The following is a 72,089-nucleotide window of genomic DNA, read 5'->3' as shown; positions in this document are numbered from 1 at the left end:
GCGTGGAAGGATCTTGTGGAGGCCCTATGCACCTATAGGGTGCCCCTAGGACAAATCAACAACAATAACTTAACTAAGGAGAAGGTTCACGGATTCTTGGGTTTTTTTTTATATCAGTTTTATCAACGAACATTTTCACGCCACGCCACTGATATGCCACCAGTGAACGAGTATAGACACATTATGTCTTTTTGTTTAGCAGTTACATAGCTGGCAGTTACTTCAGAAGCGTTATTTGAAACGCTATGATGCTGACTGTCCAAAACTTGTATTACCAGTATGGTGGCCATTTTAAAAATCAAAAGATAGGGAGAAGGGTGTCAAGTCGTTATGGATGTCATGGGCACAGCGGGTTACGTAATTCCTGTGATTAATCACATGGTCTTAAAGTAGTACCTACTTTACTTACTTTTGGAAGATATTGATATATTTACAGTCGCTTCACTCCAGAATATGTGGTTGTCATTGTCACTTTGTCGATTGCTATAAAGCCGCTTTGTCAGTTTATTCATATAACAATACAAGTAAATCTCGCCTTAATGGTAACCGACAAAGTTGGATGTTTTACTAAACACACTCACAATATATTTTAGTGAAAGCCTTTGTTTTATTGTACTATATTATAATTATATTATTTTATATTATAGAACATTCTTACACATGCCACGGTAAGCTCAAGATTCTCAAGAAGGCTTGTACTCAGACAACGATATATATATATCCATACCTAGTAGCTAATAACTAATATGCTAGCCAAAGTAATAGTTTCGAGAAATAGGGCCCTGGACAGGCTCTGCCTAGTGTAGGAAGTAGGAACCTTTGTAAGTCTTTGCGTTCATATTATTAGAGTACTGCGTGCTTATTTTCGTCATGTTAATTGTAATTGCCTATTGTCATGTCATGTACTGTAATAAACTTCACTTTACTTTACTTTGCGTGATCCGGCAAAAACAACATCAGCCATATTAATCTATAGAATATCAGCCGAGCAACGACTATGAATTTTAATAATAGAGGTTGCTTCTATGGAGAAATAGATTAGTACCTCTAATTTCCATAGTTAATTTAAATTATGTGACGTCACTCAATGGCCAACACCGTTTTCGGAGTTCATAATTTAAAACAAACATACACACATCTTTAATTAATAACCTAACCACAAAATTAAAATTTTGAAAAAAACCCCAACAGCGACCTAAGTGAACCGATTTTTCATGAAACATGGCTAAGAACACTCCCGACTAACTCAGCTTTCAGACAAAAAAAAACTAGATCAAAATCGGTTTATCCGTTCGAGAGCTACGATCCCACCAGACACACACACAGACAGACAGACAAACAGACAGACAGACAGACAGACATACACACAGACAGACACGTCAAACTTATAACACCCCTTCGTTTTTGCGTCGGGGGTTAAGAATACGCAGTCATCACGCACTTTTAATCCCCGCAAGCATAAATATTGATTTCTTAAGTCAAATACTACAGAAAACATACACTTGATGTGCTAAGCCTTCCTTTGTTTTGTGTATTAAGTTTTAAAAAAAGAAAACAGGAAGAACCATCAACACATACCTGTATGCTAGTTAATTTGTCAAGTTATTAATGAATCCAGACATCACGCGATCTAGATCAAGGGCCCAGTCTGCATCGCGAGCTATAATGGTACATTGTCATTAGCCAAGACCAACTGCCAGACGCTATTCTTGTAATTAGACATTCGACAATCAACCTTATATTATTACTAGTGCCTAGCCAACGTCACTGTCGTCTTACGATAACATCTAACGCGCCCACAGACCTAGCGTCTCGCTAATGCTTAGAAGCTTGGCAAAAAAGAATACCGAGGCGCCACCGTCTATGACCAACCATTTTGCATGTGGCTACTACTCTTTTTTTCTATGCTGCAAAAACAGCTGAAGTGTGCGAAAGAAGCTTATCGCGTATGAACATCTCACGAGGTGCAAGACTACAGCAGATGAGAAAACGTGGCCATTATTGCACCGACCGTGGCCGCTAGTGTTTAATAAATGGAATTTTCAGCGTACTTAAAAAGATATAATTATGTAGAGGTTGCAGTGGGTGATTTCGATAAAAATGTTAGAACAGGAAATAATTCTCGTAGTCATACAAGTACCTATAATTTCCTTATTTGTTTCATAGTAAGCCCAATAAGGTTGAGAATCCAATTTTGGTCTCACTTTTAGTATTTGACAGTTCATTGACATCCTATTATGGTCGCGCCAATACGGAAGAGTGATAGAGTGGGCTAGCTACGATAGCTCACGAGCGTCAGCCATTGTGACGTTGGCTAGGTAGTAGTAGGTACCATGACCCGGCAATAAAATACCTAATTTTGTGTACATTTTACATTACAATTTGAATCTTAAAATAATGTAACAGAGTTCATTTTGCAACTCAACATACGTTCTCTCTCAAACTCTTTTAGGTTTCAGACTATATTTCTTTAAATCTTAACTGCAGTCGCGTCCGCTCTTATGACTTGACGTTGGGAGTTTATTTTCGTAAAGCCGACGTGCAGTAGGAAGTGTTCAATATGTCCATTGATACGTTGTGTCAGGTGCATTGTTACGTAACATGTAACACGTTCACGTTCGAGTCACGTGGATTACGTAAGGAAGAAGCTTCGTTTACGGTATTTTTGTACAGCGGTTGGAAAGCACACGACTAGGCTGGTAAGCAGCTACCGAAGTTCATGGATGGACAACCTTTTCTAGGGTGGAGGTACAGCGGGGCAAATCTCGACTGGATGGCAAATGTAACTGGTCCATTTTTTCATATTTTACAATAATGTTAGCATTATTAAATAGTGTGTCCACCGGTTATATTCATAGGCGTGTTCAGTGGATACATGTAGAACTCAACATCATTGTGTAATAATGGAAAAAATGGATAAGTTATAATTGCCCCCCAGTCGAGATTTGTCCCGCTGTACCTTATTCAATTATTTAGTTAAGGAAGTACTTGTAGAAATAAAATAATGGAAATGATGTAACTCATTCGTGTATAGACGCTAAACAGATAAATAAATAAATAAATATTATAGGACATTCTTACAGATTTTTTTTTTTCATTCCGACCCCAACGTGTGATATATTGTCGGAGGTTTACTAAAATCGTTTTTCAATAATATAATTTTTTATTTTTTATTATTATAAATGGGCTTACTCTTGACCACAGACTAGCCGAAAGGCAAAGACGTAGCCTACGATGGAGTGAGCTCGCCCAGAAGATGCCTGTTCACTCTTGATTTGAAGGTTGCCGGGTTATATGAGCTCGGAAATAATCGCTCCTAAAAAAGGAAAGAAAATTACATCCCCCCTCTAACTTTTGAATCAAATGTTTAAAAATATGAAAAAAATCACAAAAGTACACTGAGAAAAAATACAACAAGTTTTCATGTTCGTTCAACAAGTTTTTTGGTTAAAATAGCTCCTACGTGCTCTTTGGTTCAAACAATAAGCTACTTGTCATTTGAATCGGCAATATATTTGAATCAACAAGTCGATTTTATAAAAACAACCTGACACATATTGTTTTAAACATACGTTTGGCTGATTCAAACGGATAAACCGCAACAAGTCGAACTTGTTAAATTCACAATGCCTCTCAGTGTAGAACTTTATAAAGACTTTCTAGGATAATTATTTAAAAATTGATAGGTTCAGTAGTTTTTGAGAAAAATACGGAAAACTACGGAAACCTACACTGAGCGTGGCCCGACACGCTTTTAGCCGGTTTTTAGTACATATGTGTGTTTTAACTTCTGATTAGCAGAAACGTCTGCAATCGATGCCATTAGGCTTAGAATAAATTTAAAAGTGGAAAATGTCTGCCTTGGGTGAGACTTGAACTCACGGCCTCTGGATCGATACTCCAGCGCTCTGCCAACTGAGCCACCAAGACTTCAACCAAGTCAGCGAAATTTTCCACCACTTATGTGTGTTGTTTTTATTTTTAGGTAAGTATTAGTTTTAGTTTTGTACTTCGTTCTAGGTTAATTTTTATTCTGTTTTGTTTTAATACTAATGACACATGTATTATTAGTTTTCATTATATATATTTTTGAACTGAGATGATTTTGACAAAAAATGTATGAATCATCATACATATGTACTAAAAACCGGCTAAGCGCTTTGAAGTTTCGAAATTACATGAAAAATAGTACAGATGTAGGGCGAAAAGATTTGCCTTCGAATTGCTACGGAAACGTACGAACGTGTCATGCTATTTCAGTCAGTCTCAGTACAAGATGTACTGACATCGACTGAACTAGCATGACAAATACCAAGTACGAACGTTTCCTAAGGAAACCCCTTTCGCACTAATCTGTACGCCAAAGACACTCAAACTCTCGGTCAAAAGGTTGATTCGGCCCGTTTATATGCTCCACTTAGCTAGTTCCCGTGTCCCGACACTTCATTTAGTCGTAAATCTCGAAGTGCGACCAGACGACGCCATCGTGAAGACGGCGGGGGGGGAGGATCGGCTGTTCGTCACACGCCTATTTAATACACAGCCATCGGTACTATACAGATGCATAATAAAATTGTTTATTATAATAGCCGTAGTATATCTCGGACACGTTCGGATTTGTCGCGCTATGGACTAAGAGCTCAAAGCCGCCAGTTCTTCCTCATTTTCTCAAGGATAAAACTTCGGGATAATGTAGAGTTCGTATCGACGTTTAATGTCTGCATATTACCTAGTTCGGCCCGTCGGCCATTTTTTTGCTATAAGGTTTTTTGGAAAACACTAACTTTCCTTAAATTCTCAAGGTTGGTTTTTATACATGTTTTATAACAGACTGTAATGATTTGATCATCATTTCCTGACCATTTGCGTCACATAATGAACAACTATTATTGAGAACGAAGTCTCAAAAAAAATATTTGGCTGTCATGATGCCACTCATTTTTATGAAACTGACAAATTTTCAGCATTAGTCCCATAATAAAAGTTCTTCATTATTTGTTTATTAGTAAGCACTTGTTTAGATGACATTACAGCAAAACCAACGCGTCACGTAACTTGGTAATAATAAAAGAGAGAAAAAAAGAGAACAATAATAATAGAGAGAACAATAAAATAAAGTATTTTATACAATCGTGATATAATACAAAGCTTTTCAGTCGAGTACCATGTTTAGGCCACGAAGCTTGCTGCCTAATAGTACGGTACGAGAGTGAAAAGCTTAATTATATCACTATTGTACTACAATACTTTTTCTACGAGTCATCATCTTCATCATCAATGGACGGAAATATCATCATTCATGCAAGTTAAAATTAATGTTAATAGCGTCGTTCACCGTTGTATCAACATCGAATTACCTAGCAACCAATTGTTTGTAATAATAATAACCGTCTCTGATTGGCCGATAACGCGACAGATAAAAAAAATGTGTTTCTGATGCAGAAAAATTTGCCAGGTATCGCAAATTAGTATAGAAATTGTATGAAGTTCTATTTTTGAAATTATTACAGTTAACTAAAGTCAACTATAATGAGATTATTATAGTTGAGTTGGAACTGCCATAGAGTATCCAACACTGAAAAGTTAGCACTTATAGTTTAGTCTGTGGTATCCTAATTGACAGATTACAGTCGACGAGTAGAAAAATAAAATTAAACGATTGATTTGGGCGATGACGTCACAGCGACCTCGACGTAGAGCGATTATGACCTCAAAAGTCACTACGCTAAGTATGAACGGTTCTTTTTATTTGTACATTTTTGCAACGAGTTAGTGCTTTTTCACATTATCCGATCCGATATCGGATGTCGGAAGGATTTCAATAGAAAAAATCCAAGATGGCGCATATAATGTATGGGATATCGGTCCGACATCCGATATCGGATCGGATAATGTGAAAACGCACTTAAGGTGAAGAAATGGGGTTAGGATCATGGGGTCTACAACGCAACTCGTCTAAGGAGCGGCTCGTCTAAGTGCGTTTTCACATTATCCGATCCGATATCGGATATCGGAAGGATTTCAAAGGAAAAATTCAAGATGGCGCCTGTAATGTATGGGATATCGGTCCGACATCCGATATCGGATCGGATAATGTGAAAACGCACTAAGTCGCAGCTGGTCTGTTTCGCATCTCGTCTAAATAGCAGTTGGTCTAAAACACAATGTACATATATTATGGACTCGACTGTACTTGACCACAAAGTAAAGTTCTACATCTATGCTCCTTCTAATGCTTTGAGTGCTACGAGAGTCTACGTCGTAGACGTTAGCTACGGAGTCCTGTGCTACGAAAAAATCAAACTGTTCCACTAATATTTCAACTAGCTTTTAAAAACATGCAATGTAAGCACCAAAGTATTTTTACGTAGTATTTTACGTAGTATTAGGTATTTTACCTAGCGCGTATTTATCCCGAATGCTAAGCCGCGATCCTGCGTTCGAATCCCGGTAAGGGCATTTACTTGTGTGATGGGCAGACATTTTGTTCCTGAGTCATGGATGTTTTTTTTTAAACTACATACGTCGGTGGCAAACAAGCATACGGTCTGCCTGATGGAAAGCGGTCAACGTAATTTAACCTATGGACGCCTGTAACTCAAGGGGTGTCACATGCGCGTTGCCGACCCATTAGAAACGTGTAGGTACTGTCTTTTTAGGGTTCCGTACCAAAGGTACAAAAGGAACCCTTATGGTGCGCCTCTGTCCGTCTGTCACATTTCTAAATATTTCGAGAACTACTAATGCTATCAACTTGAAATTTGGAATAGTTATGAACATTGTTAACCTCTACAAAATTAAAGAATTATTTTATTTATTTATTAATATTAACTATACAAAATGGCCAATATGAAAGGGGCGCAAAGAGCTCAAATTGTACATATTAAAACTATTTTTTATAATTTTTTTTGTTGTGAAAACAAAACAATTATGAAGGAAGGCGTAAAAAAGTACCCCCCCTCCCCCTTATCTCCGAAGTTTACCAACATAAATTTATGAAAATTTCACCAAACATGGCTATTATAATGAACTCACTAGCTCGGAAACACGTGTTTTGTCCTTTAATACCAGCGGGTAAAAACGCATTTTATCCACTAGTGCTTTATAATTGATAAAAGTAGGTGAATCTAATAGTAATAAAGATGATTTACCACCTGTGGAACTACTGGAAGCAGTGATAAACGCATTTTTAACCGACTTCAAAAAAGAAGGAGGTTCTCAATTCGACTGAATGTTTTTTTTTTTGCGTTGTAGTTTCCTCGCTATAGTGAGGGGAAAAGTTTTGTATTACACTCGGATGCAATAGTTATTTGTTTTACAAGGGGTTGCCCCCTTGTAAAACAAATAGTTGTTGTTTAACCGCACGTGCCAATATTGATACCCGAGCAAGCGAAAGATTCCAATATGAAGATTCCAATTGAACCGCGAGCGTAGCGAGTGGTTCAAAAAATGGAATCTTGAGCGTTACGAGGGTTTCAAGACACGAAGGTTAAACAAACTTTGCCACCGAGTGAAACACAAAATTTTTCACCACACCAACACGAACAAAATACTAACTATAAAACATCAAATAAAATCAAATCCATCAATTTATTCATTATTTATGATTCAAAATCATCATTTGCATTTGCATTTGTCTTAGCATTAGGTAAATGTCTTACTAACACTAATATTAGTTCTTTAGAGTTGTAATGTTCTACTAACCATCTATGGACCCTGAGTCTGAAATAAATGTTTTTTTTTATCATTTGTAGGTAAATTCTACCAGCCTGCTTAAGACATCAAGTTAAAATTTGTATGAAATTACTTTGCACTCTTGTGGATACAATGCAATTTTGCTATCTGTTTTCGAATAGCAAAGTAAGCCTTTAACAGTTGGTGTGGTGAAAATGTATTTTACTTCTCGTGTTAAAAAACTTGCAAGTTCTGGATTCTATTTTCAAACCACTCGCTTCGCTCATGGTTCAACTATAGAATACTTTCACTTGCTCGTTTTTCAATTCCACACTCGGCGTTAAAATACATCTTTGCCCCTTGTATAATAAATAACTATTACTTCTCGTGTGTTACAAAACTCGCAAGTTCAGGATTCTATTCTCGAACCACTCGCTTCGCTCGTGGTTCAACTATAGAATCCTTTCGCTTGCTCGTTTTTCAATTCCACACTCGGCTTTAAAATACAACTTTGCCCCTTGTATAACAAATAACTATTTCTTATTTCTAAAAAACCTTTCAGATTTACATTTTCAATTGTTTATTGTACCTGTATTTTTTAACAAAATAACAATGAAATTACCTGCTTTCAAATAGAGGCAAAATGGTTAAAATCGGTTCACGCAATAATCAATCATTCAATTTGCCGATAGATGTCGCTGTACGTTGAATGCTCATTTCCTACATCGCGTTTTTCTTGATATAATGAGGTCGGTTCAGGAGCGTCCTTGCGACATGTCGTAAGTCGTGATTTTGTTTGGACTTTGTCTAACAATAAAATTGTATATTAAAAAAATATTACTTGTTATGTGGGAAATTGAGTCTTCAGGGATTAGATTAGATTAGATTAGATTTCTTTATTTCATGATAAAAATTACACTATAAATTTGTTACATGCCAAAGTTATGTTTATCTTCTCATCATGATCGTCAAAAATTACATTATGAATTGAAAATAATAAAATGAATAGTTTCTCCCAATAAGGATCGTCGTCATTTACAAAGAGAAATACACAAAGCACAATAAAATTAACAAATGAAGTAAAATAAGAAATGAAATACACAAAGCACAATAAAATTAACAAATGAAATAAAATCCGAAGTCAGTGTAATCAAATGCATGCTATCACAAATTCAATTCCATGTACTCATTTACAGAGTACAGAGGGTTATCTAACAAAAGGTTTCTCAATTTGCGCTTAAATGCTTCGTCACATGGCTCATTCCTAAGATCGGCAGGTAAGTGTTCGAAGTAAGTAGGCCGATGACACGCGGGTTCTTTTTTGAAAGTGCCATGCGACGGGGGACTGTTCTCAGACGGCCTGTAGCTCGAAGCTGTTTGCCCGGACAGGCAACGCGAGCAAATTGAGATATATTTTGCTTAACAAATAACAGTATATCAAACATATATTGTGAGTAGTGCGTCATTATACGTTGAGAAATAAAGAGCTCTGCATGGGTGCCTGTCTCTTACACCAGCAAGTATACGTATTGCGCGTTTCTGCATTATAAGTACTCTTATTGTATCTGATGAGTTTCCCCAGAGCAGTGATCCGTATGCCATGATAGAGTGGAAATGCGCAAAGTACACCTGCTTTAAGGCTTCTGCGGAGATAAGAGGCTTCAGCTTTCTCAACGCGAACGACGCACCACCCAATCGATCACAAAGATTGTCAACATGGCACTTCCAATTCAGAGTGTTGTCTATCAGGAACCCTAAAAACTTACTCTGTTCACACATGGGCATCGGAAAATTAGTCATGCATGATGGTGGTTGTACCTTTCGACCGGAAAATAACATTATATTTGACTTAGAATAATTGAGTATGAGACCATTTAGTCAATTTTGATGATTCAACTATTGAAAGTTTGTACGGAACTCCTCAGTGAGCGAGTCCGACTCGCACTTGACCGGGTTTTTTTTTCTATATATATATGTATAGGTATTTGTATGGTTTAATAACTTTACGTTGCTATGTCGCTAACCCCTTCGCTGCTAAAGTGGGAAAACCTAGAGGGGAGGAATGTTGGCGCCTTGCCGGGCGGCGGTTGTCAACTGATGACGTCAGGAAAAGGCGAATGAATTAAACTATCATGTATTTACGGCTTGGCTTTATGAACAGCTGTTTGTGTAAGGCCTGAGTGGACGCTGGGAGCGTTCGGTTCGGCGGCGCGTGCGGCGGGGCGGACGAGCGTGCGTCCACCCTATGTAGCGTCGACTCAGGACACGTATGAGCTTCAACTGTTTGACATGCACGCCGCACGCCCAATATGAGAGTGCACGCAGGCCTTATACTAGTGGCTCTGGGAGCTGTACACCTTCGCGACATGCTTAGAGAACGCAAAACTGATTTTTTTTTTCTACTTGTCGACTATAATCTGTCAATTAGGACACCACAGACTAAACTATAAGTGCTAACTTTTCAGTGTTGGATACTCTATGGCAGTTCCGACTCAATTATAATAAGCTCATTATAGTTAACTTTAGTTAACTGTAATAATTTCAAAAATAGAACTTCTTACAATTTCTATACTAATTTGCGATACTTGGCAAATTTTCCTGCATCTGAAACACATTTTTTTTTATCTGTCGCGTTATCGGCCAATCAGAGACGGTTATTACAAACAATTGGGTGCTAGGTAATTCGATGTTGATACAACGGTGAACGACTCTATTAACATTAATTTTAACTTGCATGAATGATGATATTTCCGTCCATTGATGATGAAGATGATGACTCGTAGAAAAAGTATTGTATACAATAGTGATATAATTAAGCTTTTCACTCTCGTACCGTACTATTAGGCCACTCAGCAAGCTTCGTTCTAAACATGGTACTCGACTGAAAAGCTTTGTATTATATCACGATTGTATAAAATACTATTTTCTACTCCCGAACTGTTATTCGTCATTTACAGGGCCGTGCATAGATCTTTAAAACCCTACATAAAAGTTTATTCCTCAAAGTCAGCGTCCGCCGGCTTTCCTCGCATGCATCGCGCAGTATCGAAAAAACTGAAAACGTATTGAAAACGTATTGTTTGGCTCTGTAACCATGGCAACGCATTGTTATAACGATACTGCGCGCGTGCGCGGAAAGGCTTTAGGCAGCTGAGCTGACAGTGCAAACCTTTGCGTCAAAATACAGGAAACAGTGTGAATTTCACGAAAGGTATTCAAGAAAACTAAGTGCATGGTCGTAGAAAAAGTATTGTATGCAACGGTGTTTAACTGAGTCAAAAAATACTCGTGGCGTCTTAATAACAATTTTCGGCTTCGCGTCAAATCCCTACCCACGCCACTCGTCTTTTTTGACCTCCTTTAAACGCCTGTTGCATAATAGTTATTTGTTATACAAGGGGGCAAAGTTGTATTTTAACGCCGAGAGTGGAATTGAAAAACGAGCTAGCGAAAGGATAGTTGAACCACGAGCGAAGCGAGTGGTTCTAGAATATAATCCTGAGCTTGGCGAGTTTTTCAACACACGAGAAGTAAAATACATTTGCACCCGTGTGTAACACAAAACTTTTCCCCTCACTATAGCGAGGAAAGTACAACACAAAAAACGCGTTTATCACTGCTTCCAGTAGTTCTACAGGTGGTAAATCATTTTAATAACTAGATTTACCCACATTTAACAATTTTAAAGCAGATTTGACTATATTCAAGGTCAAATTACTTTATCCACCAGTGGATAAAGATCGTTTTTACCCGTTGGTATTAAAGGATAAAACACGTGTTTCCGAGCTAGTGAGGGGAAAATACTATTTCGCGCTCGCTTCACTGTTTCTTTCTAGTATGTATTCCTACGATATCTTTTAAGATATTATCTTTTCTAATAGTATTTTATACAATCGTGATATAATACACAGCTTTTCAGTCGAGTACCATGTTTAGGCCACGAAGCTTGCTGAGTGGCCTAATAGTACGGTACGAGAGTGAAAAGCTTAATTATATCACTATTGTATACAATACTTTTCTCTCATTCTTCTTTTCTTCTTTAACTCTTTCCTCTCATTTACTCAAAGGTTAACTGGAAGAAATCCCTCTATGGGATAAGTTCGCCTTTGTACGCATCTCAATGTATGTTATTTTTAATGTGTTTTTGTACAATAAAGAGTTACTACTACTACTACTACTACTACTACTTTTTCTACGAGTCATCATCTTCATCATCAGTGGACGGAAATATCATCATTCAAGATTCAAGTTAAAATTAATGTTAATAGCGTCGTTCACCGTTGTATCAACATCGAATTACCTAGCAACCAATTGTTTGTAATAGTCGTCTCTGATTGGCCGATAACGCGACAGATAAAAAAAATGTGTTTCAGATGCAAAAAAATTGGCCAGGTATCGCAAATTAGTATAGAACTTGTATGAAGTTCTATTTTGAAATTATTACAGTTAACTAAAGTCAACTATAATGAGATATTATAGTTGAGTCGGAACTGCCATAGAGTATCCAACACTGAAAAGTTAGCACTTATAGTTTAGTCTGTGGTGTCCTATTTGACAGATTACAGACGACGAGTAGAAAAAGTACTTAATTGTTTCCCCTCGGCTTAGTTTAGGACAATTGCATGTTTTTGCGTTGTTTGTTAGGTGATTACGTGCAAGGATATCGTAATTATTAATATTATTGTTTCTGTAAGGGCAAGCGGGATAACTGCGACTACTAAAATATAAAGGACAACTTTGACTGCCTAAAACTACTGTCTACGGTAATTTTACTGACAATTGATTGCCTTCATGACCTTCATGTAGATTAGTTATTTAGGTTTTATTTTTTCTGACTCTCATCCAAAAATATAGATTCCGTATACTTTCAAATGCGATTTTTATATGAGATGGAAGAAATAGTTATAATTATAATATTATCCCGCCGAGGGGGAATTCCAACTATTGATAATAAGTTTCGTTACGGTGAACCTACACTGGTAAACCTGATATCATGTCATGTGGTTTGGCAAAGCGTAAGGAACCTAAATAAAAACTCATTTTTATTATGCAAGCAAGATGTAGTGATGGGAATCGTGCCTATTAGAAATCTGTCGATACTGGTGTTTATAGGTGCATATTACCGTGTACCCGCGCAAACTTTATTCTCTGTGCATAATCAAGAACAACATGGGGCCTACATAAATGCTTAAAATAATCGATAATACATAATGACGCTCAATAAAATAAAAGTATACCCATTTCCAGAGCCAGTATCACTAAATGAGGCATTAATATCGATACAAAACCTAGAATCGAGTACATCACTATATAGTGTTGTTGCTTTTCATATAAAATATGGCGGGTTAATTAAGACTACCAAATAGTCAAATTAGCCTCCATCGCAATTTAAGCGGGGCAATTTAAACTATTGCTTAAATACTATTAAAACACGAAAATCAGAAAGTTGAAGAACACCGGACATACAAACATAAAATAGTTTAATTTAAGTATGTAACTAACTGTAGAAAAAAATGTTAAATCACATTAAAACCATATTTTTTATGGAATGTTTGAAAGGCTGTCTCTCACGCGCATACCTACTACCAATTTCGTCGAAAACTACACGATCGTGTAGATCAGAGATCATTAGGTCTATCAACACCAACTACGGTGAAATGATGAAAGAGCTTATACGCTATCTGGACTTATAAAAAAAAAACAAATTGGGGACACCTTATACAGATCAACTTAGCCCCAAACTAAGCAAAGCTTGTACTATGGGTGCTAAGCGACGATATACATACTTAAATAGATAAATACATACTTATATACAAAGAAAACATCCATGACTCAGGAACAAATATCTGTGCTCATCACACAAATAAATGCCTTTACCGGGATTCGAACCCAGGACCGCGGATTAGCAGACTGAGCCAGGCGGGTCGTCGAACTACAGACTCGTCGTCGATATGTGGAACTACAGTAAATTTAAATACATATGTCTCACAACATTTATTTTGTATCTTTCAGAAACGTCTGCGAGCGATAATACCTTTATATTAAATTAAAGAAAAATAATTGAAAAAATTTGACGTATCCATTGAAGGAAGGCACGGAAAACACACGCATCCAACAGGCATCCGTGGCTAAGTTGGTCATAGCGACTGTTCCGGCAAAACTTATTCGCAGGTTCAAATGCCGGAGGTGGGGTTTTTTCCAATTTTCCTTTAGGTAATTCAAAAATACATCTCATGACAGTTTAGTCTGTCCATACTATACTATATACTGTTACTATTATTAATATTATAAATGGGAAATTTTGTGTATCTGTTTGTTTGTCCATCTTTCACGGCAAAACGGAGCGAAGAATTGACGTGATTTTTTAAGTGGAGATAGTTGAATGGATGGAGAGTGACATAGGCTACTTTTTGTCGCTTGCTTACCCCTTTTCTAAAATGGGGGGTGGAAGTTTGTATCGAGCATTTTGCAGTTTTCGAATTTAACACGAGCGAAGCCGCGGGCAAAAGCTAGTAAATAATAATTCTTTTTTTTTCTACTCACCTAATATCCTATAGAAATTATTATCCCAAAAGCACTGACAGGGTACACACACGGTCATAAGGACGCGTTTGGGAGCGGCCCGCTTGCGATCGCGGCACCTTCGTCCGGGGTTGGCAACCGACTGAGCGGGTTTTGGCACGCTCGGAGGCCGCCGATGCAGTATGCAGTAATGCATTGTGAAGGTTCCGTGGGTGACTTATATTTTTGATAGTTTTTGAAACACCTAATAAAGTTGACTATGTTTCATCAGCATCCGTCCGGGAAACGGAGGATTTTGGTTCGATTCCAGCTCGGTACACTTGGAGGCTTTGGTCACTTTTTCTTTGCAAGTATTATATTACATTTTGTTTCAAGTTTATAAATGAACTTCACGCATTCTCATTCAATAATTTTGATTTAAGTAATTTAAACAAATAGGCAATATTTGGCCATCCCCCCTTAATCTCCGAAACTACTTAGCGTAAAATTTTCAAAATTTCAAATGTACTGTCTACTATTTATTATATGATGTCAGGATGTCGCCATGGAAAGTTTCGCTGAGTAAGGATAATATATAAGGAAAAAGTCATGTTATATAGCTCTGTTAGCATATCAATGCAAAGTCGCCGCGTCGTGAACGGTGACCGCTTTCCATCAGGCAGACCGTATGCTTGTTTGCCACCGACATAGTATAAAAAAAGTCATGGGAGCGCTGGCGACTGGCGTGTTGGAGTCCTAGATGACTCTCAAGGCAGTTAATTGTCCACTTAAAAAACAACGTAAAATAATAGTATTTTATACAATCGTGATATAATACAAAGCTTTCCAGTCGAGTACCATGTTTAGGCCACGAAGCTTGCTGAGCGGCCTAATAGTACGGTACGAGAGTGAAAAGTTTAATTATATCACTATTGTATACAATACTTTTCTACGAGTCATCATCTTCATCATCAATGGACGGAAATATCATCATTCATGCAAGTTAAAATTAATGTTAATAGAGTCGTTCACCGTTGTATCAACATCGAATTACCTAGCAGCCAATTGTTTGTAATAACCGTCTCTGATTGGCCGATAACGCGACAGATAAAAAAAATGTGTTTCAGATGCAGGAAAATTTGCCAGGTATTAGTCATACTAGTTATGAAAAAAAAGCTGCACTTTTGGATGGAAGCAAGCCGCTTTGCATGGTGATAGTAGACAACATAGTAAACGATTTTTTCCGAGGATATCGAAATTTCATCCCTTAGGAAGCCGAGCGTAGCGAGGTGTTTTATGAAAATTAAAAAAATTCTATCTTTTTATTGTGTAGTCCGATTTTGACAAAACGTATCTCAAATGAAAGGTATTAATTTGTGTAATTAAAAAAAATACAAAGAAAAAAATTTTGAAAGAAAAGTAAGAAAAAAATTAAAAAAAGTAAATTTACGTCTCGCACTGAATAACTTCAAAGAATGACAGACAAAATGTACAATGTCGATATACGAGTTTTTTTTAATCGAAGACAGATAAATTTGTAGTTGAAAACTGAAGACCTCATTGAAATCGGATTAGCATTTTTTAAGATACAAGTTGCCAAAGTTGGGAAAGATCGCTTTATATGGCCACTTTGAAATTCCTTTGCCTGAAAGTCAGAAATAATATGTTTTTCTGACACATAAAAATACATAGTAACAGTACACATCAAAATAAAATTAAAAATTCCGAGGATATTATAATTTCATCCCTTAGAACGACGAGCGTAGCGAGGTCGGTTACGAAAACCGAAAAAAAAATCTCATTTACGTCGTATTTACGTCGTCATTTTGTACGTCGTCCGATTTTGACAAAACATGTTTAATGTTCAAAACATGTAAATTGCTTTATGTAACTTAAAAAAATATATTGAAAAAAATTGGAAAAAAAATGTAAGATTTTTTAAAAAAAAACCTTAATTTTCGTATCACTCTGAATAACCGCAAAAAACGGTAGACACGGTGTATAATTTCGATAAATGATTTTTTTAAATTAAAAACAAATAAATGCATGATTATAAACTAAAAACCGAATCGAAATCGAATCAGTAGTTTTTAAGATGCAAGTTGTCAAAGTTGGCTTAGTTTGTTTATATGGTCGCTTATAAATTCCTTAGCCAGAAAGTCAGAAACATTATATTTTTCTTACAGTTAAAAGTATGCATAGGTAATAGACATCATAATAAACAATTTTTTACGAGGATATAAAAAATTCATCCCTTGGAAAGCCGAGCGTAGCGATGTCTGTTACGAAAAACAAAAAAAAGGCAGTTTTTTTTATTGGATCGTCTTTCTAAGGGTTTCTAAGGAATGAAATTTTTATATCCTTGTAAAAAAATGTTTATAATGATGTCTATTACCTATGCATACTTTTAACTGTAAGAAAAATATAATGTTTCTGACTTTCTGGCTAAGGAATTTATAAGCGACCATATAAACAAACTAAGCCAACTTTGACAACTTGCATCTTAAAAACTACTGATTCGATTTCGATTCGGTTTTTAGTTTATAATCATGCATTTATTTGTCTTTAATTTTAAAAAATCATATATCGAAATTATACACCGTGTCTACCGTTTTTTGCGGTTATTCAGAGTGATACGAAAATTAAGGTTTTTTTTTAAAAACCCTTACATTTTCTTTCCAATTTTTTTCAATATTTTTTTTTAAGTTACATAAAGCAATACCTTTCAAATGAAACATGTTTTGTCAAAATCGGACGACGTACAAAAAAATGAGATTTTTTTTCGGTTTTCGTAACTGACTCGCTACGCTCGTCGTTCTAAGGGATGAAATTATAATATCCTCGGAATTTTTAATTTTATTTTGATGTGTACTGTTACTATGTATTTTTCTGTGTCAGAAAAACATATTATTTCTGACTTTCTGGCAAAGGAATTTCAAAGTGGCCATATAAAGCGATCTTTCCCAACTTTGGCAACTTGTATCTTAAAAAATACTAATCTGATTTCGATGCGGTCTTCAGTTTTCAACTAAAAATTTATCTGTCTTCGATTAAAAAAAACTCGTATATCGACATTGTACATTTTGTCTGTCATTCTTTGAAGTTATTCAGTGCGAGACGTAAATTTACTTTTTTTATTTTTTTCTTACTTTTGTTTCAAATTTTTTTTCTTTGTATTTTTTTTTTAAATTATACAAATCAATACCTTTCATTTGAGATATGTTTTGTCAAAATCGGACGATACAATAAAAAGATAGAATTTTTTTAATTTTCATAAAACACCTCGCTACGCTCGGCTTCCTAAGGGATGAAATTTCGATAGCCTCGGAAAAAATCGTTTACTATGATGTCTACTATCACCAATATCACCATGCAAAGCGGCTTGCTTCCATCCAAAAGTGCAGCTTTTGGCCAAAAATTCTCCATAACAAGTATGACTATATCGCAAATTAGTATAGAAATTGTATGAAGTTCTATTTTTGAAATTATTATAGTTAACTAAAGTCAACTATAATGAGCTTATTATAATTGAGTCGGAACTGCCATAGAGTATCCAACACTGAAAAGTTAGCACTTATAGTTTAGTCTGTGGTGTCCTAATTGACAGATTACAGTCGACAAGTAGAAAAATAAATTTATGTTATAGGTTCATTTTTCGGACACACGCAATTTTGTTGGCTGGCAAATTCAAAAGTACATACTTGCGTTTTCTCGCTGTGTGAAGGCAAGCGACTACGAATAAAACCCGGCAACATACTAAAAAAATATGTAGCTTAGATGTTCACTAAATAAATTGTAATTTCTATGGCACTGGTCCCACCAAACGCGAGTAAGCGATGAATGAGCTATCAGCGATAGAAAGGAACATAAGATAGTCGCTCAAATAAGTAAAAGAGAGAGCGAGCGATAGTTATCGCTCGGCGACTTATCTTTGGCGGGACCAGTGCCTAGGTATAGATACACATTCGCGCCTCATCATCATCATCTGAGTCAATACAGCCGCGGGCCTGTGGCCAAGCAGGTATCTCCAGTCCGATCTACTTGTGGCCTTCCTCTCCAACTTTTCACTCCTAGGGTCCGGATGTCCTGGTATACGCCGTCCAACCATCTCAGTAGGCCTAGCACATGATGGCGGCGAGAGCGTGTCGCCGCGCGAGATAGACTACCCGTCCTTATGTCATTAATATAGTTGGAAGAAGACGTGTCATCTATCTCGCGGCGACATGCTAGGTCTACTGCTTGGGCTTGCCTCTACCTCTGCTGCCGGCCATCAGCGGTCGGCCATCTAAAAGGCGTTTGGGTACATTCGCGCCTACATTTTTAAAAATTGCGCATTTTTCTAGTGACGAACGGCTTTTCTAGTGACTGACTAGGTGTATACTGTATAGTATGAATTTTCTGAGATGAACGTTTCGCTTTTGCCGTAATCTGTTAAACAAAGGCCTTTGTTTCTATTATTCACGGCGGCTAGCTCCCGTTTCCACAGCACGTGCTAAAGTCTCAGTGTAGTTAAAAAGCAACTATCATGATAGCAATAAGGTTCAAATTTATTAAACAGTTTGCAGTATGCAGGTAACTTTTTTTGAAGATGACAAAACGTGTTATCTCCGAAAGGGCTTTTTATGGATTTGAACCTTATTACTATCATGATAGTTGCTTTTTAACTACACTGAGACTATAGCACGTGCCGTTTAAACGGGAGCTAGCCGCCGTGAACAATAGACACAAAGGCCTTTGTTTAACAGATTACGGCTAAAGCGAAAAGTTCATCTCAGAAAATTCATACTATACTCATTATGAATATTATGAGATGATTTTTTTCAAATGAACGAGGGGATTTCTTATAATTGCTCAAGCGCGTCAGATTAAGGTAATGATTAATTACGAGCGTATAAGTAATAAATGGTGATTTTAATTGTCTGACAGTTTGAGCGTGAAAAGCATGTGAAAAGGGTCACAAACTTGCAGTCACCTTGATGTTCTTGATTTGTTTGACCAGTATTTTTAGGGTTCCGTACGAAAAAGGCACAAAATGAACCCTTATTAATATTAACAAAGTATAAATAAGTGGTGGGTTATATATATTTTAGATGTAACTGAAACCGAAAGTGTGTGTGTCTGTTTGTTTGTCCGTCTTTCACAGCAAAACGGAGCGACGAATTGACGGGGGTGATTTTTTTAAGTGGAAATTGAAGGGATGGAGAGTGACATAGGCTCCTTTTTCTAACTCCCCACTTCTCTAAAATGGGGGGCGGGAGTTTGTATGTAGAATTCCGCAATTTTCGAATATAATTCAACGCAAGCGAGGCCGCAGGCAAAATCTAATAAAATATATTTGTAGTTTATTTATTTTGGTTAAGGTTGGTTTTGTTTGGTTGAAAAGGTAGGAAAGAAACAATCTCATCAAATAAATCTTTTTATTCAAAGTGGATATGAACACTGTAACAATAAAAACCGAAGCGTGTCACAGAGAAATATGTACAAGAGCTTCGAACTACGCTATCCACAAATTGACATTCAATATTTAATGGTAAAAATCTGTGCTAAATGAGACACGAAAGATCTTTTAATACCTACACCACAGCTTACACCTACAGTGACATTGAAGCTAGGAACATACTACGCGGACATCCGTCGTCGATCGACCGCGGACGGGGATCTGGACAATGAATATACACTTAACCGTGCAAACAATCGGTCGACGGACGTGGACGTGGCCTTGAGCGCATGGACGTCCGATCGAAATCTGGCTCGCTGGATGTTTTGTTCCGTGCACACTGATCGGTCGCGGTCGCGGTCGATTTACGACGGACGTCCGCGTAGTATGCCAGACACTTGACACTGCCAATTTTATTATGTGCCTATTTCTGGGTTAATTAGTAACACTATTACAGCATTTTTACATTATCCGATCCTAGATCGAATTTAGGACCGATATCCTATATACACCGTGTTTTTTTGTTTTCCGTTAAATTCGACACGCAGTTAGGTTCATCACCAGGAACCACCCTGTATATCGCTTTTTGTTAAATAAAAAATAAAAATTTTTTTGGTTTCCATACATAATAAATGGATTAATTAGTGTGAGAGGACCTTAATCATAATTCATAACATTAAAGTCATTGTCAATTGTTTGACGGCACATGTCAAAACCAAATAACATTAGAAAGTGGTAAGGGATGCCACACACGTGTTCAGTAATTAAGTTTTTTTACGATAACCCTAAGAGTTAAGACGCTAGGTTTCTTAGAGAAATTGATTGTATTTGAACTAAAGAATCTTCCCTTAAAGTTAACGGAATTCAATAAAAACAAGCCATCTTTGATTTTTGCCTTTAAAATCTGAACGGAGAATGTGAAAACGCAATTACTCAGCGTCAATATTTTTCTTGTTGAACAGGCAACAAACAGCGAAGTGTCACTGTCGGGCGAGAATTGTCACAGTTGTGAAATCGGCCACAGGGTGAAATGAAAAGAACCAACATAGTGATAGTGAGTTTTGAAGTCATAATGAATAACTTTTATTATGCGACCAATGCAATGCTGAAATCGTGAAAAAAATTATATTGAAATGTCGCAAATTGAAATGCTCGGATCTTACAAGGATATGTAGTCATTTTTGAAACGTTGTTTTCTTTGTGCCTTATGAAATATTTTAACAATAAGGTACTCGATAAGTTAAGTGTCTCAGTTGAACACATGGAACTGGTCAAAGTATTTGTATAACCTAAAAATGAACACTGTCAACACCACTCCAGCCCAAGATTCCAAGATGAGGAACAATACACTGCCTCAATAGGCTACTTTCCTATACTTACAATAAAATATTTTATGCTGTGCACTAAATAAAGCATCAAATAATTATAATAAAAAAACATGGACAGTAGTTATTTTTAAACGTAATTACTATTTAATAAATGGGATAGAAATAAATAAATTGATGACGACGATGACGTCATAAAGTTAGTTATCATATTAATTCCATATTACAAATCATTTTGACAGTCCTTAAAAAGTAACTGATTTGTCTAGTAGGAAAGTAGCATATTTGCTATTGCAAATGCCTTGCAAAGTTAGTTTGGCCCGACTCTACTCAGAGGAGTATTGGATGAAATATTTGCGTAAAATCTTGACAGTGCCTTGCAGTGTGACTTCAAAATCTTAAATCAATACAATTAATATTAATAATGCCAATTTGCATTCTCAATCAGATATATTTTTATAATAATATCTGGGCAAAAAATATTTTAATATAGAACTTTTACATCACATATTATTCTCAATAATAAGATACAGCTTGGCAAAAAAAAGAGTAGAAATGCAACTTTTTTTTTTGTCATAGCAAAGTGACTCAAATGTTGCCACATGCGAAACGGTTTGCAAAGACGGTGGCGCCACTATCATGGTCTACTCTTTTTCGCCAAACTGTAATTCGTTTAAAACAAATAGTTTCCACCCTTTCTACTAAATAAAAATCTTAACTTACAAGCAATAATTACATTATATAGTGAACTAGACATTATTGCACTAATAATATTATATTAAAAATTCACGTATTCACAATAATCTAGCAAGTTTGGTGCTTAGTAAAACCTTAGCTTCAGGCACTGGTCCCACCAAAAACAAGGAAACGAACAAAAAAATGTATACTTTAAAAAACACTAGAAAAACAGGCTTTTATAAATATGCACGCAAAAGCCAAAATTAAATGTGTCTATTTTCCGGCTTCATCTCAGACCTTGAAACCGAACCGTAATCATGGTCAAAGTTCACTATAAGACTTTTCTAAGAAACCCAAAAACAGCTATGATACGATGTTCCATCATGTAGTTCCAGTTCATATCTTCCGGCTCCATCATCAGATCAGTTGAACAGTACCATATTATTGTATTGTCATCAGAACTACATACAGCTGCCAATTTTCATTACGCTACGATCCTTGGAAGATGGTTAAATTAGCTACCTTAGATTCCATTACATAGTTAGTTACATACACGACGACCTAATAAAAGCGTGTTAAAAATGGTCACTCCCGTGTAAATAATAGAGAGAGTGAGCGAGTTAGTTCATCGCTCGGCGACGAACTATAACTCGCCCGCGCTATCATCGCGTCCCTTATTTGGGCCATTTTTTTCAAAGTTGTCCACCCCACTTTTTTTTTGGATTTGGAAATTGTTATGTGCTTTCCACTCAGAATCGCGAGTTCTTTCAATTCTAATAGGAGAAAAAAGTGTCAAAACGTTTTTTCCCATTCCGTTACCATTTTTTCATACATTTTGTACGGCGGTAACGGAATGGAAAGTTCGAAAAAATGTATGGAAATCTTGGGACTTTTTTTTTTCCTATCAGGATCGAAAGACCTCGCGATTCTGAGTATTACACGCGTAAAAAATACCCATGTTACAAAAAGGGGGGGGGGGGGGGGGGGGGTAGACAACTTTGAAAAAAATGGCCCATTTCCACGGGAGCGACTATTTTTTGTTCATTTCTGTCGCCGATAACTCATAGCTGACTCGCTTCTGAAGGGGCCAGTGCCTTAGATTTTAACGAATACTAAAACCAACAATCCTAGACTGGAACTTTTAAATCTTAAATTAAGATATTAACTATAGGATCATTAAAACATTCAATGTCTTTTTAATTTAAATTTCAAAGTATACTTTATAAATATACAGAATGAAAAACCAAAAATAGAACCGAGTCAAAGGAATTTTTAAACTTAAATCATACTCAACCAATTTTAATAAACATAAAAAAAATCTCTACGCCGTGTTTTTTTTTTGTATTCCGTTAGTTCGACACGTCGTTTAGGTTCATTATCAGAAACCACCCTGTATATCAGTTTTAGTTATATTTATTATGTATGAAAATGATGAAAAAAAACACATCATTTTCATACATAATAAATTAATTTATTAGAGACCCTTAAGAATAACTCTCAAGTTAGTGTCAAGTGATTGACGGCACATGTTGAAACAAATAACATTAGGAATTGGTAAAGGCTGTCACACACGTGTTCAGTCATTATCTTTATTTGTTTAATAACTCGATAACCGCATGAGTTAAGACGCTAGTTTCTTAGAGAAATTAATTGTATTTGATGTCAAGAATCACCCCTTAAAGTTAACGGAATCCAATAAAAACACGGTGTATTCTATATAGTTTAGCTTCTCAAGTTTTACCGACACATGTCATTTCATTACAACCTTTACAATTTTTACGACACTGCGATTCAAAAGCAAGCAAATATAATACACTTCGCTCATTTCATAAAACCCACACTCGTGTTATAATGCCATTCATTATGTAACCGTCACATAAATTTCTACTTAAAAAAAAAAGTGATAGGTATTACCTACAGTAAACCAATTTCATTTGTATGTAAAATCAAAGACATATGTAACTCCGTATAGACAACTACAGTCTAAGAAAAAAAATGTAGCTCAGGACCATATAGAAAAAGGTACGGTGGCCTAGATGGCGTTACACATTTGGGGGACGCTCGGCTAGATGGCGCTAACATTAATATTTGACATTTTAACACATATCAAGCTAAGAATATGGACCAAATTGTCAAAACTGAGGTTTAAAAGTTTTAACACTTTCGCTACCAAGAACCCGACTGTCGGGCACACCGCTCGTAGAAGCGTAGCCGATTACATGGGGAAACCCGTATGTAGCGAAAATGTCGTAGCGCCGCGTAGAGCCCGGTTTCGAAAGTGTTAAACTTGCGTCGAGAGATGGCAGTCTATGCACTGTGATTACATATTTTACTTTGACAGTAACTCTCTATAATAGTTGATCCTCTTTGGTAAAATCAACACTAAGGTTTTCCTAGTAAAAATCAAATATTCATAATTTAATGTTCTCTTTTTGTAGTTTTAGGGTTCCGGACCAACAAATGTATTTTTTCAGTACAGCATTCCGTTTACTTATATCTCTATGAACCTCTAATAGTAAGCGAATACCGTACCCTACCTTGTTACATCCAATCATTTCAAAACTTCTTATATTAAATTTACTATAGTTTTTACAGTTCAACCACAAAGTAGGATATGGGAAACACATATGACGGAATATAATCCAATAATAGTAAAACCTGGTGCTAGCAAAAACTTGTTTTGCAATATAAAAATAACTCTCTTATTGCTAACCTTGTATCGACAAAAACGCAAGCGATTCACAATCAGTAAAAAGTAGACAGTGTTTAAGTGAATTAACTATTCGTAGTTACGTGTTTTTTTTTTAATTAGGATAAATTGCCAGCGTCAATAACTGGGTACGTAGCCGAATGGCACAAACGCTCACGAAACGAAACGCTCGTAGATATCTATCTCTATCGCTCTTGCGTATTGACGCGACAGAGCCAGACTACCTTTCGCGGCGTTTCGTTTTCGTTTTGCGGAGAAATTCCATTCGGCTGAGGGGCCTGACTTCTAACCTTCAAGAAAAAGCCTACACCCATTTTAAGGGCCGGCAAAGCACCTTTAACCCTTCTGGTGTTTTGGGTGTCCATGGGCGGCAGTGATCGCTTACCATCAGGCGACCTGTCTGCTAGATTGCCTCGTTAAAAATAGGAGTCATGCTCTTTTCAAGCCAAGAACCCGAGTGGTGGGCACTCGTGAACTTTGCTCAGATGCCGGTAAACCCGCTGGGCGGGTTGTTGCCATACAAGCGGACGGTTATAAGTTACAACTGTTCTTGTTTTTTAATGCATGTTAATTATAAGTTGTAATGTTTTGAAAAGAAGTGGCCCACCGAGTTTCTTGCCGGTCCCATAGTGGATACGCCCCTGCCAACTGAGGGGGGACTTTTTTATTATTATTATAAATGGGCTTACTCTTGACCACAGACTAGCCAAAGGCAAAGTGGCCCACGATGGAGTGAGCTCGCCCAGAAGATGCCTGTTCACTCATGATTTGAAGGACTGAAATCTTCTCGAGGATGAGGCGTAGGGTTAGAGCCGGCCTAGCTTTATTTGACGTTCATATGCGCATTGTAATATGCCAACTTGGAAAAATAAATATTTCATTTCATTTCAACAGGTTTCTGAAGTCATGCGCCATTTTTTTCGTCTGGTAGTGAACGTGTTAAACGTCATATCGTTCCAGAAATACTGCAGACATTTTAAATCAATCAACGAGATCGAAAATTTAAGATATTACTACATTTTTCTAAATTACTATAAAATGTGATGCATATCAACAACGGCTCCACATAGAGAGAAAATAGGACTATTCTATTTTATACGTCTGTATAAAAGCATTCGACCCGTCCGATGGTAAGCGGTTACCGTAGCCTACGCCTACAACACCAGAGGTGTTACATGCTGCCTACCCTAACACACCCTCGTTGAGCTCTGGCAACCTTACTCTCCGGCAGGAACATATTATCCTTACATTAGTAAGTAAAGATATGTCCAAATGCTCTCAATGGTTTTCCGACACAATCCGTACCGTTGATATACGTAACTCTAAGTAGAAGTACCTACCAGGCCTACATCACTCACTCGCGGTCGCGCGTTAAGTACCTACACGCTAGCCGTTCATTCGAATGAACAAGTGTCCGAGGGGCGCCACGCGCCCGCCTGTGTGGTCGCGTGGCACGTACCTCCTATTCTTCTGAGTTTTACGTAGTAACTTATTAGTATTAGTTAAATAAAGCGTAGGTATTTGTCGTTTTGCGGGCAAGTGAAGGATCTGTTACATTAGTAACACCAGTACCGTCGTAAAGCGATCATCTCATGGTAGAGGTACGATAGACATGTCAGTAGAAGAGCAAGCGTTCTTGAGCCTTGCCACTCTTGCCAGAAGAGACGGTTACTGGCAGTACCGTAGACAACTCTCGGTAGAGGTACTGTAGTGAGATTGGCCTGAACTAAACAAGATACAACTTGACAAGCATTCTTGTGCTACATGACAGCCAGGGTCTCAAGATGGAGTCGAAAGGTGGCTATAGGAACTCCTGAACTGAATAAGTACCATCGTAAAGCGTCATCTCACGGTAGAAGTACAGTAGGCAGACCAGTAGAAGAGCAAGCGTTCTTGAGCGGCGCCTGACAGGATATTCAGGTACTGGCAGTACTAACGTCAACCCGTGGTCACACCTCGGACACGCGATCAAATATATGTAAGAAGCGCGTTCCTACGCACACGGTCTAAGCTCGTGTAGGTGAACGCGTACCATGATTGTATGAGTGAAATATGACAGGAACTATGAGGTAACCGGGCGGGAGTGGCCATACTGTACGATAGTACTCTTTATTATACTGTGCTGTGGTAGTACCGTACTATCGACCCGTGGTAGTGGTACAGTAGACAGATGAGTAGAAGAGCAGCAGGCGTTCTTGAGCGGTGCCGGAGTGACGATACAGTACCGTAGACTCTAGGTAGGAGTAGTAGAGTGAGAGTGGGTAAGTAGTACCGTCGTAAAGCGTCATCATCCCGAGGTGATAGAATAGACAGATCAGTAGAAGAAGAGCAGGCGTTCTTGAGCGGTGCCGGAGAGCAGGCGCCAGCCGCGCTTGATGTTCAGGTACTGGATGATGGCGCGGACGCAGATTAGGATACCTGCGAACAACGACATTATTTACGGTATAGATGGGCCATTTTTTTTGTAACATGGGTATTTTTTACGCGATTCATACTCAAGAATGCGAGGTCTTTCGATCCTGATAGGAGAAAAAAAATGTCCCAAGAATTCCATACATTTTTCAAACCTTCCATTCCGTTACCGCCATACAAAATACATGTATGAAAAAATGGTAACTGAATGGGAAAAAAACCTTGGGACACTTTTTTCTCCTATTAGGATTGAAAGAGCTCGCTATTCTGAGTGGAAACCACATAAAAATTTCCAAATCCAAAAAAAGTGGGGTGGACAACTTTGAAAAAAATGCCCCAGATCTACAGGGTGTCCTTAAAACCAACGCCAAAACGAAAAGGGATGATAGGACATTTCATTAGCTATCGCAAGCGAATTTGACCTTAGTGAGAATATCATGGTTTTCAATACTCAATACTCAATCATTTATGAGATAGTGGCGTCCACTTAGCTAGCGGGAGCCTGAAGAGTCTCGGCCCTTAGGAGACTCGCTAGATTGGATCAGGGATCAGATGCAGAAGGCAAAATGGATATATAGTTCGGTTTCCTCTCTCTGAAGAATTAACCTGCGGGAGATTCTTCAAATTTGTGTACCAAATTAGTATTTGAGCTACCAAAGCCAGATCTCATGGCTGGCCAGCTCGGTGGAGTGCTTGAGGATGAGCGTCCATTTGGCCAACGAAGCCCGAAGAATCTTGAGACCCTCGCTAGATTGGATTGGATCAAGGGTCAGATGCATAAAGCGGTGATCTTGCATAGTCCGGTTTCCTCTCTCTGTAGAGTTAGCCTGGGGGAGATTCTTTAATATAATGGCTTACCAAAGGCCATGATGAGCCACCAAGCCAGGAGTTCTCAAACCCGAACAAAGTGGAGGAGATCCAGTCAGAGAGAAGACCCTGGCTCCAGGCTACTAGGTGGAAGAAGAATAAGACTTACCAAAGGCCATGATGAGCCACTAAAGCCAGGAGATCTCGTGGCTGGCCAGCTCCGTGGAGTGCTTGACGATGAGCGTCCACTTGGCCAGCGAAAGCCCGTAGAGTCTTGGGAGACTTTCGTTAGATTGGATCAGAGATCAGATGCAGAAGGCGGTAACCTTGGATACGGTGCAGATAGTCCGGTTTACTCTCTCTGTAGTGTTAACCTGGGGGAGACTCTTTAATATTGTGCTTACCAAAGGCCATGATGAGATTGATGAGCCACCAAAGCCAGGAAGAGTTCTCATGGCTGGCCAGCTCGTTGGAATGCTTGACGATGAGCGTCCACTTGGCCAGCGAAGCCCGAAGAATCTTGAGACCCTCGCTAGATTGGATCAATGGTCAGATGAAAAAAGCGGTGATCTTGGATAGTCCGGTTTCATCTCTCTGTGGAGTTAGCCTGGGGGAGATTCTATATATAATGGCTTACCAAAGGCCATGATGAGCCACCAAAGCCAGGAGTTCTCATGGCTGGCCAGCTCCGTGGAGTGCTTGACGATGAGCGTCCACTTGGCCAGCGAGAGCCCGAAGCCGGCCAGGGCTCCATAGCGGGACGCCACCGTGTGGCAGAAACACATCAGTAGCAGGAACCCGATCCAGTTGAAGAGGAATGCCACTGGAATTCAAAAATGTCAGTTGACAAAGGTCTGACAAATTTCGGGTAGTGATTGCGTAGTGTCATTATCCATACTTAGTATTCATGAAATAAAACTATGGAAACGAATTATGTCGCGTATAATGAATTTACAATTCATCCCGTAACACCCGTTGGCCACGAAACGAACGCTGTAAAGTGTTCGAAACATCGGGATGAATTGTAAGTTCAATATACGCGATATAATCCGTTTCCATAGTTTTATTTCATAGTAACTATTGCGGTAACCGAAGACAATATTACATAATTAGTAGGTATTCAACTGGTTGGTTAACCAAACGACTGATAAACCTATGTAACAGATTTGTTAGCATAAGTACCTAGAATTAAGAAAATGACATGTAAAATATCTTTTTATTAATAAATGATCGTATCGTATTATAAATGAGAAAGTGTGTGTGTCAGTTTGTCCGTCTTTCACAGCAAAACGGAACGACAAATTGACGTGATTTTTTAAGTGGAGATACCTAGTTGAAGGGATGGAAAGTGACATAGGCTACTTTTTGTCTCTTTCTAACCCCCATTTCCCTAAAATAGAGGGGGGAGACGTTTATATGGAGCATTCCGCAATTTCCTAATTTAACGCGAGCGAAACCGCGGGCAAAAGCTAGTAACTAGGTATTTAACTTCAGGCGTTTTATGACGTTATGCTAAGTAAACTTGTTCTGTGTCCATGTCAGTCAACTTATGTCACTTTCTATTGTAATCAATAATCATAAGGACTATTGACTCTGCTGACTGAGTATTCTATTTTCATATTTCATCGTTTATCGCGAACACACGCACACAGACACAAGCGGCGGGCGTTTTTATGAGGTATAGTGATATGAAATTACGTCATAGTGACATCGGCGAAACCAGAATGTTCTTATGAGTATTAGCACTCGACAATCTATATTGCCAATTTACAATTTACCAACTTATTGTTTCAAGTGGTTTTATTAATGTTTACTGTCACTAAACAAATGTATAATTTATTATTCGACTGTTGTAATTAATACCTTAGGAATTATGTCATTATGGTTTATTTTCTTGTAGAACTTTACAACATTGGTTTGTTTAAACAACTGGTTCCATACAAATACAGTAAGGCATCGACGATCCTTTTACAGAATTATTGGTTTAAATACACATTCGTGGTAACTTTGTTAATGGTTTGTACAGGGTTAAGGACCTTCTACCATAACGTCCCTGACTGTTTGATGTTTTGTTTTGGAATACGTTGTATCTATTTAAAAAAATATTGTCCTTTTCCGTTTTACGCTATCAAACAAAGTATTCTATAATGACCGGTCTGGCCCAGCCTGCCTGCTAAGCCGCGGTTCTGGGTTCGAGTTCAGGCAGACAAGCATAAATGATAAAACATCAGGCCGTCCCTATCGCACTATTTGTAAGTTCGATAGGTACTGCCTGATGTTTTATCATTAATCACGCGACCATGCTTGTCTGCCTGGTTATCGCAGAGTAAAATAAAAATAACTGACTCATTGAAGAAGTGAGGAACATGACGTCGGTGCCAAGCAGGCTGTTCTCGGGCCGAGCTGCTCGCTAGCGCCCCCTGTCGGCTCCACTGTTAACTATTGCACTAGCACACCTTGGACACTGGCGATCAAATAAATGAAAGAGGCGCGTTCCTAACACACAGTCTAAGCTCGTGTAGGTGAACGCGTACCATGCTTGTATGAGAGAGATATGACAGGTCGACTGTTCGCGTTTTTGACAGGCGGTAACTGTGAGGTAACCGAGAGGGGGTAAGCGGCACTTTCAGCGGGGAGCGGGGGTGGCCATACTGTACGATAGTACACTTTATTATAGTGTGGCACTAACAAGCGACTCACCGAAGAAGGAAGTGAGGAACATGACGTCGGTGCCAAGCAGGCTGTTCTCGGGATCCAGTTGTTCCGCACTGCCCTCTGTCGGCTCCACTGTGACGAACGCCGCAAACGTGGGGAGAGGCGGCGGAGGACCTTGCATCTGTGAAAAAAAATTATATATAAAGTTAATCTTAGTTCTCACTCCTTCTCGGTAAAGTCTGATTGAAGATTTTAATTTATTTTTTTGTTACTTGAAGAAACTGTCACCCGTCAAATCATATTAGTGGGTGGTGTTGGCGGTAAACAACAGTCGATTTTCGGTCATAGCTGCTTTCCCTAGTTAGAACCGATTTGTAATGAATTTAAAATGAAAAATCAATCAAAAATGAAAAATACTGTGGTCAAGTTTTTCGTCTTACACTTAAATTGACATTTAACGACTAAAAATGCTAAAATCCATAAAATGTGATTAAAACTGGATAATATGATTTAAAAAGCTTCCTGCGGCGAAAAATGTATTGTTGTCAGAAACTCGAGTCTTAACATGAGAACACTACAGCCCATACCTGTGGTAACTCCCCTTCCATCTGTTTCTCTCGCTGCACCTCCTCGTAGGGGGGGAGCTTTGAGTTGGCGGCAATATCGTACGGCGGGGGGGCGGAGAATGTATTTTCCGTTCCAGTGTAACAAGGGTACACTACGGCACGTACCTGTGGTAACTCCCCTTCCATCTGTTTCTCTCGCTGCACCTCCTCGTAGGTGGGGAGCTTTGAGTTGGCGGCCACATCGTACGGCGGGGGGGCGGAGAAGTCCGCCTGCGGGGGGGGGATGTCCTGTGTATTGTCTGAAACAAGTATAAGTTTAAATAAAGAGGCGCCACGGTGCTAATTAGCAACCTGCAATGTTTAATTTTTAAACCGTACTCCGATATACATATAAGACAAACAAAATAATGAAGCTTGAAGAATCAGACTCAGACAAGTCATCTTATCACTTCGTACTACCGGCGACGACGGAAGCACGCTCGATGAAAAATCGTCGCGAAATTATAAAAGTCACGACGCAAGGCCTCTTGGTTAATTTCGTTAAAGTCGTAAAAATTTCGTATGGTCACCGTTTTTAGAACTTAGTGGTCGGACACTATCGCTAAGACACGGCATGAGATCAATCGGCAAATAACCAACGCATTCTAAGGCATGCCAAAGCCTCCTCAGGCATGCCGAGGAATGCATGACGATGAAAAGCAAACATTCAAGCCATACAGTCAAATTCATAAATATGTGAACAATTTTTCACCTTATTGCAAGAAGTTAAGGTGAAGAAATGTAGACAAATTTATGAACTCGACTGTACCAAGGAATCCAGTAATTGCTAGTTACTTAACAAAACAATTGTCTGCCTATATCTAATTGCTTTTATCGTCAATTCCTCATACATATGGAATATACTATTTTTCTCCATGACATTTGAGACTATAAGATGTTCTATTATACAAATAGATGTTTGTAAATATCGTAACCAAAAAGCCAAGCACACAATCCACGATGTCTATGCACCACACCCTTCTATTCGTCATCACATACAATACCTTACTTTATTACAGCTCATGAAAGTGAACAATACTCAGAATTAACTGAATTGATTTCAATGAAGTGCATGACATCACACAGATAATAGCTTAAAAAGATACAATAATACTAATGATACTAGTTTTGTATCACAACATAGGTACTTCATGTAGGGTACTTAATTAAAGGGTTTGTGTTTTAATTTATCACCACTCATTCCGAACTTCCTCTTTTCTGTGTGCAAACACCCACAAAACGCTCACGAAACAAAATGTTCATTGATATCTATGTCTATCGCTCTTGCGTATTGGCGCGACAGAGCCAGACTACATCTCGCGGTGTTTCGTTTTTGTTTCGCGTCGTAGAAATGCCATCCGGCTACGGGGCCTGCACTTGTATAGCAATGTACTAATGCAGTTCAAGGTTAGCCTTTTAAAATAAAACTCACCAACAGAAAATTTACAAAACTTTTCTTAGTAGAATTAAATAAGGAAGGGCCTTCACAACATAGAACTATTAACAGTAAGGGTCCCCCCACATCTAACGTCTCGCGAGCGTAGCGTCGGGCCAAATTCGGGATCTAAGGTTAAGCTAGATCGATGTTTCACCCCCGAAAACCCCCACATAACAAATTTCAGCGAAATCGTTAGAGTGGTTCCCGAGATTGTTGGTAGGAATAAATAAATATACAAGAATTGCTTGTTTAAAGGTATAAGATACAGTCCTACTGTATTGATGATGGTGGCACAGATGAGTCACTAACTAGGAGCCCTAAAGGTTCGTTATTTTCAGCAATTATTTAAATGTTCCTATCTTGGTTGATATTTTGTATAGATTATTTAACTTCAAGGTGTTGTGCATGTTAATATTATGTAAACTACTGTACAGATATTTTTTCCCAAGCCATGACATAATCTGTTTACAACCTTAGTCAACAGACGCAGGGTCGCTTTTTAAACGTTTATGTACTGAACGTTATTTTATTTCATGCTTAAGTCTGTACAACTGAATTGTTCTCCATCATGAAAGGGATAATGTTTACTAAACAGAGTGATTCATATTCAATACAATATATCTAATATAATAGTTATCAACTCGAGTACTAAAACACTGATAAGAAAAACATAAAACAAATTTGTAAATACTTACTCATATCTACGAAATGTGGTTGCATATTCGAGTCTATTGACGCTGGTAATATGACTCTTAAGTGCGCCGGCGGGCATATATTATCCCCTTGAGGATGGTTCTGTAAAATATTAACCATTTCACGTCACATATTGCACGCAAATAAGTTACATAAATAAATTAGTACACACAATCACAATTGTCACCGATGTTCACGTACCATTTTGTTATCGTCGAACATGCGGCAAATCGGTTATTACTGTTAAAGTAGAACACTCCGAGCTAGCACACCCTAAAGTAGATTTGTCTAATTTATTTAGAAGTTGCAGGATTTTAATAATCAATCACAAAACGACGTACAATAATCGGCCAAACACCTCAATGTACTCGAAGAAGTGTCGTTCAAATTGTAACTTAGACATTTTTAACACGAACTAGTGAAAGTTTTAGAATGATTTTCACAAAAGTGACCTACTCAATGAGGCTTTTAATTTTATTCTTTTATTTAAATATTATTTTTGAATAATCAAGGGCTGGAATATTATTAAATTCATTTTATTTTTATTTAGAAATTTTCAATACAGTAATACAGTAATAACTTTCAGAACGTGCCATGCATAATGTCAATATTGCTACTGGGTTGCTACCTCAAATAATCTGGTATTTTTGCTACTTTATCATGAGCTATTCACTATCTGGCATGGCACCAAGATTTGCTCGAGTAAAGTAACTGCAAGCAATGCAAGTATGACTGCAAGGATTCTTTTTATACTCAAGTTATGACATGTAAAACCCAAGATTAATTTTATCCGTTAAAAATAAATGCATTAAATGGAATAGTTTTTATAAAAAGCACTAAAGTTTATGTTTTTGATAAATAAATACCAGCAGGACAGTGAATGTCTTTCGTAATTATGAATGTCAAAATTGTCAGAATCGAATGATGGCGGATCTAATTTGATCGGCATATTTTTGTGGCCATCAATGTGGGAGCTCGGTTTAATAAATTAATACGCAATGAAATCTGTATTAATGGTGGCTGAAAAGCCATCGTTGGCTCAGAACTTGGCTAGCATATTAAGTAATGGAAAATGCACCACTAATAAAGGTACGTGTTGTTTTGTACGTTGATAGGTAGTCCAGGCGATTTTCTAATAAAACCTTATTTCCTAGGATCAAATTCGGCATGTGCTGTTCACGAATGGAACGGCACATTCAAAAATGAGCCAGTGCATTATAAAATGACCTCCGTGTGTGGTCATGTGATGAGTTTGGACTTCACTGGGAAGTACAACAACTGGGATAAAGTTGACCCGGTGGAGCTGTTCAGCTGCACCACGGAGAAGAAGGAAGCGATGCCGCGTCTGCGGATCCCGGCGTTTCTGGCGCAGGAGTCCAGGGGCTGCGACTACCTGGTGCTGTGGCTGGATTGCGATAAAGAAGGGGAGAACATTTGTTTTGAGGTTTGTTTAAATTTCAATGACTTATTATATCGCAGGCGTACGATTCCAACTAATAAATATTTGTTAAAGCATTCTTTTGTTGTAAATAAATCATTGTATTTCTGCCAGTGTTTTGGATTACCTTGTGTTCTTATAAAATTGATAACTGAAGTATATATTTCAGGTCATGAATTGTGTACAACCATATATGAAAGGAGACATTTGTTCCCCAAACGTTACCTACCGGGCCCGTTTCTCTGCTATAACTGATAAAGACATCAAAGCGGCCATGTTGAACCTGGTGCAACCCAACGAGAACGAGTCCCGCAGTGTTGATGCTCGACAGGAGCTGGATTTGCGGATTGGATGTGCTTTCACTCGGTTTCAGACTAAATACTTTCAAGGTAGTAAAAATAAAACTTTTACTTGATTGTTTGAAGTGTATTTGTTTCCTATTTTCTTCTAAAAAGCCATGTTTGTAAGATTATTTACACTTATCGTAGCCTTTCAAAAAGACTAGTAGTCCCAAATAAGTCAGTAAATAGTTTGATAGAAAGCCTCATGCTTAAAAAATATAATGTTGTTATTATACTAAATGTGCTAGAGAGCAGAATCATTTGGGAGCAGTTTGGTCTAGTACAGTGAATCGCGTCTTTTGTACAGTCAACTACAAAGATATGTATACACTTTTTCACCTTATTACAATGCAATAAGGTGAAAAATTGATACATATATTTGTAGTCGACTGTACTATTAGTACATGTACAGTCTATTTCATAAATATATGTACAGTACATTTCTTCACCTTAGCTCGTTGCAATTAGGTGCAAAAATGTGAACTCAACTGACTACACAAGCCTATTTGGATGTCAACTACCACATGCATTCTAAAAAGAATTATTTCTATTTTACAGGCAGATACGGTGACTTAGACGCCTCCTTAATATCCTATGGCCCTTGCCAGACCCCAACCCTCGGCTTCTGCGTCCAGCGCCACGATGAGATCCAGACGTTTAAGCCAGAAACATACTGGGTGCTCCGAGTGACGGCCTCGACGTCTGAAGGGCGGGAACTGCCGCTGGAATGGAAGAGAGTGCGGAGTTTTGATAAAGATATTGCTAACATGTTCCTGTCAGGGATCAAGGAGATTAAGGAAGCTCAGTAAGTTTTTTGTACAAGATTTTATTTAACTTGCCATTTTATGGACCATCCCATACTTTTTTTGCCTAGTTCTTAAATTTATTCCATTATCAACCAGCTTTCATCTTCTTTTAGCATATTTTTGTTTGCTTTTTCATTATTCTGACACATTCAGCATCATTATGGTAGCAAGTTTTGCTGTCCAGTCTTTTTTGTTGTAGTTCTATAAACGGTCTATGCGATGTTCAACAGAGTGATACAAGTGCAAGCGAAGGAGAAAGTGAAGGCGCGGCCCGCGGCCCTCAACACGGTGGAGCTGATGAGAGTGGCCAGCGCGGGGCTGGGCATGTCTCCGCACCAGGCCATGCAGGTGACAATACACGTTTTTCACGGGTGAATCAACTTTTTCTTGCCTGTTATGGCCATGGTTATGGTCCCCTGAGTCACTGTTTGTGTTAACAAGCCCTTTCCTTAATTTTCCACCTGCAAACATGGACTACATGCATGCTTGCATAATTTCAGTAGCATAATTTTGCATAAAACCAGCGAGACTCAGAGGACCGTAACCATGGCAATAACAGGCAAGAAAAAGTTGATTCATCCTCATATAACACAGCCTGACAAAAAAGAGTAGAAATGGAAATATTTTTTTTATCATAGCAATACTTACTTTCTTCTCAGCATATTCGCGTCCACTGCTGCACATATGCCTCTTTCATGGATTTCCATTCCGTTCTGCATGCGGCGGTTCTGTGCCAGGTCGGCCCTGCCGTCTTTTTGATATCGTCCAACCATCTGGCTCGTGGTTTCCCGTCACCTCGGCTTCCCAGTCTTGGTCTCCACAGCAATACTTGCCGGCCCCATCGATCGTCATCCCTGCGACTAATATGACCGACCCATTCCCACTTGACTGGCGCAATGCTTTTAGCGATGTCGGTAACTTTCGTGAGCTGGCGAATATCCTCATTTCGGATTCTGTCTCGCAATGAAATCCCGAGCATCGCGCACTTTACTCATACAAAAGTGACTCGACTCAAAAGTTGCCACGTGCAAAACGGTTTACATAAACAGTGGCGCTCTTATTAATTTCTACTCTTTTTGGCCAGGCTGTTTAAGAGTTACAATACCCCGACAATAATCTGCAGACTCAAGAGACAAAATTTCTGACTGTGTCATTTTTAATCAAACACATTGGCTTAAGCATAAGGGGCTTTAACACCCCTAATGTATAAAGAAACTACCAAAATCCGTCCTTATGGTAGTCGAAAACGTGGTACCTTTTACTGATGTGGCTTACCTCACAAAATGTTCCTTACGTTTTATATAAATAAATAAATATAGGACATTCTTACACAGATTGACTGAGGCCCACAGTAAGCTCAAGAAGGCTTGTGTTGTGGGTACTCAGACAACGATATATATAATATATAAATACTTATATACATAAACATCCATGACTCAGGAACAAATATCTGTGCCCATCACACAAATAAATGCCCTTACCGGGATTCGAATTCGGGACCGCGGCGTAGCAGGCAGGGTCACTACCGACTGCGCCAGACCGGTCGTCGAAATATGCAATAGATACGCGACTAAAACTTATCGCGCCTACTATTTTGAAACTTTACTCATTTTTCAGGGTTCCGTATCTACTGACAGTAGTCGCTTGACAGGGTATGAATATATTATTTTCTCTTGCAGCTAGCTGAGAGGTTGTACACACAGGGTTACATTTCGTATCCCCGTACGGAAACCACGAGCTACCCCGAAAACTTCGACTTGGTGTAAGTCTTTGTCTGTCAAGTTTATAATTGGGTGGCAATGCGCATGTGACACTCTTTGAGTTGCAGGCATCCATAGGTTACGGTGACCGCTTTCCATCAGGCGGACCGTATGCTTGTTTGCCACCGACGTAGTATAAAAAAAAACCTACTAATAAATAGTGTTTAAAATTTTGGACAGGTTGGATTTTTTCTGAGAGCATACAACACTAGAGAGCGGACGCGCCGGCGGACGTGTCGCAGTTGTTAGCTCGTTGAGCGTACAGTTGTCATTGTGTGCGTGCGTGATGACACGACTTGCTACTCGTTCGCATGTACACAGACATAGTAATGATGCGCGTGTATTGCTCAATAGAAGAGCGTCCATCCACAAGTGTGTGTGGGTTCAAGAGATATTAACAGTTGCATTAAATACAAATCGTCCAGTCTGCCTATATCTGTGTTAACACTTAACCTAATTTCTCCGACAGGGGCACGCTCCGGCAGCAGCAGAACTCCAACAAGTGGGGTGCTGAAGTCCGCGCCCTAGTGGCTGCTGGGATCAACAAGCCCAAGAAGGGCGTCGACAAGGGCGACCACCCGCCCATCACGCCCATGCGCCCCGCCTGTGAGTACTGTTTCGTTAAAGCCCTCTGCAAGTGTTAAGGAAACGAATTTCATCAAAGTTTGACGTTTTAAAGAACATCTGCACTGGCGAGAGTGGCGAGGCTGTGAAAATCGTTGCAAACTTATCTTGGATTACCCTGTTTGTAGCTGGTTACGTATTGGGCTCGAGTTATTGATCGGAGTTTCTACCAAATCGAAGTTAGGACGGTAGGCTTGTGCCGTTTCGTTCGTTGATCGGAGCGCTCCGATCTCGTTCAATCGCTTCCATGAACTAGTTCGCTCTTTTAGGTCTTTTGCTCATTTAGTTCAGCCAGACCAGCGATCACTGCGGTCGGAAAGATCAGAACGAATGGGACCGAATAGTGTCAAAATTATACGAATAGTCCACAGATAGTAACATTCCGGGCCGAAAGGTTGTAAGTAACCGAAGTTTAATATGAAAACTTGACTTTTTTTGTTGCTCTGCTAAGTAGCTCTCGCTCTCGGTCGGCGCAGTCACACATTCGTTCTCGATCCAAACCGCTCGCGCTCGCCGATCCTATACTGAACTAAATGAGCAAAGACCGATTCTCAGACCACGGAAAGATTCAGTTCATTTCGGTCATTGATGGGATTTTATTCCTAACAGTTCATAGTTCGTGAACGACACAAGCCTATAGGACGGTCTACATACGAACAGACGGACAGAACGAAACTATAACGGTTCCTAGTCAACCTAGTTGACTACGGAACCCTAAAAAAATTACTCAATGTAACCAGTTATACAATTCGGGATCTTTTTTCCCGTTTGGACGCTGGTTACCAACCATCGCTACGAATCGGTAATTAAATAGTCTCATTTTGTAACCAGTTACAACACGGGATTCTTTTTCCCGTTTCGAAGCCGGTTACCAAACGTGGTTACAAATCGGTAAAGCGAAAGTCCCAATTTGAAGCCAGTTACGAATTAGGATTTTTTCCCGAGTGTATGTTATCTCTGATAAGGCTAGGCGCCTTTTGACCAACTCCAAGGGCGAGCAATTAATGCTTGCACCTCCTATATGAATCCTTTGCAGGATTACGATATAGCGAGAGAGATGGTGCTGCCATCTATACAACTAGCCTTTTTTTCCCGTTTGACAACATTAAACATGGAGTGAAATAAAATAAAATAAATAAATAATATGTAAATATTGGGGACACCTTACACAGATCAACTTAGCCCCAAACTGCACAGTAACGCCATCTTTTAGTGCTTGGTCGGCAGGATAGCCCGGGACATCCACCTTAAATAGATAAATACATGAGGTACATAGACAACATCCACGACTCAATGATGATGTAAGAAATCTTAATAATCCACTTTCGGGGTTAACCTCATTCAAAGTAGAAATTTTTATCTTTTTTTGCAGCCGAATCGGAGCTAGAAGGCGACATGTGGCGTATCTACGACTACGTGACGCGCCACTTCATCGCCACACTCTCCCGCGACTGCCGATACCTGTGCACCACCATCACCTTCAAGATCGGAACAGAGACCTTCAGCTACACCGGCAACACGCTCGTGGACGCCGGGTACACCGAGATCATGCACTGGCAGGTCAGGTATACTACCTGATGACGTTAGATAGGTCAGGAATACTACCTGATAATAGATATGTCAGGTATATCAGAGTTAAAAGACGACATGTAGCGTGTCTCCACTCGTAGGTCAGGTATGCTACCTCATAACACCAGATCATACACTGATATGCCGGATAGACTACCTGATACCGCCAGATCATACACCGGTAGGTCGGAATTAGAAGGCGATATGTGGCGTATCTACGACTACGTGACGCGCCACTTCATCGCCACACTCCCGCGACTGCAAATACCTGTGCATCACCTTCAAGATAGGAACAAAGGCCTTCGGCTACACCGGCAACACGCTCGTGGGCGCCGGGTACACCGAGATCATGCACTGGCAGGTCAGGTATACTACCTGATGACGTTAGATAGGTGAGGTATACTACCTGATAACGCTATGTCAGGTATATCAGAGTTCAAAGGCGAAATGTAGCGTATCTACACTGGTAGGTCAGGTAATTGATTTGTTTATAATTTGGATGTTAAGATTATTGCAATCCGATAAGAAATCTGAATTCAAAGGTTTATTATTTTTGACTTTTTAGTTTCTCCGTGTTTTGTAACACGCTTATTTTTGAAGGCGGTTTTATTTTCTTTTATGTTTGCCAGTCGCTTTTCGGTGAAGGAAAACATCGTGAGGAAACCAGACTAATTCCAATAAGGCCTAGTTACCCTTCGGGTTGGAAGGTCAGATGGCAGTCGCTTTCGTAAAACTAGTGTCTATGCCGAATCTTGGATCAGTTGTCAAAGCGGACCCCAGGCTTCCATGAGCCGTGACATAATGCCGGGACAACGCAAGATCAGATGGCTGTCGCTTTCGTATAACTAGTGCTAACGTCAAATCTTGGGATTAGTTGTCAAAGCGAACCCCAGGCTCCCATGAGCTGTGGCATAATGCCGGGATAGCGCAAGAAAGACAGCACAGGTATTATTTTACCTAATAACCTAACCACAAAATTAAAATTTTGAAAAAACCCTCGACCGCGACATAGTAGACCGATTTTCATGAAACATGGCTAAGAACACTCCCGACTAACTCAGCTTTCAGACAAAAAAAAACTAAATCAAAATCGGTTCATCCGTTCGGGAGCTACGATGCCACAGACAGACACACACACACACACACAGACAGACACATCAAACTTATAACACCTCGTCGTTTTTGCGTCGGGGGTTAAAAAGAGGCACTCACAGTAATATGTAAACTAAACTTGCGAATTGAATAATAGTACATTACGATACAAGTGCGTAAAAAAGGAAGTTCGAAACGAGTGGCGATAAATTAAAATACGACCGAAGGGAGTGTTTTAAATCGACACGAGTTACAAATTTCCTTTTCGCACGTGTATCGTACGACGTTTTTCAGTACAGATGAGCCTCCGAAGTTTCGACCTGGCATATAATGAACCACTTCTCGCGCTAGTGCGTAAAAAAAACACCATCTGTACTGAAAATAATTTTTCATTTTCATTTTTTTCATTTTCAAATAATTTCATTACAGGCTTTCGGCAAAGACGAGTTCGTCCCTCTGCTGGCCGTGGACGACATGCTCCGAGCGCACGAGCACCGCCTAGTCGAGTGTCAGACCTCGCCTCCGGACTACCTCACCGAGTCTGAGGTCAGTTCTGTCAGACTGAGGTAACTATCACAGACGAGTTCGTCCCTCTGCTGGCCGTGGACGACATGCTCCGAGCGCACGAGCACCGCCTAGTCGAGTGTCAGACCTCGCCTCCGGACTACCTCACCGAGTCTGAGGTCAGTTCTGTCAGACTGAGGTAGGGTTGTAAAAAAACGGTTTTTTTTCTGGCTTGAAAAAAAACATGAAAAAAAACCGTGAAAAAAAACAGTTTTTTTCTGGAGTATGTTTTTTTTCTAAAGTACGAAATCTCAAAATTTGCAAAGTAGTTAATACTTTTATACGGTTTTTTAGACTTAATGTTAACTATTAAACGAATTTAATCAAATAACTTTAATTTCTGGTCTTATAAAAGTAACATTTACGAAATCTGTAGTTGGTAGTTATCACTATTTACTGTTGGCAACACCACCGCCTCTCCACGCTACACGCCGCATCGGGGATTCCCCAATAAACGTTTGTATACTGAATTAAAATGTACGTTATTGTTATTGAAACACGTTACAACTCACGAAAAACCGTTATTGTCGTATTATTTGTTCATCTGAAAAAAAAACCATATTTAGAAAAAAAACCAAGGTGCTCGGTTTTTTTTCATGTTTTTTTTCATAATTCTGAAAAAAGACATTTGGTTTTTTTTCTATTTACAACCCTAGACTGAGGTAACTATCACAGACGAGTTCGTCCCTCTGCTGGCCGTGGACGACATGCTCCGAGCGCACGAGCACCGCCTAGTCCGAGTGTCAGACCTCGCCTCCGGACTACCTCACCGAGTCTGAGGTCAGTTCTGTCAGACTGAGGTAACTATCACAGACGAGTTCGTCCCTCTGCTGGCCGTGGACGACATGCTCCGAGCGCACGAGCACCGCCTAGTCGAGTGTCAGACCTCGCCTCCGGACTACCTCACCGAGTCTGAGGTCAGTTCTGTCAGACTGAGGTAACTATCACAGACGAGTTCGTCCCTCTGCTGGCCGTGGACGACATGCTCCGAGCGCACGAGCACCGCCTAGTCCGAGTGTCAGACCTCGCCTCCGGACTACCTCACCGAGTCTGAGGTCAGTTCTGTCAGACTGAGGTAACTATCACAGACGAGTTCGTCCCTCTGCTGGCCGTGGACGACATGCTCCGAGCGCACGAGCACCGCCTAGTCGAGTGTCAGACCTCGCCTCCGGACTACCTCACCGAGTCTGAGGTCAGTTCTGTCAGACTGAGGTAACTATCACAGACGAGTTCGTCCCTCTGCTGGCCGTGGACGACATGCTCCGAGCGCACGAGCACCGCCTAGTCCGAGTGTCAGACCTCGCCTCCGGACTACCTCACCGAGTCTGAGGTCAGTTCTGTCAGAATAGAATAGAATAGAATAGAATAGAATAGAATAATATTTATTTGTATAACACAGGTGTTAAAACGGTCTTAATATAAGTACATGCATAGAGAGCCTCTGTGTTCTGCCTATGGGCGTACAAAATATGACTGAGGTAACTATCACAGACGAGTTCGTCCCTCTGCTGGCCGTGGACGACATGCTCCGAGCGCACGAGCACCGCCTAGTCCGAGTGTCAGACCTCGCCTCCGGACTACCTCACCGAGTCTGAGGTCAGTTCTGTCAGACTGAGGTAACTATCACAGACGAGTTCGTCCCTCTGCTGGCCGTGGACGACATGCTCCGCGCGCACGAGCACCGCCTAGTCGAGTGTCAGACCTCGCCTCCGGACTACCTCACCGAGTCTGAGGTAACTTCTAACCAGTTAGTTTGAGGTAAGTTCTATCAAAGTTAGTCTGATTTAAGCTCTGTCGACGACGACATAATAACAATGAATTATATAAATCAATGTCGTCAAAATTAGTGGCATGGCACGATCCTACATATCAGATAGATAAAAAACAGTTTCTTACTTTTGTTATTCCGTGTAGTGTAGTGTAGTTATATTTTCAATAATGTGTAAAAAATACATGTTTAGTCTTGAATTCAATCCTTGGGGTTCTTCAAAAACGGAGTGCACAAGTTTCTAACGGGTCGGCAACGCGCATGTGACACCCTTTGGTTTGCAGGCGTCCATAGGTTACGGTGACCGCCTTCCATCAAGCTGACCGTCTTGTATCTTGTATCTTGTATCTTGTATACCTGTTTGCCACCGACATGGTATATAAAAAAAATCCTTTTTAGTCGATACTCCAGCGCTCTACCAACTGAGCCACCAAGTCCCCTCAACGATAGCAGACGTTTCTACTTACCAAATCGAGCTTATTCCACCGTCCCCATTCCACCATCGGACTCTTAGACGCACGGCCGGTCTCCATCCTTACTTGGTGGATATTCCACAAATCCGCACGAAGCGCTTTGCTTCTTCTTTTCTTATGCGCACTGCCAAGGAGTGGAATTCCTTGCCGGCGGCTATATTTCCGAGCTCATATAACCCGGCAACCTTCAAATCAAGAGTGAACAGGCATCTTCTGGGCGAGCTCACTCCATCGTAGGCCACGTCTTTGCCTTTGGCTAGTCTGTGGTCAAGAGTAAGCCCATTTATAAAAAAAAAACAATTCCATATGTTTTTGTTCTCAGGTGATCACGCTAATGGAGAAGCACGGTATCGGCACCGACGCGTCCATCCCGGTGCATATCAACAACATCTGCCAGAGGAACTATGTGACTGTCGGCAGCGGCCGCAGGCTTGTGCCTACCAACCTTGGCATAGTGCTGGTGCACGGCTATCAGAAGGTACATACATACAAACACACAACATATTTCAGAGGAACAGCAGTCATTTTTTATCGTCTGCAAAAACTTTGTTTTGTGTGCACTGTCTACCCCTTTTGGAAATACAGCTGTATGTGAGTAGGTATTTAAGAAAATAGGTCAATACAAAAACTAATTCAGACAGGTCGCAGGTTCGATTCTTGTCTTGTCAGTGTGAATTTTTCCTTTAATTTAAAAATATGATTTCATCAATGTGTTATTTTATTTGACCATAGTGATATTGACACTTGACACTGACAAGTTTAGTACTCATGTGCCTATTTGTGTCGCTTAACTTCAAACCTGGGTAAATCCATATTGGTGGAATATATAAAAAAACTTAAAAAACTAGCTTTTGCCCGCGGCTTCACTCGCGTTAGAAAGAGACAAAAAGTAGCCTATGTCACTCTCCATCCCTTCAACTAAATAAATAAATATAAATAAATATTGGGGGACACCTTACACAGATCAACTTAGACCCAAACTAAGCAAAGCTTGTACTATGGGTGCTAAGCGACGATATACAACTTAAATAGATAAATACATAGAAAACATCCATGACTCAGGAACAAATATCTGTGCTCATCACACAAATAAATGCCCTTACCGGGATTCGAACCCGGGACCGCGGCTCAGCAGGCAGGGTCACTACCGACTGAGCCAGACCGGTCGTCAACTATCTCCACTTAAAAAATCACGTCATTTCGTCACTCCGTTTTGCCGTTAAAGACGGACAAACAAACAGACACACACACTTTCCCATTTATAATATTAGTATGGATATATTGTGATCTGAAAGATAATCAACCTTATAGCAGAACGGATTTACCCAGTTTTGATGCTAAGCGACACATTTCTGGTGTGATAAGTAACATGAGTAACACAGCGGCAATATTACCTAATTGAACAGGCACTGAACAGCGGAGTGTCACTTTCGGGCGACAATTGTCACTGTTGTGAAATAAATCGAATGATATTCCGCTTTGTTGTAGGAGGTAGGGCATAGCGAATGATATTCCGCTTTGTGTGGTAGGGCACAGCACAGCGGATATCGTCTCGCTCGAATATAGAGCAGAGCCCAACTGGGGAAGTACCTCCGCCTTACAGAAGACCGCGGCCAAATTGCACTAGACCCTACTCATAGTGTTGTGTTCCTGCCGGTGAGTAAGGCTGCCAGAGCTCAACGAGGGTGCGGTGTGCTGATGACGGGAGGACTTACGGAACTAACTTGTTCCGTATATTGTCCTTTAGAGTCGTCGGCAACCCGAACCCTTCTTGGAACTTGTACACTCCTTTTTGCTGTGTACTTAACACAGCAAAAGGGAATGTACAAGTTTCTAATGGGGTGGCAACGCGCATGTGACACTGTTTGCGTTGCATGCGTTCATAGGTTACGGTGACCGCTTTCCATCAGGCGGACCGTATGCTTGTTTGCCACCGACGTAGTATATAAAAAAAAAAAAATAGGCCACAGTTGAAAAATACATTCGAAAATTTCAGATCGACCCAGAACTAGTACTACCGACCATGCGCTCCGCCGTCGAAGAGCAATTGAATCTCATCGCAATCGGCCGAGCCGACTTCCAAGCGGTCCTGGCGCACACCGCCGAGATCTTCCGGCGGAAGTTCCAGTACTTCGTGCGCTCCATCGAGGGCATGGACCAGCTGTTCGAGGTCAACTTCTCGTCGCTCAAGGCTAGCGGGAAGGCGTTGAGTCGGTGTGGGAAATGTAGGCGCTATATGAGATACATACAGGTGAATTTATATCATTTGATATTTTTCTGTCCTTCAAATGGTAGATTTCAGGCCGCTGCGTGTCGCTGCTAAACGAAGTTACAACTTCCCGGCTCCGTCGAACCACAGTATAATGAAGTGTACTATAGTACAGTATGGCCACTCCCCGCTGAAAGTGCCGCCAGCCACTCTCGGTTACCTCACAGTTACCGCCTGTCAAAAACATGAACAGTCGTCCTGTCATATTACACTCATACAAGTATGGTACGCGTTCATCTACACGAATTTAGAATGGGTGCTAGGAACGCGCCTCTTTCATATATTTGATCGGCAGTGTCCGAGATGTGGTCGAACAGAAAGGTATACACACCTCAGTAAATAATTATTTCTTGGATGAAATTCATAAAAATTGTGAACTCAAATCTCATCACCACTTTTAAAAACTTTTCAAAAAGACATTTTTTGTCAGTCCAGTGCCCTATTAAGGGCGTTCCGTACGCCAATGACCTTCGATTTGAATCCATTGATATTATAATAGTTTCTAAAGCTTATCATATTAACAGCATCGTTTTTAAACAAAATCATATCTCGTAATTACTTCACAGCTCATTGTTTCTGTGATATTTGGCATCGAAGTTGAACAATTTTAGGGCCAAACACCGTTTTTTGGTCATAACGTTTGTTTTAATTAGTTTAAAATTATAATCTCTCTTGAACTTTTAGAAAAGTCAAAGGTAAATCCAAACATGTCGATTTTATGTATGTGTCGGATCGTGGGCGTATCATACCAGAACCGTTGTCAGGACCCGTTGTAGTTGTTTATGAGAGCTTTCAATGAAATACCATGTCCATATCACAGAATTTACTTCACAAAACTGATTACACATTAAATTACGTTATAGAAAACATTCCGCCTATTATTTCGAGCAAACTGCCGGATTAGACCGAAGAATCTCCAACAACGCCAGCACTCCTCAACCATTTCTCCTGCAGATCGATTGGCAGCCTCCAATCATCTGTCCATCATCTGTTTTTCGATTCTGTTCTTTTAAACAGTAGCGTCCTCTCTCACGTTTTGGCAGAACTCAGTCGAATACCAGCCAGGTTGTACAAACTTGTAAAACCCTTGTTTGCTTTATTTGTCAAATATAGCGTCATAAAACGTATCTTAAACCACATTTTGGTCATTCTCCGACGTATATAACACCACTAAAAACAAATTTCGATGAAAGTGGCTTTTTTTTACCACGTTAAAAAAAAATCATCAAAATTGAACGAATGAAACTGCCGATGGTCGTTGGTCTTATAAATAATAAATATAAATAATTATTATAGGACATCGTTACACAGATTCTCTGAGGCCCACGGTAAGCTCAAGAAGGCTTGTGTTGTGGGTACTCAGACAACGATATATATAATATATAAATACCTACTTATATACATAGAAAACATCCATGACTCAGGAACAAATATCTGTGCTTATCACACAAATAAATGCCCTTACCAGGATACGAACCCGGGACCGCGGCTTATAATTCTATCTGTAGTGAAAATTTATGAGTTTCAACTAAAAACTTGTCAAACATCGTCGAAAACCGTGTGGAGCCCCTTAAGGTTATCGTCAGTGTCGCCCACCGGGGTTCTTTTGACCGTCCCTGCTCTCGTTCCAGGCCAAGCCCACGCGCCTGCACTGCTCGCACTGCGACGACACGTACGGGCTCCCGCAGAACGGCACCGTGCGCATCTACCGCGAGCTCAAGTGCCCGCTCGACGACTTCGAGCTGCTCTCCTGGTCCGCCGGCGCACGCGGCAAGTCCTTCCCGCTGTGCCCCTACTGCTACAACCACCCCCCCTTCAGGTACTACACGTGTGTGTGCGAGCGAGACGACTGCGAGCTGCTCTCCCCGAGTCCTTCCCGCTGTGCCCCTACTGCTACAACCACCCCCCCTTCAGGTACTACACGTGTGTGTGCGAGCGAGACGACTGCGAGCTGCTCTCCCCGAGTCCTTCCCGCTGTGCCCCTACTGCTACAACCACCCCCTTCAGGTACTACACGTGTGTGTGCGAGCGAGACGACTGCGAGCTGCTCTCCCCGAGTCCTTCCCGCTGTGCCCCTACTGCTACAACCACCCCCCCTTCAGGTACTACACGTGTGTGTGCGAGCGAGACGACTGCGAGCTGCTCTCCCCGAGTCCTTCCCGCTGTGCCCCTACTGCTACAACCACCCCCCCTTCAGGTACTACACGTGTGTGCGAGCGAGACGACTGCGAGCTGCTCTCCCCGAGTCCTTCCCGCTGTGCCCCTACTGCTACAACCACCTCCCCTTCAGGTACTACACGTGTGTGTGCGAGCGAGACGACTGCGAGCTGCTCTCCCCGAGTCCTTCCCGCTGTGCCCCTACTGCTACAACCACCCCCCCTTCAGGTACTACACGTGTGTGCGAGCGAGACGACTGCGAGCTGCTCTCCCCGAGTCCTTCCCGCTGTGCCCCTACTGCTACAACCACCCCCCCTTCAGGTACTACACGTGTGTGTGCGAGCGAGACGACTGCGAGCTGCTCTCCCCGAGTCCTTCCCGCTGTGCCCCTACTGCTACAACCACCCCCCCTTCAGGTACTACACGTGTGTGCGAGCGAGACGACTGCGAGCTGCTCTCCCCGAGTCCTTCCCGCTGTGCCCCTACTGCTACAACCACCCCCCTTCAGGTACTACACGTGTGTGTGCGAGCGAGACGACTGCGAGCTGCTCTCCCCGAGTCCTTCCCGCTGTGCCCCTACTGCTACAACCACCCCCCCTTCAGGTACTACACGTGTGTGCGAGCGAGACGACTGCGAGCTGCTCTCCCCGAGTCCTTCCCGCTGTGCCCCTACTGCTACAACCACCCCCCTTCAGGTACTACACGTGTGTGTGCGAGCGAGACGACTGCGAGCTGCTCTCCCCGAGTCCTTCCCGCTGTGCCCCTACTGCTACAACCACCCCCCCTTCAGGTACTACACGTGTGTGCGAGCGAGACGACTGCGAGCTGCTCTCCCCGAGTCCTTCCCGCTGTGCCCCTACTGCTACAACCACCCCCCCTTCAGGTACTACACGTGTGTGTGCGAGCGAGACGACTGCGAGCTGCTCTCCCCGAGTCCTTCCCGCTGTGCCCCTCTTGCTACAACCACCCCCCCTTCAGGTACTACACGTGTGTGCGAGCGAGACGACTGCGAGCTGCTCTCCCCGAGTCCTTCCCGCTGTGCCCCTACTGCTACAACCACCCCCCCTTCAGGTACTACACGTGTGTGCGAGCGAGACGACTGCGAGCTGCTCTCCCCGAGTCCTTCCCGCTGTGCCCCTACTGCTACAACCACCCCCCTTCAGGTACTACACGTGTGTGTGCGAGCGAGACGACTGCGAGCTGCTCTCCCCGAGTCCTTCCCGCTGTGCCCCTACTGCTACAACCACCCCCCCTTCAGGTACTACACGTGTGTGCGAGCGAGACGACTGCGAGCTGCTCTCCCCGAGTCCTTCCCGCTGTGCCCCTACTGCTACAACCACCCCCCCTTCAGGTACTACACGTGTGTGTGCGAGCGAGACGACTGCGAGCTGCTCTCCCGCTCCGCCGGCGAGTCCTTCCCGCTGTGCCCCTACTGCTACAACCACCCCCCCTTCAGGTACTACACGTGTGTGCGAGCGAGACGACTGCGAGAGGTTGTTTACTTATTTTTCATATTGCAAGTGTGATGAAAAACTATGTAAGTCGGGGTGTGAGAATATTGCAAACTCGAGTCTGTAAATCGCTCGCGATGTAACTTAGTTCAACTTCTGCCCCACCTTCCAGTGTACACAAATCCTGTGTACACTCTGTGTTCATGACGCTCTGTTTAACCCAATGGGTGACTGGTAGAGAATGCCTTTTGGCATTAGGTCCGCCATTTGTACATGTTTCTCTGTTGTGCAGTAAAGTTTTAATAAATAAATGACTAAGGTTAAGAAAATCAAAACTAAATATTACCCATTGAGTAATTATTACTTCGTATAGAGGAGCTATAGCAAACAACGAACGTGTCACCGCCTGTAAGCTGAAGGCGGGGCGAGGGGGCGGGGTGTTAACCAATGGCCTGCTTCCGTAACGTCGCAAGCGCTACGATTTTACTCGACGCTTACGACGTTTCGGTCGCGATGATGAGCCCTGCATAGAGTACATAGATTAGAAGTCGTAGTATAGAAGTGACATGGGTTTACATGGGCATTTTTTTTAATTTATGACTCTCAAATTAGCGTGAGTTGTTAACAAAAAACATAAATCGCTGTTATTTTTGTAACGACAATCAAGCTTGAAATCTGTATTTAAAACTAAACTTTTTTCACGTTCTGAATTTAGATTATAGCTTAGTATAATTTACATAATTAAAACAAAACGATGTTTTTATTGAAATTCCATGCTTAATTATCGTTGCAAAACTGACAGGGATTTAACTTTTTTTTAACAACTCTGTGAGTCCCAATTTTTTTAAATGCCCACATATAAAGCTGCATACGGACTGAGCGTACATGTGTACACGTAGCCGCAACTGGATATTAGTTATTTATGTGTCATTTGCATAATGGTAGGATTGGTAGGCATTAAAACATGAGTGTTGTTTTTGTTGTGTTAATAACATGAGTGTTTTAATGCCTAATTATGTATAGTCGCATACATAACTTTATCTACATCCATGTATGTATGCGCGCGTGTTTATCGTCCCATAGAAAATTTGAATTTCGCGCGTTTTTATACTCTCATAATTTGCTTGACCGTCTACCTACCCAAATTCATTCAGGCAGGTTAGGTACTGCACTTACATTTACATACTCACATGAAATTCGACACGCGTATTGAGAATCTGTTATAGACGGACATGTCGGAAAACTGTGCAATTCTGACAATAATAATTAAATAACCTTTTTTGCGTCGATAAATAATAAATTTAATGTATGATAGGAAACTTGAACTAACTTGCGATATTGTCACGTCTACTTTTGTTGCATTTTTTAGTCTTTGGTTTCAACGAAACATGGCTGCCGCAACATGGCGCATCGGCATGAGTTTATATTGATACATTTTTTTTAAAGTAAGCGTGTTTAAACAAAAATGCAGTAAACCTACGTATGATAAGTCACTCCTTGGCTTTTGTTAGATTTTCCTGAGCAGTTTCTACAGTACCTCACTACACATGACGGCATTATTTAGACGAAATATTTTTCATTGCGATACGTCAATCTACCTCAGCCGTTCGGCACAGACTAAACGCGTTTGTGCCGATCGGCTGTAAGTGTTGTTACACAAAATCAAGTTGAGGTGCCCTCTCTAGTTAACATAATTACTCAAAGATATTACCACGGAACCGAATACAATGACATTTCGACCAGGTAGATCGCTTCACCCGAACCACGCGCAAAGTAGGCGCGCGGCTCAAGGGGACGACCTTTGCCCTTCAAAAACTGTTGCGCCCGGTGGGCATAGCCGAGATGTCATCAAGGCCCAATAATTTCCTTACTCATTAGATTGAGGCACGAGGAGCGCACATTCTCAGCTGCGTCTTATGAAACCACGGTGACATGTCGATAGCGACATCTAACTGACGTGCAGAGACATCTAGCGGGGAATTGAGGAAACTACTTTTGTCTTATTATTTGAAATTGAAATTACAATCTGTTCAAATGGAAATACGTACATTTGAATTTAATTAGTTTAAATGGTCGCGTTCAGATACATCTACACACTTTCGCAAGCAAAAATATCTGAACAAGACTGTAAGCCCGTGAGCGTAAAAGCGTGTTCAAAAATTGTATAGTTGATTATTGATTAGATATAAATTAATTACGTTTTTACGTGGGTTAAATTGTGGCGTAGGCGAGAGGCTGGCAACCTGTCACTGCAATGTCACAATTTGGTTTCCTTACAACCCCTTTTTGCCAAGAGAAGCACTGAAACTTGAGTAGTTTATGTGCTCCGTTTATGGGATACAGGCGTGATTATATGTATGTATGTAATTACGTTTTAAGCCTATGATACACTTGCCTGTAGCTTGCATAACTGGCATACCAGTCGTACAAAATACTTGCATGCCAGTCCGTTTCTCAGAAATGTTGTACGCGGCTAGCATGCCAGCTGTGCAAGCTATAAATGTGTTTTCACATTATTTGATCTATCGGATGTCGGCAGGATTTCAAAGGCAAAAATGAAAGATGGCGTATTCAATGTATAGGCATGTGTATCACAGGCTTTATTTTATTTTTGCTGCTAATAGTTATTTTTGAGAACGGTGCATAGATAATGCTCCTCATTAAAACACGAGCGTTGTTTTATAAACCAAGCCGAAATTCGGTGTACTATGTATATCTGTTAACATCCGTTTAACTAAAAACAAAGTACATATTATGTACTTTGTTTTTATTATTAATATTGTCTTCGGTTACCGCGATAGTTATTCATGAAATAAAACTATGGAAATATAGTTTATTTCATGAGTAACTATAGTATATTTATATTATATTTCATAAAAACAAAGTATCAATATTTTAGATGTTAATTTATTGTTCCAGGGACATGAAGAAGGGTTTCGGGTGCAACTCGTGCACGCACCCGACGTGCGCGTACGGAGTCAACTCGACCGGCGTGTCGGGCTGCGTGGAGTGCGACAGCGGCGTCTTGGTGCTGGACCCGGCGGCGCCCAAGTGGAAACTCGCCTGTAACAGGTACTCGTCATCCTCCTTGCGTTATCTCAGCATTTGCCACGGCTCATGGGAGCCCGGGGTCCGCTTTGACAGAGTATTTTTTGACTCAGTTAAACAACGTCGCATACAATACTTTTTCTACGACCATGCACATACTTTTGAATAGTTTTCTAGAATAACTTTCGTGAAATCCGCACTGTTTCCTACAAGTATTTTGACTTGTCCTCTGCAATGTTCCTGCACTCACCCTGTCGCTCGCACTCCCGCGCGCCGCCGCCCGCCCCGGCCGGCGCCCCGCGGCCCGCTATATCCCTTAACGGCTACCTAACAATGCTGTAAGAGCTATATCGTATGCGTGGGTACGCGGGGCGCCGGCCGGGGGCGGGCATCCCACATGTAGGGTTTTAACGATCTATGCACGACACGGTAAATGACGAATAACAACACGGGAATAGAAAAAATACTATAACTATTTATAGGTTTTTTAATTTTGTAGATGCGACGTAATAATAAACGTGTTCGAGGACGCGATCCGCGTGTCGGTGTGCGAGCAGCAATGCTCTGATCCATTCCATTGAAATCGTACATTCAGCCTTGCATCAAATGAGGTAGTTCTAATTTTTTATACATATTGTTAAGGATGAAATAGTGATGTCAAATCCGAGTTTTCCACCTCGAAAGCCCACCGGGTCATTATTAAATACTTGAAAATCCATGACTTTTTTTGGTTTTTCTCATATTTCACCATCAAAAATTTTCTTAAGGGCTAAAGTCATTATGAACAATTTTAAGAATAATAAATTAGCAATTAAATAATATAAAAAGGATCATTGTGGCCCCAGTAGTTTCGGAGATACGCTTAGTTAAAGTTTTCACAATTTCATAAAAACACAGTGTATAGTCATATACTGAGGGTGAGTTAATGTTATGTCCTTAAACTACTTAATAGGACACGGGCATGTCCTTAAACTATGACAACCAACGTTAGTAGGTCCCGCAAGGGGCCATCTGGTCTGCTACCACCCTCCCGCCGAAATCCAGGCACCAAACAGCCTTGCTGCGTTTCATCTATGTACAGTGTCAGTGCCTTTGGACGATGATTGGGTATCAGTTATGTTGCTTACAGCTCCTCATCTTCATTTTGGATCCTAAAGTTTACCGGACCCAGTAGCTCACGCTGGAAGGTAGCGAGATTCGAGGCACGCTCTTGTCGGTGGCCGACCGCAGGAAGTTGGGGGCCAAAGCAGTAAACGCATGCAGCACCTTGACAACTAGTTTTCACCCACCCCGTAGCCTTCAACAACATGAAACGAAAAAGAAAAAAGAATACAAGTAAGTGTAAACACCAGCGGCACTTCCTCTTATTGAAAGTGCACCTCACCAACGTGCACTATATCGATCTGTTTCTCCACCATCCTGAAATCGAAAAGCTCATCAAAACATCATCCTCCTGGCTCTGCAATGTAGCCAAAGCGGCGAGTTGGTATTTAGCTGAGCCTTCCCGCAGGTGGCTGCAATACTACGTATATGATCGGAGTTGAGCTTTGTAGAGCATGGAGAGTGGATCGACATGGATTTCACCAGACAGTGGCCGGATCCCAGTGGAGCTGAGACCGAAACCGAGTGCCTGTTTGGATCAGTTGTTAGCAGAAGGTCACTTTCCTGATTTCCGCTGTACGTCGGTAGACACAGGCATACGATCGCTTTCTCAGAGCCCAAGTAAATAATTATCCACAAAGTGGACCCGGTCACCTCAAAGAAACAGAGGCGTTGTAGAAAATGCCGTCGCGGATGTTATATTCTGGGGTAACGGTACGGATAGAGAATTAGTGTTCAGAGCTCAAAAAAAAATGCTTACGATCAGTATGCGGTATACAATACATAGAATCTTGTAAGCCATATTTTATCCAGTTAAATATTCTCACACTTCCTTGTCTATATACATATGAAGTTGCATTGTATGTAAAGTATAACCCTGACCAATTCTCCTACTTCAAAAGTTATCGCCAACAATATAAATTAAAATCTAGACCATGTAATACAGCATTATTTGCAAAAAGCTTTTTTGGTATGGCGCCAAAAATTTATAATAAGTTACCTAAAGAGATTTTACAGATTAATAATGTAAATAAATTTAAAAATATACTGTACAAATTCTTAGTAACTAGAGCATACTATTCTGTGCAAGAGTTTCTCTCAGATTCGGGAAATTTTATTACTTTTTAACTTGCCGTACATATTTTTTTACTAGGTATATAATTTTAGACTAATTGTTAAGACTTTATAGTTTTTAAAGCTACATGTTCTCTGTAGCCATATAGTATTTGTATGCCATGTGGCGAAGCGTAGTGATACTTTTCTACACATTGAAGACCTACTGTTGTACCTATGTTTGACAAATAAATGATTTGGAATTTGGAATTGGATGTACACACAGACCCCAGCATCTGCTCTGAACTTGTCCTCCAGTGAGTAGCCTGGGTAGTTGATGTACGCCGCGTCCGCTGGGTTTTTAATTTGCATATTCGTCAAAAAGAATATGTGCGGCTTTTCAATTTCAGGATGGTGGAGAACCGGATCGATATAGTGCACGTTGGTGAGGTGCACTTTCAATGAGAGGAAGTGCCGTTGGTGTTTACTTACTCGTATTCTTTTTTCTTTTTCGTTTGATGTTGTTGAAGGGTACGGGGTGGGTGAAAACTGATTGTCAAGCGTTTACTGCTTGGATCACTTGAACTAATCAGGACAATGAGGAGCTCACTTCGAGATTGCCTCCTCCTCCCATCCAGTCGCCATATCTGGCACGGTGGAGCTATTCGCGGATTTTTCACTAGGTGGCGGGGCAGCGTTTTGCATGTGGCTGCCGTACAACTGGACCTCAACTTCCTGCGGTCGGCCACCGAAAAGACCGTGCCTCGGATCTCACTACCTTCCAGCGTGAGCTACTAGGTCCGGTAAACTTTAGGATCCAAAATGACTAGCTGTAAGCAACATAACTGATACCCAATCATCGTCCAAAGGCACTGGCACTGTACATAGATGAAACGCAGCAAGGCTGTTTGGTGCCTGGATTTCGGCGGGAGGGTGGTAGCAGACCAGATGGCCCCTTGCGGGACCTACTAACGTTAGTTGTCATAGTTTAAGGACATGCCCGTGTCCTATTAAGTAGTTTAAGGACATAACATTAACTCACCCTCAGTATATGACTATACACTGTGTTTTTATGAAATTGTGAAAACTTTAACTAAGCGTATCTCCGAAACTACTGGGGCCACAATGATCCTTTTTATATTATTTTATTGGTAATTTATTATTCTTAAAATTGTTCATAATGACTTTAGCCTTTAAGAAAGTTTTTGATGGTGAAATATGAGAAAAACCAAAAAAAGTCATGGTTTTTCAAGTATTTAATAATGACCCGGTGGGTTTTCGAGGTGGAAAACTCGGATTTGACATCACTATTTCATCCTTAACAATATGTATAAAAAATTAGAACTACCTCATTTGATGCAAACCAACCCCTCCTGAAACATACGATTTCAATGGATCAAAGGAGAATATTCGTTAAACGTTTTGGATTTCTGGTTACATATATAAGTAATCATAGACAATATTCATAATTTGATTGATTCGTATGTAGGTAGTATGGAAGTTTTACTTTAAGAGTGCTATCAAGAAAAACGTAAAAATAATGTAAAATTTGAAAGTTTTAGTCGGTGAAATGTTACTTTTTTTGTTACCTACTAGATATTTTAAATTAAAGTCTCAATTAGGGCATCTTATTATCTTGAATCTTATCAGACTGGTTTTTTGTAAAGTCATTAAATTAATTATGAATTTTCCTCTGATGCATGATTAGAAGGATTCGCGTGTAGTGCTGAATTGGTAGATCTTATTTTAAAATTTAGATAATTTTAATACTGAAGCTGGTAAATTTATAATATGTATGTATATTTTGTACTACAATTTTCTTAGATTACATTTTTGTTGTAAGGTTTGAAAAAGAGTAAACGAGGTTAGGATTCAATATTTTTCAGAAATTACGCAAAATTAAGTGATTTTTTTTTAAATCTACACCACATCGAAGTTATTTCTGTAAGTTTTTATTATATACTTTTATTCATTTTTAAAACGAACTTTCACCGTCACAATGATTATTACCTTTTGTACATTTTGTCAGGGCAAGTAGAAATAGTACATTACATCAGAGGCCGGGAAAATGAGGATTTCCGGCCAAGTGGGTATATACCGGATAGGGATACGAGGCCGGGAATCCGTTTTCACGCCGAGGCATGTATAGTGCTTTTCTCAAACATACAATGAAATAAAAAAAAATGTTCTAAAGGACAATATTTTATAAATAAAAGTTACTTTGCGGGCCTAGGCCTAAAAAATAATATGAAATCCCTTTACAGTCCTCTCGAGTTGTTGCGCCCAAAAAGCGATACTTCCCAGCCCATTTTAAGGAACGTAAAGACAATATTTCATTGCATGTTTGAGAAAAAGTCCTATAATACAAATTTTACGTATTCGTAAACTACTCGCAAAGCCTTTTAATTTTATATCAGACACGGTATGATTAAGCGTTAGCTTGCGATTTCACTATTTTTCACACGAAAGCCCTTCAAGGGCCACTCGCAGCAACGAAAACGGTTAACCCACATTTTATATGGAATTTAATCGGAAGCCCACTGACCCAGAGCCGAGCGGTCGGTGCGAGGGGGCTTTACGGCCCGGCCACGACATCGGTCTAAGCGCGACAGCGGCGAGCGGCAGCCATACGAGTGAATGAAAAGTCCCATCGCTACGTCTCGCTTCAATGTACGGCCGCCGCTCACCGCTCCCGCGCTCAGACCGATGTCGGGGTTGAGCCGCTAGTGTCGTTATATCGGTGATGTGTGGTTGCAGCTGGAGAAGCACCGCGCGGTGGCGGCGCGCGCGGGCGGGGGTGGCGGTGGGCGCGGGGGCGGGGGGCGGGGGCGCGGGCGCGGGCGGGCGCGCGCCAAGCCGCCCAAGGACAAGATGGCGCAGCTCGCCGCATACTTCGTGTAGCCTCCCACCCCACCGAACCGGCCGAGCGCCCGAGAGGCCCTCCCTACGCTCCCCGAGATGATCGCTCTCTCGGTTTATATGCCCGACCTACACTCTAGGGAAGATCGTGAAAACCTTCCTCTAAAATTTAAAACTCACAATCCGTAGTAAATTAAAAAAAAATGATCACCACCGTGATCGCATTATGAACGGATTCCTAAATTATTATACCCCGTGTAAAAAAAATAAACATTACCCGCTCATGTAATACCCACAATAAAACGAAACGTGAGCTAAAAATCAAAATTCCGCTTAAAAAATAACACAAAAAACGAATCACAGCACATTCGATATCTCATCTAAAAACTCATATTAAATCACAATACCATTTTTTTACGACTACGACCTCTAAATTATTTCATTTTAACATTTTTATGCAACAAACTATTAATTTGTCCTCCCATATTTAACATTTAATTTAAACTACGTCCGATCTAAAAATTAATTACACGAAAAAAGAACATCTATTACCTGTGAAAACACCCAATGTCAAAAAATACTACCTAACTAATATATCTTCAATCGAGTCAAAAATTATTGTTATTTACCTCAAATACGTTTTGTATTTATTTTATACTAGTTTACTAAGTTAAATAAACATATTTCTAACTTTTACACTCGTTTCATTTATATCCATAACACCACTAAATAAACACAACTGACCTAACGTATCAATTCTACAACGGACACCCGTATTGATAGCCAGCAACGCATCTCTAACCTTTCTGGTGTTTCGAATATTTATGAGCAGCGGTGAGCGCTTACCGTCTAATAAATAAGACGCTATTTGTTCGTTTGCCTCCTTATGCTAAAAAATCATGCAAAGCAAATTGAACCTTCATACCAAAATGACAAAACTGCTCCAGAAACCGATCATTAGATCATTACGTATAAATAAACGTTACCTTGTATAGCGACCACCCGCCCAGTGGGTTGTCTGATCTGAACAAAGTTCACTAGCGCCCACCAGGCACCCTTCCTGGCAGTGAAAGTGTTAACTCTATAATATTGTAGCCATAATCCATACTAATATTATAAACGGGAAAGTGTGTGTGTCTGTTTGTTTGTCCGTCTTTCACGGCGAAACGGAGCGACGAATTGACGTGATTTTTTAAGTGGAGATAGTTGAAGGGATGGATAAAGTAGTAAGTAGTAAGACTACTATATATAAATAAGTACTATATATAAGGATTTTGATTGTTATAATTTTTTCATTAGTGTAGATTTCTTCCTTCTTTCTTTGTAATTTACGCGTAATATTAAGATGTAAGCAAGGACGATGTAAGTAAGTATTCCTAGACTCCTAGTATAGTATATTAAGTTGTAAATAAGTACCTATTCCTAGTTGTGGTAATATTTTTTTTTAAGTTTTTAAATTGGTAATTTAATTCTTTGATAAATAATTCAGTTTGTGGAAATATAGGTCGGCCTTTTTATACTACCTACGTCGGTAGCAAATAAGCATAGAGAACGCCTGATGGTAAGCGGTCATCGGTGCTCTGGCCGCTTGCAACTCGGCCGAATTAGAATTAACCCTTCGACTGTGTTTGATAAGGATCCTAAGGCTTTGGACTTTAAAATAATATTAATATCAAAGTGAATTGTTTTGACAATTTTTTGACAGACACAGACGAAGGGTTAAGTTAAGACGGAGCCACGCTGTGACGTCATCGCCCAAATTAATTAATTAATTTTCTTTTTTTTGTTCTCTTTTTTTTTGTCTTTTTCTCTCTTTGTTTTTGCTATCTAAGTTTCGTGACGCATTGGTTATACTGTAAGGTCATGTAAACATGTTTTTAAATAAATAAATAAGTCATAATTGTAAGTTGTGGTTACCTATAATTGGATAAGCATCAGTTTAGACTTTTTGTAACTAGATTTAAGAGCATGTAAGATGTATTATCTGTTGGTAATCCTAAATAAATAAATAAAAAATAAAAATAAAATAATTTAGGCGTCTGCTAAATGCGTAGTTAAATTTTATTTTTAATCAGGTCTGGTTTCAAAGTAGCCCAACTGTTTACAAGGTAATAATCCAAAGGCCAGTCTATTTTGTCAATAGACTACTTCCTCTTATAAAAAATGATACAACTGATGTTTATAATAATAATTTATTCACAGCAAAAAAACAAATGTATCAAAATATAACCACTTGGTTTACACCATAAACACGTCAAAAATACTCCACATCCAAATAATAAATATAAAAAATACTCTCTTCAAAATACAATATTTACTCATACAATAAATTTTGATATAAAACTTATCCACAACTAAATCTGAATCGTATTGTAATCCAAGAACGCCTAAAGGACATGACTCCTTCGCGCCCACGATGCCAGCAGCGCCTAAAGTGAGTATGGCGGACGCTGTCAAAGCAAGTCCTGCTGACTGATAAGGTTTATTTTCATTATTTACTAGTAGAAGTATTGGCAAAGCGTTCAAAAGGCTAATAGTTATTTGTTATACAAGGGTGCAAAGTTGTATTTTAACGCCGAGTGTGGAATTGAAAAACAAGCAAGTGAAATTATCTATAGTTGAACCTCGAGCAAAGCGAGTGGTTCAAGAATATAATCCTGAACTTGGGGAGTTCTTCAACACACGAGAAGTAAAATACATTTATTTGTGCCCGAGTGTAACACAAAACTTTTCCCCTCACTATGGTGAGGAAAGTACAACGCAAAAAACGCGTTTATCACTGCTTCCAGTAGTTCCACAGGTGGTAAATCATTTCCATCATTAGATTCACCCACTTTTATCCATTTTAAAGCACAAAATTGGACTATATTCAAGGTCAAATTACTTTATCAACTAGTGGATAAAATGCGTTTTTACCCGCTGGCATAAAAGGATAAAACACGTGTTTCAGAGTTAGTGAGGGGAAAATAATATTTCAGGTATATATGCATTTGCGTATGCACTATTATAAAGTTGTAAATCCCCCGTCCGTCCGGTGCATGGTTGTAAAAGTCACCCTATGACGGTCCTCCTCCTCGGCTGCTCGAGGTACTTGACGTAGACGTGGGTGTAGAGGTCCGCGGGGTCCGGGGACGGCGCCGCGGCGGCCGCGTCCTTCGCCTCCGCGCATACTTTTTTCGCTTTCTTGTTTATTGCCTGAAGAGGGAACGAGACAAAGTGAAGGCAAGTTCGTATCGTTCGTGTCTTTTTAAATCAAGAGTGAATAGACATTTTTTGGGTAAACATGCTTCATCCTAGACTGCATCGGCACTTTCCATCAGGTGAGATTGCGGTCAAATGGTTTACCTGTTCTTCATAAAAAAAAAAGTATAGGTCACTAAACTGTCCCCATACAACCATTTCAGTCGCAAAATCTTCAAATCAGTAACTAACTGTCAAATGTGACATAACGCGTGGTAACGTCGTGCAAACAATGCGACCGTATTGATACCATAACAAAATGTAGTCGTCGTGTGCACTCGTTACGGTAACAAAATGTGTACGAATTTGTGGCTGTCAATGTCACTGTCAGAATGACTTTTAACGACACTTTATTAGTCGACGTTTGCACACATAACGGTAACAACATGTGGACGAATTTGTGGCTGTCATTGTCACTGTCAGAACGGTTTCTGACAGTGACATTGACAGAATTTGTACACACATGTGTAGGTCTGATTACCGAACTGCTCCTAAACCACTGTATCCGCAAATGACAATCTGAAATACGAAGGTTTCTCAAACTGTCTTGTGAAGTTGTGGACTGGTTGCTTTGAATCATTTAAATATGAGCGAATTAAATAATAATAAACGACGACGACTATTTAAGCACTCTTCGACATTTTATAGAAATGTGGGAAAGTTAAGAAAAGTGCAGAATGATAATACAAATAGATAAGCACTTTATAGTTACTTAATGTATTAAATATATAATTTTTAATTCTTATTGATAAAAATGAAGTGTAGTGTTGCTTTACATAATAAAAGTAGGAATCAAATGAAATAGAGTACCTATTTACTGTGATATTAATAGAATTTCTGTTGCGCAATGATAGGTTTTTTCAGTACAGATGCTGCTTTTTTTAACGCAGTAGTGCGAGCTAATCAAGCAATGATTCATTTCTTGTCTGGTCGAAACTCTTAGCTTAGATTTAGGTACTGAAAATCGTCGTACGATACACGTGCGAAAAGGACATTCACAACTCGTGTCGATTTAAAACACTCCCTTCGATCGTGTATTAATTTATCGCTACTCGTATCGATTTTCCTCTTTTCCGCACTCGTATCTACAAGTATTTTGTTTGGGTTACAAAAAAAAACACATTATTTACTCTACTACGTTTTATTTATGTCTCTTTAACATTACAAATTTGTAGATGTATAGATAAGTGCTATACAAAAATCTTGACAAAAGAAGTACAGATCGCTGAAATGAATGTTGATAGTAATATTAATGAAGACTACTTCAACAAGTGTCAATTGTGAAATGCCGCAAAATACTAAATAGTTGCTCTATAGAAGACCATAATAATATGATCCCCGATCCTTTACAACCCAGCAGCTCGGTACGCACGTTACAATTTTTTTTTAATCTTCTTTAGTGAGGACAACTGAGTACGACGGCATATTTAATTGTTTATAAAGTTTGAGGATACCTGGAAAAAATGAATATATTAGCCATTTTGAAAATCCAATAAATATTCACTGCTTTCGGTCACGCGTGTACGCTGCGACCATTTTGCGACCGTTTGTTGACCGTTTAGTGACCGTTTGGCGACTGTTTTTTACATGGAATATTACCGTCTTAATCCATATTTTAACAACTTTATTGGTTTTCTAGGCATTATTTTTATTATTTCAGTATAGTATATGCACCGGAGCACTAAAACTTCACCAATCAATATACATAACACGCAAACACCGAGTAGTCAATAATATTATTACTGGTTAAACTGAGTTAAATTGATGGCGCGTTGATAAATTTAGACTTATTTTATGAAATCACTCGAGCAATTTAATTGGCCATGGTAATTAGCCCACATTATATTACAAATGTAAACAATATTTATCTTTAACAAATTCTTACGCCATTACATTTTAATGTCAAATGATTTTATTTCTTTTTTACTTTGACGTCTCTGACAGTCGCCATTTGAAAAGAATGAAATGAACGAATGATTTTGGGAAAGTAGTCGCCAAACGGTAACAATGTGTGCACGCGTAGTGCACACTTCTGTCACTTTTGTGACCATTTGTGCCTGTTACCAATCGTCCCCATTTGGGTCGCCGCGACTAAACGTCGAACGTACTGCGACTAAGCATTGAGACCCGAAGACCTGTGTGTACACAAAATAGGAGGATTTGCGTAGGAACGGCGACCGATTATGGTTATATGGGTCAGGCATTTAGAAGCCCATGCCTAGCCAGCGTAACGTAAACGTAGCAATCATAAACTAAAACAATAATGTGGACGACTGATATAGGTACACTAGGGATTGCAATCCGGTCCGGCGGATCCGGTAATCCGGCCGGATCCGGTGCTTTATTCATGCTACCGGATCCGGTAATGTAATTTAATATGTTAGAATAGTGCAAAAAATAACATTTACGCTAACATTTTAACGTAGCTCAACAGGGGATTGCAATCCGGTCTGATTTCCAATCAAAAAATAATTTAATACGTACGTTTTTTGCATTACTAGGCCGTTTGGAAGTAAAATAATTTACTCAAGTGACGCGTCAAACTTTCCGTCTTTGAATCTGTAGTGAAATCTGTGCAATTGTTTGCTTGGATGCAAAATGTGGAATTAGTGGAGAGTTACCAAAGGGCCATACGAGAAAACTTTTCGTTAAATGTCACTGTTGCGAACGCAACCTTTTATTTGTATAAAGCTTACTTATCGCTCGGCTATTTCCGTAAAGATTCATAAACAGCGAATAGGAGCGTACCACCTATGATGTATCGCGGTCAATGAGAGCACCTAACTTAGCTAACCTTTTTAACAGCTCAAATCTTGCAAAATCACTCTTTCATCATCTTCGCTACCTTAAACACCACTTCCATACTTAACCGTTTTAGTCAAGTCACCCTTTGTAAACCAGCACCTATTTGGAATATAATATTGTCTACTTATATTGAAGTTTTTATAAGTCGTCGGCTCCTGATCCTGCACGGCGGCTACAGTCACTGAGGTCGATCCTTCGCGTTTTCTGGCCAAACACTATCCGAAATCAAGACCTATTGAGTATATGCCAGCAAACACCCATTAGTGAAGAAACCGCGACACAAAAAGTACATTGGTAGCACACAATTCCAAGAGTTCCCTCTAACGAAATAACGCAACCATTTCTTTCGGCTGGAAATCGCCTGCCGCTGGAAGGTGCCTTGGCTCCGGGCGCCCTGTAAACTCATGGAAGCGGTCCGTTGAGGATGAACTACGAGCGACCGGGTCGAGCTGGAGCGAGACCACGAGGGTAGCTGAAGATAGGAAGGCATGGTACGAGCTTGAGAAGGCCCTTTGCATCTCTGTGGTGATGTAGGACTACAAGAACAACAACGTTTTCAGCATGATATAAGAAGTATGAGGGCACATTGCTACAAGAATCATAAAAAACAATTCAAAGCTTAAATATGAACATTTTTAAAAGGTATCCAGTAAGATTGTGGTTTCATCAATAGCAAATAATGCTAAGGTCAATTACTCTTGATGACTTTAATTTAGCTTCTGTAGTTTTTTTTTTAGTTCTTTGCGTGTGAGAAAAGTTAACTGTAAAATAACACAAAACATAATTATCTTTTTTTATATAGTTACCTCATAATGCATGTAGGTAATGTTATAATGTCCGTTCTTAATTGTATTTTAAAAGCTCTATAGGTATTACTGTAAAACAATACAGTAAAAATAATTTTGTTATCCTATGAATTTGCGACTGATTATTTTAGTAAAATTTACTTGTTACCTGGTAAAAATGTTGATTTCTAAGCTTTCAACTTTTGGTTTATTAATCGTTAAGCAAAATACCATCATATTTCTCATATTATTATGCTGAAAACATACAAAAAAAGTTACTATTTGGATACTTTTCATCCTCAAGGCCAATCCGGCCGGATCCGGCCGGATCCGTCGGATTGGGACCAAAATCCGGCCGGATCCGGCCGGATTGGATATCAGACCGGATTGCAATCCCTAGGTACAACGTGTTTTACTGATTTCTGTTAACTTTAGGGAAGGTTCTTTAGGTCAAATACAATTATTTTTTCTAATCTAAGAAACTATTTTCTGAACCCTTAGTGCGTTTTCACAATTATACGATCCGATATCGGATGTCGGACCGATATCCCATACCATACATTACAGGCGCCATCTTGGATTTATTCCATTAAAATCTTTCTGTGTGAAATGTGAAAACGGCCTTACGGTTATCGAGTTAATATACATAGATATGTATCTTTACACCGAAAATGTATAAAAATCTGGTAACAAAAGAGGAATATTTCATACGAACTACCTGGGACATTTTGGGAAACCTAGTGGATCTTTTTCAGCATCATGGACTCTAATATCAGCCCACCAATTTTTATCAAAATCGAAGAAGTGGTCCAAATGTCCAAACTTTTTGGGAATTGCTGTAGTAAAGTATCTAATCTAACTAACGGGCATAAATTGTGTCAAACCTCAATTTCGTCTTCAGAGGCAAGTTTTGCCTCAATAAGCACGGCTTTGAAGAGGTTGAGCGGGTCCCTCGTCTGGCGGACATGTTGGACCTCCTCGCGGGTCCTGTAGCTGGTCCCGGGGTCCGACATGGAGTGCCCGTAGTAGCGGTAGCACTGGAATTGGACGACGATTGGCCCATTGCCGGAGCGACTATAGTCGGCCGCTATCCTGGATATCTCCTGGAAGTAAACAGTGATTCGGTGCTCTAGCCGGATCTCTTTCTATGACAATGTTTGAAAGTCATAATGTAATGATTGCCGAATTATCATGATTCTGAAACGCTTAACTTTTCCAAGGGTTTCATTAAAGTCACCTACAGATAGGTTAGGTAAGGTTTGTTTTATGACAATCTTGAAAAGTTACGCGTTTCTGAGATTAACCAAATTATGACTAACGAAAATATGAACAAACGATACTTATGAGTTTATGACTTAAAATTTTATGGGAACCAATAAAGACCCTGGTGCCAACATAGGGTTGCGGTCGGATGTCGAGTGGTTTGATAGTACACTATCGTATGTTTATCATAGAAATATGATCATAGGTTTGCATGCCTCCCTTTTTCTTCAACGTACGGAAAAAGGACGGCATGTTGCCTATGATCATATGTTTATGATGAACATATGATAGTGGACTATCGGCCTGAGACACCTCTTCTCTGTCTATATCTTCTGGGTATATTAGGAATTGGTAATTACATGGCGCAGTCGGTAGGATTTATATAAACCAAACGTAGTACAGGACTTATAGTACCGGAATACTAATTACGATTCGAACGTTAATGTGATTTATTTATGTGTAGCTAATGCGAGTTTACGTGTGTGTAGTGTATAACAATGTTACTTATCACTCCATAAAATAGGCACAGAATTGGGTACCGTTTTTTTAAGATAGGCAAATATATTTTTTTCTGATAAAATACGTTATAACAATCACGGAAAGAAGTTTCGTTTATTTTTATTTCGTATAATTTATTTATTATCTTTTTTTAAGTGACCGAAATGACGTTTGTGAAATTTAATAGCAGATGAGGTGACAATGACTGCGCGTGCTGAATTGTAAGAAATTAGAAAAAAAACATCAACGACAGCTGACACTGACAGATGACATCTCTTTTTTTTAAATAGATGTTAAAAAAGTTAAGTACGGTACAAGAAATTTCATTATTCCCTTGGGAGAACGATTTTTCTATAACTCACGCTCCGCCTGCGTGAAATAGCACATTTAAAGTGCGGGTGTGATGAAAAATACATATACATATAAATACATATTATTTGCCTATATTAATAAAAAAAAACTATTGTCAGTGTCACAACTTCACAAGTATCAATGTCACTGCGGTGAAATAGGCCACTGGTCATACCCTAGTAGTGATGATGTCCATGCCATCAGCTTTGATGCCCGGCATGAACCGTCCCGCCTTGTGGTACTCCGTGCTGGCCGAGGACCTCTTGGCCGCGGTCCCCATGCCGTACAGGTTGTTCTCGCACACGAACACCACCGGCAGCTTCAGCAGCGCCGCCAAGTTGAAGGACTCGTACACCTGTGCGAAATCAATAAATAAAATAATATATAACCTAACCACAAAATTAAAATTTTGAAAAAACCCCCGACTGCGACATAGTAGAACGATTTCCATGAAACGTGGCTAAGAACACTCAACTAATTATTTCAACTTTATTAATTCAACTTTCAAACAAAAAAAACCTAAATCTAAATCAGTTCATTCGTTCGGGAGCTACAATGCCACAGGCAGACACCCACACAGACAAACAAACAAACAGACAGACAGATAGCCACGTCCAAATTACCTATAACACCCTGTCGTTTTTGCGCCGGGGTAACCCCCGTAAAAATGATTCTGACTTCAAACTTTTATGACTATCAATGTAGGTATGTTCTGACATTAGGCGAGACGACTAGAAAAAACTAATTAGTCCGTCAGTTAGATTATCAAAGAATTTTAGACACGTATTTTTTTTTTCTCGTAAACGAAAAATTACGACGGTACAGTGCGTTGAAGTTTCGCGTGACGTCACGCCTAGGTACAATTTTTACTTAGAAGTGACTACACAAGCCCCCACTCCGGAACTTTGATGCTCTATATCTTTGTATTTTTTCATTAATTATAAAAAGCGAAAAATATGTGTTAACACTTTCGAAACCGGGCTCTACGCGGCGCTACGACATTTTCGCTACATACGGGTTTCCCCATGTAATCGGCTACGCTTCTACGAGCGGTGTGCCCGACAGTCGGGTTCTTGGTAGCGAAAGTGTTGTATTTTTGGACGATCTAACTGACGGACTAAATAGAATGCCCTTTTTTATGTAGTCGTCATCCCTATTAACAATATGACAATAGTTGGTAGGTGCAACCGGAATGTAGCTAGGTAAAGTAAAGATCACCTGTCCCTGATTGGAGGCTCCGTCGCCGTACAGAGGGAACGCCACGCCCCCGTCGTCTGAGTACTTGTGTGCGAACCCCATCCCAATCCCGAGCGGCACCTACAACAGAGTGTGTGTGTCTGTTTGTTTGTCCATCCTTCACGGCAAAACGGAGCGACGAATTGTCGTGAATGTTTAAGTGGAGATAGTTGAAGGGATGGAGAGTGACATAAAGCTAGTTTTGTCTCTTTCTAACGTGAGCGCAGCCGCGGGCAAAAGCTAGTAAATCATAAATAGTGTCCGACCGAAACATATTTTCTGGCCAAAACCGAAAACGAGGGTTCAGCCTTGACTCACCGAAACTTTAGAAGATTTGTTAAAATCGCCAAAAATGTATAAAATCGCTTTTATACTCATCTTAAACCCTATTCGTAGTCTTGTATTTTCGTATTTTTTTTTAGTCACAATTTGTCATTTGTTATATTTTATCAGGAACTTTTAAAAATTCCTGGAAAAGTGATCCCAACGCGACCCAAAAATACAACTTTAAAGTTACGGCCCGGCCGAAAGATTCGGCCATTTTTTGGCCGAAACCGAAACTACGTCGACACTGAGACTGACACGTTGTGAACACTGAACAGGCCACAGCAGTATCACCTGTCCGCCGACGATGCCCTGGCCGCCGTAGAAGTGCGGCGGCACGAAGACGTGCATGGAGCCTCCCTTGCCGGCCGACAGCCCGCCGGCGCGGCCCGCCAGCTCGGCCATCACGCTGAACGGCCCGTCCTTCTGCTGCCGGTTTTGGAACATCATGGCGAATGCTGCAATAAGGGTTTTAAATGGGCCATTTTTTTTTTTAAAGTTGTCCACCCCACTTTTTTGTAACATGGGTATTTTTTACGCGATTAATACTCAAAATCGCGAGCTCTTTCGATCCTGATAAGAGAAAAAAAAATGTCCCAAGATTTCCATACGTTTTTTCGAACCTTTCATTCCGTTACCGCCATACAAAATGTATGAAAAAATGGTAACGGAATGGGGAAAAAACCTTGGGACACTTTTTATCTCTTATTAGAATTGAAATCAAGAGTGAACAGGCATCTTCTGGGCGAGCTCACTCCATCGTAGACCACGTCTTTGCCTTTGGCTAGTCTGTGGTCAAGAGTAAGCCCATTTATAATAATAAAAAAAAGAGTGGAAACCACATGAAAATTCCCTAATCCAAAATAAAGTGGGGTGGACAACTTTGAAAAAAATGGCCCAAATGATTCACGGTTACTTTCATTAGACTTGTACTGACCGGGATATAAAAAGGTAATCACGGTCTATATAAGTCGAATGCTGCAATGGAAAACAGTCATGACTGGTACAGATGTAGTGCGAAAAGCTTTTCCTTCGTATTTTTACGGAAACGTTCGTATTTGTCATGCTAGAGATAGTGTCAGTTCAGTCAGCAGTTCTCGAAAAGTTTGTACAAAAATTAAGAGAAAAGTTAAATTTGTTTTTATTAATTCCCATTTTGTTACCAAGATTTTGTTGATAAATTGAGATTTTATTAAGTTTTATTTCGTCATTAGGGTTCTCTAGTATGTAGGTATATTTTCTTAATTATAAAAATTGTATATATCTTACGAAAGTCGAATTATATTACAAAATGTTGGTAACAAAATAGGATCAATTAAAATTTGCTGACGTGGCATTGTACAAAGTTGACGGGAATTACTGCAGTACGTCTTGTACTGAGTGACCCGTTCGTACGTTTTGAGTAAAAATCTTTCCGCACTACCTACATCTGTACTACCTAGGAGATCTCGAATGCGTTTCATAATTGTAATTTTCTCAAACATGGTATAAAATATCGATGTTATGTTCCATAATCAGCTTTGAGACAAAAAAAACTAAAACAAAATCGGTTCATCCGTTCGAGAGCTACGATGCCACAGACAGACACACACAGACAGACAGACAGACAAACAGACAGACAGACAGACAGACATACACACAGACAGACACGTCAAACTTATAACACCCCTTCGTTTTTGCGTCGGGGGTTAAAAAAATAGGCCGCGAAGTGACGTTTTAGATGCGGCTGGGAAAAGAGGCCGTTAATAGAATATCATAAAAATCTTGCAGGCCTAGACTGGCAAAGCCCCGTTTTTAATTTCCAGTCACAGATATAGAATAGTTGTTGTCTCCACCCACACCCACCAAGTCGGTTAATTTATTCAGTCCTTATACTAAGAACCTTCTGCCATAAGCAAAGAAGATCAAGTTTCTAGAGAGTTCCTGCCAAAGAAAAATGTGTAGTCACATAGACTGCCATCTCTCGACACGGGCTTTAAACTTCTGAACCTCAGTTTTGACAATTTGGCCCATATTCTTAGCTTGATGTGTTAAAATGTCAAATATCATTATTAGCGCCATCTAGCCGAGAGTCCCCCAAAGGTGTATCGCCATCTAGCCCACCGTACCTTTTTCTCTATGGTTCCGAGGTACATTTTTTTCTTAGACTTTATCTGTCTATACGGAGTAGCATATGACATGTCTTCTAGCTGCCATTAAGATATGTTAGTTTATATTGGAACTTACCGTGGCACCTGTAAGAAGTGATGAGGTTGTCGACCGGCTTCATGTTCGCGACTATACCAGTGCCCACTGCCTCCGAGCCGGCGTACAGGTGGCAGAACCCAAACACCTTCATGGAAATAGTATAATAATATATTATATAAATAACTTAATTAAGAAGTAAAATGAATAAAAGATAAAAAATTACATTTTGTAAGTGAAAATTGAATACACTTTTTTCTAAGGTAGGTAAATTTTATGTTTTTCCTACTCAGAATCATAAGCCTTTTAGATCTAGGATAGAAAAGAAACAAGAGACAAAAAATAGTACATTACATCAGAGGCCGGGAAAATGAGGATTTCCGGCCAAGTGGGTATATACGGCTCGGAGCGTGCGAGCGAGGCCGGATAGGGATACGAGGCCGGGAATCCGTTTTCACGCCGAGGCATGTATAGTGCTTTTCTCAAACATACAATGAAATAAAAAAAAATGCTCTAAAGGACAATATTTTATAAAAAAAGTTACTTTGCAGGCCTAGGCCTAAAAAATAATATGAAATCCCTTTACAGTCCTCTCGAGTTGTTGCGCCCAAAAAGCGATACTTCCCAGCCCATTTTGGAACGTAAAGACAATATTTCATTGCATGTTTGAAAAAAAAATATTTGCATACTTTCCACTTTGTAACCGCTGTACAAAGTATTTTAAAAATAGTAACAAAGTGGAAAAATTCAATTTGGGACGCTTTTTCCCGCCTAGTAAGATGTAAAGGGCTCGTGAATCTCGTGATTCGTGATTCTGAGTAGAAAAACATAAAGTTTACCTATTTTAGAAAAAAAAGTTTTTGAATGTTTTTTCGCAAAAATGCGCTCACACGTTTTCCTAGTTCGGTCAAATCTAAACCATCGATAATTTTAAGTATTTTTATATGCAATACTTGTTTTTAATAAAAAATATGTTTATGTTTACCTTCTTCTCTTTATACAGACTGGCAATCTCAGTCTCCATGCGCCGAATGAGCACCATAGTCTCGTAAAGCTCTAGGGCTTCTGCCTTTGTGATTTTTACATTTTTAGGAATTGTGTTCGCGTCGAAATTGTAGACTTCTGGGGGCTGAAATTGTTTCATGGTTAAATCCTAATTCTGACGTGTTTCTGTACTATTTTCTAGAATACATGATTGCAAACTCCTTACAAATGAAGTACGTGTAAGTACCTACTTAAGAGCCCATTTAGGCGGTACGAGAACTCGCATACGAGTTTTATTACATTGCGGTATTGACGGCTGTGCAAAATTGTATGTAACTTAAAGAGCCCGCAATGTAACTAAAATCGCATGCGAGTTTGCACGCCGTCTAAATCAGGCCTAACAATATTTAAGAAAGCGATATCTCCTTCAGCTTGGCAAAATAGATACTTAGTAGAAATGGAACTAAATTTTTTGATCATAGCAACACTTAACTGTTATCACAGAAAAGTGTCAAATACTTTATGTGAGTGTGTACGGGAAAACGTCCCACTTTGTCGATTGCTATATTTGCTATAAAGCCGCTTTGTCAGTTTATTCATATATAAAGATACAGGTAAATCTCGTCTTAATGGTAACCGACAAAGTGGGACTACTCTTTGGTGTCAAAACAGTTGTCACATGCACGACGGTTGACAGGCCGAAAGTAGGTAGGTAGGTATCATATGTTTATCATAGAAATATGATCATGTCTGTATGCCTCCCTTTTTTTCTCCAACGTCAAATTGGACGACATATTGCCTATGATTATATTTCTATGATAAACATAATATATGATAGTGGACTATCGGCCATAGACGATGGTGGCACTATTTCCTCCCCTTTTTCGCTGAGTAGGTAGGTTTATAAAATTGGGTTTGAAATTCGATGAGTGATGAAATGACAAATATGTATAAGTGCGTTTTCACATTATCCAATCCCATATCGGATGTCGGACCGATATCCCATACATTACAGGCGCCATCTTGGATTATTTCTATTGAAATCCTTCGACATCCGATATCGGATCGGATAATGTGAAAACGGCCTAAGTATGCAACTTTACGTACTATA

The 72,089-nt window shown here is 40.0% G+C and overlaps 3 protein-coding genes and 1 non-coding gene across 5 annotated transcripts in view; 1 reads left to right on the top strand and 3 right to left on the bottom strand.

The window, feature by feature from the left end:
* Positions 1 to 26,376: 26,376 nt before the first annotated feature.
* On the bottom strand, positions 26,377 to 33,293 carry LOC125235770 (NEDD4 family-interacting protein 1-like). Its single transcript, XM_048142356.1, has 6 exons — positions 33,137 to 33,293; positions 32,938 to 33,037; positions 30,931 to 31,064; positions 30,245 to 30,380; positions 28,182 to 28,367; positions 26,377 to 26,743 (listed from the first exon to the last, which is right to left on the bottom strand). Exons 1-6 carry the CDS (start codon positions 33,155 to 33,157, stop codon positions 26,640 to 26,642), a joined length of 681 nt encoding a protein of 226 aa, XP_047998313.1. The 5' UTR covers positions 33,158 to 33,293; the 3' UTR covers positions 26,377 to 26,639.
* Positions 33,294 to 33,864: 571 nt separating this feature from the next.
* LOC125236087 (DNA topoisomerase 3-beta-1) lies at positions 33,865 to 58,004 on the top strand. Its single transcript, XM_048142782.1, has 16 exons — positions 33,865 to 34,024; positions 34,090 to 34,379; positions 34,543 to 34,762; positions 35,273 to 35,519; positions 35,751 to 35,868; positions 37,200 to 37,282; positions 37,750 to 37,886; positions 39,277 to 39,464; positions 40,995 to 41,111; positions 43,693 to 43,848; positions 45,367 to 45,621; positions 47,271 to 47,458; positions 52,167 to 52,319; positions 52,795 to 52,856; positions 56,479 to 56,492; positions 57,207 to 58,004. The coding sequence occupies exons 1-16, from the start codon at positions 33,934 to 33,936 to the stop codon at positions 57,348 to 57,350; spliced, it is 2,463 nt and encodes an 820-aa protein (XP_047998739.1). The 5' UTR covers positions 33,865 to 33,933; the 3' UTR covers positions 57,351 to 58,004.
* LOC125236198 lies at positions 50,988 to 51,135 on the bottom strand. The gene has a single exon (XR_007178183.1). It is a non-coding gene; the product is annotated as a U12 minor spliceosomal RNA (small nuclear RNA).
* Positions 58,005 to 60,025: 2,021 nt separating the features above from the next.
* LOC125235914 (pyruvate dehydrogenase E1 component subunit alpha, mitochondrial-like) overlaps positions 60,026 to 72,089 on the bottom strand; it is a 14,813-nt gene continuing 2,749 nt past the window's right edge. For both annotated transcript variants that reach the window (XM_048142550.1, XM_048142551.1), the window contains 8 exons: positions 72,086 to 72,089; positions 70,980 to 71,123; positions 70,037 to 70,142; positions 68,105 to 68,268; positions 67,469 to 67,567; positions 66,426 to 66,605; positions 65,023 to 65,241; positions 60,026 to 60,503 (listed from right to left, as the gene is read on the bottom strand). The exon at positions 72,086 to 72,089 is cut by the window's right edge and continues 41 nt beyond it. In XM_048142550.1, coding sequence (XP_047998507.1) covers positions 60,360 to 60,503; positions 65,023 to 65,241; positions 66,426 to 66,605; positions 67,469 to 67,567; positions 68,105 to 68,268; positions 70,037 to 70,142; positions 70,980 to 71,123; positions 72,086 to 72,089 — 1,060 coding nt within the window. In that variant the 3' untranslated portion in view covers positions 60,026 to 60,359. The remainder of the gene's footprint in view (positions 60,504 to 65,022; positions 65,242 to 66,425; positions 66,606 to 67,468; positions 67,568 to 68,104; positions 68,269 to 70,036; positions 70,143 to 70,979; positions 71,124 to 72,085) is intronic.

This window comes from Leguminivora glycinivorella, chromosome 18 (assembly GCF_023078275.1).
Source record: "Leguminivora glycinivorella isolate SPB_JAAS2020 chromosome 18, LegGlyc_1.1, whole genome shotgun sequence".
Classification (NCBI taxonomy): Eukaryota; Metazoa; Arthropoda; class Insecta; order Lepidoptera; family Tortricidae; genus Leguminivora; species Leguminivora glycinivorella.
The sequence above is the reverse complement of the archived record's forward strand: the minus strand, read 5'-3'. Positions and strand labels throughout refer to the sequence as shown.

What these genes read in the sequence shown, in the direction of transcription:
- LOC125235770 (XM_048142356.1), bottom strand. Translation starts at nt 33,157, where the DNA reads ATGTTCGACGATAACAAAATG. An exon ending in ACCACATTTCGTAGATATGA is followed by an intron (nt 31,065 to 32,937) that starts GTAAGTATTTAC and finishes TACTTGTTTCAG; the next exon opens with ACAATACACAGGACATCCCC. An exon ending in GTGGCTCATCATGGCCTTTG is followed by an intron (nt 26,744 to 28,181) that starts GTAAGCCATTAT and finishes CGTTGTTCGCAG; the next exon opens with GTATCCTAATCTGCGTCCGC.
- LOC125236087 (XM_048142782.1), top strand. Translation starts at nt 33,934, where the DNA reads ATGAAATCTGTATTAATGGTGGCTGAAAAGCCATCGTTGGCTCAGAAC. An exon ending in CACGCCCATGCGCCCCGCCT is followed by an intron (nt 37,887 to 39,276) that starts GTGAGTACTGTT and finishes CTTTTTTTGCAG; the next exon opens with CCGAATCGGAGCTAGAAGGC. An exon ending in GCTATATGAGATACATACAG is followed by an intron (nt 45,622 to 47,270) that starts GTGAATTTATAT and finishes CTCTCGTTCCAG; the next exon opens with GCCAAGCCCACGCGCCTGCA.